Source organism: Amia ocellicauda, chromosome 10, assembly GCF_036373705.1.
Source record: "Amia ocellicauda isolate fAmiCal2 chromosome 10, fAmiCal2.hap1, whole genome shotgun sequence".
Taxonomy (NCBI): Eukaryota; Metazoa; Chordata; class Actinopteri; order Amiiformes; family Amiidae; genus Amia; species Amia ocellicauda.
The window spans coordinates 34933042-34993989 of record NC_089859.1 but is presented as its reverse complement, the minus strand read 5'-3'; the positions used below and the strand labels follow the sequence as shown (position 1 = coordinate 34993989).

General features: G+C 37.5%; 4 protein-coding genes across 7 annotated transcripts; 3 read left to right on the top strand and 1 right to left on the bottom strand.

Annotated features, from left to right (window-relative positions):
* Positions 1 to 10087: 10087 nt before the first annotated feature.
* clptm1l (CLPTM1 like) lies at positions 10088 to 22686 on the bottom strand. The gene is made up of 17 exons (XM_066715983.1): positions 22213 to 22686; positions 21672 to 21766; positions 20855 to 21044; positions 20413 to 20558; positions 19860 to 19938; positions 18956 to 19073; positions 18168 to 18262; positions 15974 to 16058; positions 15202 to 15305; positions 14820 to 14885; positions 14218 to 14268; positions 13829 to 13911; positions 13698 to 13732; positions 13550 to 13605; positions 12145 to 12189; positions 11921 to 12036; positions 10088 to 11495 (listed from the first exon to the last, which is right to left on the bottom strand). Exons 1-17 carry the CDS (start codon positions 22408 to 22410, stop codon positions 11411 to 11413), a joined length of 1647 nt encoding a protein of 548 aa, XP_066572080.1. The 5' UTR covers positions 22411 to 22686; the 3' UTR covers positions 10088 to 11410.
* A 7-nt stretch (positions 22687 to 22693) lies between these two features.
* On the top strand, positions 22694 to 32882 carry mrs2 (magnesium transporter MRS2). The gene is made up of 12 exons (XM_066715984.1): positions 22694 to 22768; positions 23169 to 23413; positions 23807 to 23880; positions 24528 to 24564; positions 24746 to 24858; positions 25295 to 25468; positions 25925 to 26055; positions 26615 to 26731; positions 27423 to 27575; positions 30689 to 30806; positions 30974 to 31087; positions 32033 to 32882. The coding sequence occupies exons 2-12, from the start codon at positions 23194 to 23196 to the stop codon at positions 32147 to 32149; spliced, it is 1368 nt and encodes a 455-aa protein (XP_066572081.1). The 5' UTR covers positions 22694 to 22768; positions 23169 to 23193; the 3' UTR covers positions 32150 to 32882.
* A 3123-nt stretch (positions 32883 to 36005) lies between these two features.
* Positions 36006 to 45149, top strand: LOC136760543 (probable thiopurine S-methyltransferase). Of its 4 annotated transcripts, XM_066715980.1 has the most exons (10): positions 36006 to 36099; positions 37406 to 37582; positions 38229 to 38321; positions 38739 to 38871; positions 39686 to 39738; positions 40373 to 40447; positions 43274 to 43359; positions 43547 to 43591; positions 44098 to 44239; positions 45058 to 45149. In XM_066715980.1, the coding sequence occupies exons 2-9, from the start codon at positions 37461 to 37463 to the stop codon at positions 44214 to 44216; spliced, it is 726 nt and encodes a 241-aa protein (XP_066572077.1). In that variant the 5' UTR covers positions 36006 to 36099; positions 37406 to 37460; the 3' UTR covers positions 44217 to 44239; positions 45058 to 45149. The 4 variants fall into 4 exon arrangements, with proteins under 4 accessions (XP_066572077.1, XP_066572076.1, XP_066572078.1 ...); XM_066715979.1 differs by lacking the exon at positions 45058 to 45149 and having other exon boundaries at positions 44098 to 44951; XM_066715981.1 differs by lacking the exon at positions 45058 to 45149 and having other exon boundaries at positions 36012 to 36099; positions 37410 to 37582; positions 44098 to 44951.
* Positions 45150 to 45339: 190 nt separating this feature from the next.
* ppp1r36 (protein phosphatase 1 regulatory subunit 36) lies at positions 45340 to 56289 on the top strand. Its single transcript, XM_066715978.1, has 11 exons — positions 45340 to 46101; positions 46978 to 47042; positions 47348 to 47434; positions 47587 to 47738; positions 47855 to 47924; positions 48464 to 48562; positions 49152 to 49292; positions 50292 to 50334; positions 54386 to 54582; positions 54725 to 54919; positions 55542 to 56289. Exons 1-11 carry the CDS (start codon positions 46081 to 46083, stop codon positions 55774 to 55776), a joined length of 1305 nt encoding a protein of 434 aa, XP_066572075.1. The 5' UTR covers positions 45340 to 46080; the 3' UTR covers positions 55777 to 56289.
* Positions 56290 to 60948: the final 4659 nt, after the last annotated feature.

Genomic DNA, 60948 nt, shown 5'->3' with positions numbered 1-60948 from the left:
TGATATGAAAGTTACGGAATTGGAGAAAGACCCAGTGACTGTGTGGCAGTGCAGTGAGGTTCACAATAACATCGCACACCTGCTCATAAGCACTTTGATCTATGAGAACTTATTTTTAACGTCATCTCTGAACTGTAGGTCCATTGATTGAGAATAACATGCCTCTCCTTGTTTTGAATCATCTGCAGTTGCTGGAGAAAGAGCCTGAATATAGACTTGGGGCTGGGGACCGAGGCCTCGAAGAAGTAAAGATGTATCCCTTCTTCGAGGTACGTGGCGCGATCAACTGTTTTACGGTCGCTGTTTTCCACGAAGGCTGCACCACCTTATCCTACTTCTCTTCTCTCTCGTTTCAGAGTGTTGATTGGCCTGGGCTGCTATCGAGGAGGGTGACACCTCCTTTTGTCCCCACTGTCCAAGTCCGTGAGGCCCTCCGCACCTCAGCAGTCCTCACTCCGCCTCACGAGGATAGGGTCCGCAGCGCGAGGGAGGAGGACCTTTTCAGCAACTTCGAATATGTATCAGATGGGTGTTAGCGCCCTCCCTCTCCCCCTCTCCACAAGACCCTTTGCATGTGTGTCTATTAAGTAGGAAATCTCCAAATTTTTCATTTTTCCCCATAACCTCATGATTTGGCACATTTATGTATATTTCATCATTTGACCGTTATGATAGTATATTGGGGAGACCCCCACTAAGACTAACCCCACGTCACTAAAACCCTCCACTGCGAGTTCGCCACTCATTGTATTTTTGACGTGAGGAAAAGGACCTCACAATAACTCCCTCACCCCGATGCAGGTTCGAATCCCGGTGAGAATAAGATTTAAAATCAACAGTTTATGAGTTCCGGTTCCGGTGTAATATGCTGTAGACGCGCGAAAACACCGCTCTCCACCTTATTATCTTTTTTTTTTTTTTTTTTGCACATCTGCATTGTTAACAAACTTAGTAATATATTTAAATAATTAAGTATCACTCACCTACTATTATACAATGTCTAAATCGAAGGGTAGGCGTCCGCAACTAACGGATGAGTTGGATCATGATTCGACAGGGGAAGAGAGGGTAGGCCCTGCAGCAGCAAACCCTTCACTGACTGCGCAAATTGCTGAGATCATGCGATCGGAAATGTCATCCTTCAAATCCGAGCATCGTAAATTCAGGGATGACACTCGAGCCGAGTCTCAGAGGTGTCATTCTGAGGTGCAGACATCCTTGCAGGCGCTGCTGCCCCGCATGCAAGACCTCGAGCGCTCGGTGACCGATATTGACGGCAGGGTTGCCTCTCTGGAAGACTTGTGCTCCTCCCTAACGGAAAAAAACAGGGCCTTACAGGAAAAAGTTGATGATTTGGAAAATCGCTCCAGGAGGCAGAACTTGCGCATTATTGGTATCCCCGAAGGAGAGGAATGGAATAATCCAACAGCTTTCATATCTTGGTTCTTTTCAAAAGTCCTTGACGTAGCGGTTTTCCAGAAGGATCCCGAAGTCGACCGAGCTCACAGATCTCTCGCCCCACAGCCCAGGACCGGGGAGAGACCGAGACCGATGATCGTTAGGATGCACCGTTTCCAGGATAAGGAAAAAATATTTCGCAAAGCAAGATAAAAGGGCCCACTGACGTATCACGGAATCAAGTCTCAGTTGCGAAGTGCGGGGATTCAGTATGGCCTTTTGCACACGGCTCGTTTGAAGATCACCGTCAATGGCAAAGCACAGGTCTTCACTTCTCCAGAACATGCATCTCTCTACTTAAGGATCACATTGTACCGAGGCGCTCTCCGCCGGTCTCTTCAGCCACGTCTTAAACTGGTATCGTATTTTTTTTTAATTTCAGTTCACATAACAAGATAAACAGTAATTGATTCAACAGATTGTATTTTTTTTTGTGAACGAATATCTTTATTTTTATTTTGAGTAACAGATAGTGGGACGGCGCTGTAATGATGCAACAGAGCTTCCCTCCGTTTATCAGATTGGATTTAAGTAATACTATGGTTTTTTTTTTGTTTTTTTTTCTGGTCATCCCTTGACAGTAATAATGGGGAAATTAATGCTGTACAGTTCCAAGTGTCAGCTACGAGTGTTTATATGTATGCAGTTTATTCTAAGACAATAAGTAATGATACTGTTACAGGTTGTTACTGCTTTTTTGTTTTTCTTGTCTGCATTGATGGTATATCTGTTTTAATTAGTATCGTTTCTCTGCCTTTTCGCATTTTGATGTATACTGGTACTGAGAATGGTTGTGCTGTTTGTTGCGGATGTTATTATATAGCCTGTGTTTCCCAGCAAACCGACATCAGCAAATTGGGTTTCATACTCTTATTTCATGTGATTTCCTTTTTTCAACTATAACTGTTTTCGCTGTATTATTTGAAGTGGTTGAACATTACTATTTTAAAGATCATTACTCCAACAGGGCTGGGAGCTCCGTGATTTATACAGCACCGCTATAGCATATCGGATTGTGTTGTCATTAATATTATGATTATTGTTATAATCTGTACAGAGTTGTCCTGTGTACAATGCTCTGTCTCCTGATATGCACGTGACCTGTACACCCCGTTAATACATTTGAGTGTGTGCTTAGATTTATTTTATTATCGCACACTTATATGAAAGCATGCAGGCAATCCTATTTTTTGATGTGTGTGCACACGCGTGTATCTGTGTATGTTTGTATACATGTGTGTATGTATGTATACGGTGCCCTCCTAATTTTATTCATAACACTGATTCAATGTAACAACAAGTTGACCAAACATTTATGTGGCTAAAACACATTATTTCCTACGAGGCCTTTATGTGCATATGTATTTGTGTGTCCTCGTATGGATATGTGTGTATATGTATATTCAGCTATGGAAACTGAGTGTATGTATGTGTGCATAGTTGTGTGCATGTGGGGATATATACAGACATTGTGCACATCTATTCTGGTGACAGATATTGTTAATTTGCATATTTAGTTAACATTGTGTTATTGTGTTTGTTGTGGTGGTATAAGTGTCATGTACTATCACTAGCTGTGTAGCATGTTAAAGAACAGGTATTTGACAAAATGGGTAAGCTTCTGCCTCAATTGGGGAGGCAGTTTGGGGGGTGGGTCTTTGGGTAACTTTTTTTTTTTTTTCCTCTCTCTTCTTTTCCTGTCCTTTTTCAGAGTCAGATCTGGTTGCACTGTGGTTGCTCTGGAGGTATGGTGGCCTATCCTTAGTTTGAACTCACAGATCTTATTTTAAAAATAGATGAGGAATATGCAAATTCCCCAACCTCTGACCTTTACAAAGAACGGTTGGCCCTTCAAACAGAGTTTGATTTATTGTCCACAAAATAATCTGAGCAGAAATTACTTAAATCTCGCTATACATTTTATGAACATGGAGATTAAGCTAGTAGGATTCTAGCACACCAACTTCATAAGAGGGAAGTATCTAACTTTATTACAGAAATTAACACTCAATCTGGCTCAACAACTATTAACCAACATGAAATAAATAATGAATTTAAAAAAATTTACTCAACACTTTACTCCTCAGAATCTTTGGATAATTCTACTCAGATAAACTCATTTTTGGACAAACTTAACATTCCCAAGCTCAAGCCACAAATTAAAATTGAACTGGACAAACCTTTAACACTTTAAGAAATAAATGAAGCAATAACATCTATGCAGAGTGGAAAATCCCCAGGTCCTGATGGTTTCCCCATAGAATTCTATAAAAAATTTGCCCCACAACTGTCTCCGTTGATGCTATCTATGTTTTCTGAATCCTTAACCACTCAATTACTCCCTGAAACCCTCCATAAAGCTTCAGTATCTCTGCTCTTAAAAAAGAACAGGGATCCCCTTGACTGTGGGTCATTTAGGCCCATTTCCCTTCTCAATGTTGACGTGAAGGTGCTTGCAAAGGCCCTTGCTTGTCGTCTAGAGAATGCCTTGCCCTCTATTATTTCACTGGATCAGACGGGGTTCATCAAGGGTAGGCAGTCTTTCTTTAACCTCCGCCACCTATTTAATGTGATCTACACGCAGTCTACTTCACAGTCTCCCGAAGTTCTTGTCTCTTTAGATGCTGAAAAGGCATTTGATCGAGTTGAATGGGACTATTTATTTGCCACCCTACACAAATTTGATTTTGGCCCCACATTCATATCATGGATTAAACTGTTATATTCGTGCCCTGAGGCCTCAGTCTACACAAATAGCACTAATTCTGAATATTTTGCACTCCACCGTGGTACTAGGCAAGGCTGCCCCCTTTCTCCACTCCTTTTTGCCATCGCTATTGAGCCGTTGTCTGTCTCTCTGCGTGATAGTGAGAAAGTTCAGGGAGTGATACGAGGTGGGTTGGAGCAGAAGGTCTCTTTATTTGCAGATGATCTTTTACTTTATATTTCTAACCCTGCTTCTTCTCTGCGACATGCCCTGCTTATCATGGACAACTTTCGCAAGATCTCCAGGTATAAAATAAATCAGAACAAAATTGTAATGTTTCCTATTAAGTCAGCTGCTCGCCAGGGTTGTTCTGATAACTGTCCCTTTACAATTACGCATAAGTTTACATATCTTGGAGTTATTATTACTCGTTCCTTTAAAGATCTGTTTAGACACAACTTTTATAATCTACCAAACAAGAGTTTAGTTGTTGGTCGATTTTACGATTATCATTGGTGGGGCGAATTAATTAAGTAAAAATGAACACTCTTCCAAAATTTCTATATCTTTTTCAATGTATTCCTCTGTTCATAGTGAAGTCCTTTTTTCATACTCTTGATCACATAATTTCTTCATTTATTTGGAATAAGAAACAGCCTCGAGTAAAAAAATCAAAGTCCTTCAAAGATCTAAGTCATCAGGTGGACTCGCACTACCTAATTTTCAGTTGTACTATTGGGCAGCAAATATCTGTACTTTGACATTCTGGATCCAATCATACACAACCCTGCAGTCTGCCCCTATGTGGCTGAGAATCGAAGCAGATTCTTGCATTTCCTCCTCTCTGAATTCCCTCTTAAGTTCCCCTTTTCCTTTATCTTATTCTCACTACAGTAGCAATCCGGTTGTTCAGAACTCATTAAGGATTTGGGGTCAGTGCAGACGTAATTTTGACTCGCGGTCCATACTTTCACTTGCCCCATTGCAGACAAATCATCTGTTCCCTCCCTCATTGAAATATTCAGCATTTGGTACTTGGCATCATTGTGGTATTAAAAGCCTTAGGCATCTCTATATTAACAACACCTTTGCTTCCTTTGATCAGTTGTCAAACAAATTTAACTTACCACGTAGACATTTTTTTCACTATTTACAGATTAGAGACTTTGTACGTAGTAGATTAGCAAATTTTCCATATTACCCCCAAAATCTTCAATTGAATCTTTATTACAGTACAATCCTACTAACAGGGGGGTAATCTCTCAAATATACAACATCCTGCTTACACAAGGCAACCCCTCTCTGGACCCTTTGAGGCATCGCTGGGAACAGGACCTTGGTATTCACTTCTCAGATGTTGAGTGGGAGTCTGTTCTTCAAAGGATGCACTCCTTCTCATTCTGTGCCAGACACAGTTTAATTCAATTTAAAATAATACATCGCATTCATCTCTCTAAACTCAAACTATCCAAGATATATCCAGGAGTGGATCCAACTTGCGACAGGTGCAAGCAAGCTCCAGCCTGTCTTACTCATATGTACTGGACCTGTCCCCGGCTTGCTCCCTTCTGGACCTCTGTTTTTAATACTTTGTCACAAATTATGCAAATCTCAATTGACCCTCACCCGTTGACTGCTTTGTTTGGGGTTGTTCCCAGTGAGGTCTTGATGCTCAGTCCTCAGTCTAAAGCCTTGGCTTTTGCCACTTTGCTAGCTCGTCGATTAATCCTACTTAATTGGAAGCAATCTGCCCCACCCTTCCATCTCCATTGGTATAGGGACTTAATGCATTTTTTGAAATTGGAAAAAATTAAGTATACATTACGAGGATCTCTGGAAACATTCTATACAATTTGGCAGCCTTTCTTGAATGCTGTGGTTCAACTTCAAGCCTCGGAACACCAATAGTGCAATCACAAACTATAAGGTTAGCTTAAGACTCTATTTCTTTATCTTCTTTTGTCTTTCAGTTCTCTTTCTTTTAATTTCCCTTTTTTTTTGCATTGCTCATTTATTTTTACTATTGTTATTATTAGTAGTATTTATCTGTTTAAAAATACTTATGTTCAGTAATGTAATTTTGCTTTTTGTATTAAGAAAACAATAAACAGAATAAAAAATAAATAAATAACAGTTTATTTCCCATATAGCGCAAATACAGGCAGAGCACACAGACTTCAAAATAGACTCCACACGGGGGCATATTATACATTTCAAACAGACACACAAAATAAATCTTTCCCACACAATCCCTAAAAAGACATCGATCCTAATTAAACTTACATACACACAAACCACATACAGCTAATTAGAAAAATCCACCTGTCTAAATCCAACCCCAGTCCCATGCATAAGTCCAATGGCAACAATGCCATGCCATGTCCATAGCGCACCCAGTTCTCCTTCTGGAGGGATAGCCTCGAACCAGTATGTCCATCAATTAATGAATTAGCAGCGGTTGTCCCTGTCCATTCCCCCGATCTCCAGTAATTCCAAAGAGAGGACGTTCATATATTGCCGAACCCCAGTTATCCTCTTCACATTCCTTTATACCTGATGCAGTAGGCTATTTAAAAGAGAAAGGTGGCCAGCGGAACACTCTCCCAGCTGTGGCTATACCTGCAGACAGATTGCCCCTGGTGCAATTCATCTAGCTATCTCGTTATTCCACAGGGCAGATCTCTCCAGCCACCCGGACCCCCTCATAGCCAGCTCTTTGCAAAGTCCCCCACCCGCACCTGGTGACTCCTAAATTCCAGATCCTGGGGTGGCACACGATGCCTGGCTCTTTCCCAACCGCTTCTCAGGCCCCTTCGCGGCTGGTCAGGGGTACCGAGTCCAGCAGCCCCCATCTTCCACCAACCTTGCCCTGGGTGACGAGCCGGACCCCTCGCCCCATCAAATCTCCAGCTGGCTCCTCTCCTTCTGGTGCACCATGCAATCCAACACCTGCCCACTCGAGCAAGACAAATACCCCACTCTAGAGTGTCACACAATGACTGCAAGTGCGATAAATACAAATTGAAACAAGGAAAAACATGTGAACATAATTAAGTAAATCCATTGCAATAAAGACTTGTGAAAATAACTTAAATTATATCAATGTAAAACAATTAATAGAAGGAAATACAAAATCTATTGTCACCTCCCGTGACACTATTTATTCATTAATTTAATCTGTGCACATTACAAGAGCAACAATAGCCTTGGGTCATGCACCCAACAAATAGAAAATCCCAAAGAAAATTTTTAACAAAATTGGATATCGCAGGGGTGGAAATTGTGAAATAGGGGGTTGCGCGTCTATTAGGGCATTAGGATGAATACAGTATTTTAAAATGGTCCAAGTCTAATGAGCTTCATGACTCTTTTAGCAGAACAGGAGACACAGGTAAGTTAAGTTCCAGGCTGTATGGATGCATTCAAAGACAATACAAATAAGTTATAAAAAAAACAAGAATGGTTGATTTCTTCTGTGAACATGTGGGTTATTGAAAGGGAGGGGATTTTGCATTTAATTTGCTCTTGTTTAGACAGGAATTACTGCCAATAATTGTGACCACCAATCAAAACCCCTCCTAAGATGGAGAAGCAGGGACTGTGTGACCGTCTGTAGTAGACACAATATTGTTATTCCTTGAACTGCACAACCGGTTATCTGACTCCACCAGTCCCTCCCTGCATGTCATCTTGAGTTTCTTCACCTCCTTGTCCCTCATCCCTCACATTGATTTAAAACTGACTGCCGCATTAGTGGTTAATGTACAGTTCACCATCTCATAACGAGTCACTCTAGGTGACAGTGTCAGCTATAGGATGAGTGTTTTGTTTCTTTAAAGCATTTTTGTCTTAGGGTTGGAAAACTTCATCTGTTTCCTTTATTAAAAAAACAAAACTGTGACAGGGATACGTGAGGAACAAATCCCATTTGCTTATTTTAATGTACTAGCTAATTAGCTAATGTGATCATTGATGCTGCAGAACTAGATAGCAAAACTAGGTAGGTAAAAACACTTTTTTAACAAACCTTCTGCAGATCGTCTTCCTGCTAAAACCGTAGATGCCTATACACAGCCACCATGTTATAATAAAACACTATTTGGTGGCAGGTAAGGTGAACATGGACTGTCCTGTTAAAGTAACAAGAAAAAAAAACATACAGCCAGCCAGCTATCTGGTTTAGTTACATATTTAATGAGGAATAAGCCTTGTAAAGAAAAATGCAACATTGATGAATGAGTGCATCTAGGAGGAAATAGCAGAAACAGTAAGAGATGCAAGAGGAAATGAAAGGGTCAGAATAGGGAAAAGACAGGAAGATCTAGACATCATCTGCATAGAAATGGTAGGAGAAACCATGGGATGTGATAAGGAGGCCCAGAGGCTATGTAGAGATGAAGGAGGATTAAGACTGAGGAGAGGGAGGCTGCCCAATCACAGTTAAGGGAGTCATTGACTGCTAGGAGAGCAGTTCTGGTGGAGTGGGCAGTGCGGAAGTCGGATTACAGAGGATCGAGGAGTGAGTGATGGGCAAGAAATGCAGAGTGCTGATGATGAACAGCTTGGTCGAGAGTCTTCGAGAGGGAGCAGGGAGACACGGTGGTAGGTCTGAGGAGATGTTGGATCAAGAATGAGTTTTTTGAGGAGTGGAAACAAGCTTGCTTGAAAGGAGAGGAAATGGCTAGAAAGGGGTGAGGAGTTGAGGGAGAAGATGCTGGTGGAGGGCAGAGAGAATCAAGGGAGGAGAACAAAGTGCAAGTAGCACAGGCAACAGACAGATGGGAAAAAAGTAAATGGGAGGTGAGAGAGTGAGGCAAGGATGGAGGCGGAGAGGGAGCAGGGATTATGTCAGAAGGTGACAGTGGGGTGGGTAGGGAAGCTGGTCCAGCTGGTGACCTGCCCTGTGAGTGGGGGGTGATGGAGAGAGGGAAAACTTGAAAGAGTGGAGGAGGGGATGAAGTCTCCCAGGAGGATGGTAGGGGAGGAGAGTTACAAATGCTGTTGGCCCATAATAGACCCCAATCCCTAACACTTTGTGTGAGATGCACAAGCACATGAGAATTATAAGAACAGTGCTCAATTCCATAGAGCTCTGGAATTTGTGACACAAAATGAATGAGACACATTCTGTGCAGTTCAGCTGATCTTGAGTGGTCACACAAGAGAGGAGAATATGAAGAGCACACACAAGAAGCATCCAATGGTTATAAAACCTTCTGTAAAATATTTTTCAAAATCACTAGAGAATACAGGAGAAGAAATGCTATCAATTCGGTCGCTTTCTAAATGTCTTTCGGAAAGTGGTTTTGGTCTTATTGTTACTCATCTGTTTATTTATTGTTTGATTTATTTATTGTGGGAATGGCCTTTGGTATATTTCTCTCTCTCTCCCCCACCCCTCCCCACCAACACCACTACCCCACCGCGACACCCGCACCCAACCCAACACCCACCGATACCCAAGCCCCCACACACACAATGTATCTTCTCACTGACTGAGTAAGTCACTACTGGCCAACTGTGATGTCATGGGTAGCCAACCAATCAGGTGAGAGAGACGATGCGACAGAGCATGGGTGTGCTCTGTGATGCCAAAGCTGACTCGTCTACAATGGGTGAATGAGAAGGTGAAGAGAATGGAGGATTCAAATTTTCATTCAATTAAAAACAAAATGCATGGGAAAACAATTTGCAAAAACAATATATTCATATATTTCTTGACAGATTAAAAGGGGAAAAAATGTTTGATCAGGGGTTTGAATACTTTTGCAAGGCACTATATATAAAGAATGAAAATGTTAAAATGGCAATGGGCTGGACGTATTGCCAGAAGAACAGATCAAATATGGATAAAGTTATTGGATGAAAAAGATTTTTTTTCAAGGAACAGCAACCAGTAAACATTGTATTACTCAATGAAAGTAGATGAACAGTCTTGGTTTAATGAAATTTGCTGTATTTAAGAGGTGACATTTAATCTTATAACCTTTAAAAATACAGCCGAGCATGGCAGACATTATTCGATGACATCAACAGATGCTGTCCGGAATACAAGAATCATTCTAACATTTGATGCACATTGTTAAGAAGACAGCGAAATGAAACTTTGCATCTAAATATTTACATTTTGTTCAATATTAGTTTTTGACAAAGAAAAGTAAGTGGTACTTTCTTAGGAGAGTAGTACAATTAATTTGTATTTCCACATCTCAAGCAGGCTTTGGATATGCAATATTATTAGAAGTAGTACAATTCTTTGTCTTACGAGTTTACTGTATTGCACTAAACTGAGAGTTCTGCTGCAAGTAAACCTTAATGGTTACACATAGAATGAAAGGAAACAAAAACATGCAAGTTCTTAAACTTATTAAAACGCTGCTTGGAATGTAGAGCAGTTACAATACATGATTTCAGAAGACAATGATCCCAATTTTAATTCATTTTAACAAGCACTTGTTATTGATGATCAAGAAAAAAAAACATGAAAGAAAATACATTTTGCCGGCATTCATTTACCAACATAAAATTGACATGAATTATAAACCGAAACACACCTTGGAATTCCTGAATACAGGCCCATTATACAGTCTATTCCCGGACATTGACTCAGATTATATTTATGCCATTTTCTCATCCTCAAGCATAACCCATATTATGATAAAGGAATGGTTACTGTATCTCAGTAGTTCAGGATTGGCATTGATGAGTACTGAAACAATATGTATTAATGTGTCCAAAAAAATATTAATAGAATACATATACATCTTGAACCTTATGTACTTTTTCTTGTCAATCATTTTGGCACTACCCTTTCAAATTTTAAATACTATAGTGAGAAGAAAAAAATGAGTAGAATATGTTTCTATTTGTGCTGCACCTACTGCTATAATTACTTTTGTGTTTTTTAGCAAAGCTATTCAATATTCAATTCAATATCCCTGAATGGTCTTTAAAAAGCTTGTCTAAATCGCCTCATGCTAGGGGAGAAGAGCAGGCAGGATTGGCTTCATGCTTCTCTACAGGCGATGGCTATTGTTGGCCCCTCCTGAGTCAATATTGGCCAGCAGTTAGTGAAACCCATGCACTAATGGTGGCAGCCCTATCTTTCCCATTAGGCACATTGTTGGACAGGTCAGCAACACTGCAGTAGTTGCGGTGCACTTTTGTTTTAGAAACATTTTCTACCATTGCGTACACCTCTGTAGTGTGGAAGCCAAGAGGCCTCAACCCCACTGTCAGGTGTGTTTAGTCTTTATGTGACTTTCCTTTAGGCTCCTCATCATACGATACTCCATACTCATTGACTCTTCGTTTATCCACAGGGTAAAGCCTGCAAAACAGGAAGATTGAGAAAACCCACCAAAATGAATATACTGTTCACACACAAATGCATACCAATAAATTTCAAACCAAACAGACAGTTTGAGAGATGCTGATCTTCAGAAGTAGTATTTTTTTTATATTAAATGTTCTTTCTTGGACTGTGTTAGACTCAGTGTTAGGATAAGTAAACTCTTTTCACTTTATGGCAGTTTTAATTGAATGCCCTATTGTAGAACAAGAATATTGTATGGATAGTGACAAGAACAATAAACATCAGTTTTCCTTCAGGTCTGCCTATGTTATATTTCTAGTTCTACTGTAAGAATGTACATCTTCAACTTATTTCAAGTGGGTAGGCTATCGTTTATAAATGACATTATGATTTCACAATTACATTGTAGGGTCTGAAAGGCTCCTGCATAATTAACTTACCATCTTTGATAAAGGTAGATAAGGAACACTACATCATCTCTGAAGCAGGCAAGCCGATGGGATGTTGGCATAGTAATAATAAACGCAAATACATCATCAATGAATGTGTTGAACGCCTAGAAAAATAGAAATTAAAGTAAATCCTAATTGGTATAAAAAGATTTGATAAACCATCACTAAACCATTTTCTCTAGAACTTTCAATGATGTACTAAATAAACTTACTTTGTACATAAATGCCTTCCATGGCAAATGAGCCACTGATTTTAGCTGGAAAAACAAAACAAAACAACACAACATTAAATGTTGCCCATATACTTGTCCTTGTGCCTGTATGCATTTAAGTTGGTGAAAGGCATATCTTTCATAAGTTTAATGATAGCATTTCGTGAAATATGAAATAATTTAAGGATTGTAAAAGAAAAACATTGGAAAAACAGATTAATTAATACATACACACACATATATATGAATAAGTGGTACGTTTCTATAATAAGTAAGGATACATACACATTAGACAAGGCTGTTGGGCCCATATTGTTTGTTTATTGCTCTGAACTAAGCCTATTAGTTGAACACACTCAATAACAGGATTACCAACAGCAATAAAGATACAAGTGTTTCCCATGTATTTGAAACAGTCCCAATTCATTATTATCTTGGTTCTCATGGAAATATGTTCACCATTGACGACATACACCGATCAGCCATAACATTATGACCACTGACTTGTGAAGTGAATAACACTGATAATCTCGTTATCATGGCATCTGTCGGTGGGTGGGATATATTAGGCAGCAAGTGAACATTTTGTCCTCAAAGTTGATGCATTAGAAGCAGGAAAAATGGGAAGCGTAAGGATCTGGGCGACTTTGACAAGGGCCAAATTGTGATGGCTAGACGACTGGGTCAGAGCATCTCCAAAACTGCAGCTCTTGTGGGGTGTTCCCGGTCTGCAGTGGTCAATACCTATCAAAAGTGGTCCAAGGAAGGAAAAGCGGTGAACCGGTGACAGGGTCATGGGCAGCCAAGGCTCATTGATGCACGCGGGGAGCGAAGGCTGGCCCGTGTGGTCCAATCCAACAGACGAGCAACTGTAGCTCAAATTGCTGAAAAAGTTAATGCTGGTTCTGATAGAAAGGTGTCAGAACACACAGTGCATCGCAGTTTGTTGCGTATGGGGCTGCGTAGCCACAGACCAGTCAGGGTGCCCATGCTGACCCGTCCACTGCCGAAAGCGCCTACAATGGGCACGTGAGCATCAGAATTGGACAACGGAGCAATGGAAGAAGATGGCCTGGTCTGATGATCACGAGTTCAAGGTGTTGACTTGGCCTCCAAATTCCCCAGATCTCAATCCAATCGAGCATCTGTGGGATGTGCTGGACAAACAAGTCCGATCCATGGAGTCCCCACCTCGCAACTTACAGGACTTAAAGGATGTGCTGCTAACATCTTGGTGCCAGATACCACAGCACACCTTCAGAGGTCCACGACTGGTCAGGACTGTTTTGGCAGCAAAAGGGGGACGTACACAATATTAGGCAGGTGGTCATAATGTTATGGCTGATCGGTGTATATTGAGGTTTCAGTTTTTGTTTTAAGTTTCTAGTTTTTTTTAAGTACTAACCTTATAATTCACAAAAAGTTGAGGTAGCATGAACAGGAATCCAAATGCATAAACTCCTGCAAAAACAAAAAGAACACCCTCTCAGTCTTGATGTCAAATCAATGACTACACATTAATCTCATCAATGGTAACAAGTTACAAAGCTTACCATTGACAAGACTGTTGATCAGCCAGGAATACCAACTGTAAAGAAAGCAAACATGATTTTTAGGACAATAAGCTTTCTGGTTATATAATAACACCACCACATAATAGTAAATCTACAATATACCCTCTTACCTTTTGTATTTAACATAAAGCAAAGAGTAAACAGCCCCTCCAATACACAAAGGATAGAGTAAATAGGACAGATATTTCATTGCCTGAAAAGAGAATGAGAAATTATTAGCTTAGTCTCTGTTAAATAAAATTACAAACATTCTCAGGTACTTCCTTTGCCTTACAGGCTCCAGAAAGTCTGGTGAAAGAGTATTGCATGCACAGCAAGTCTTGGTAAATCTATTGCCAATCATACAATTATGATTAATTTTAAATAAATTATCAAGTTACACATCTTTGCTTCTACTATACTTTTAAACTAAACAAGGAAAGGTTGAGATATTTTCTGACAAAATGTTAAGATACAAACACATACACAATACACAAACATAAATGCATTGCTTTTTCACCTGAGTGTCATATTCCTCAGTTCTTCTCTCTGATTCATCAGATTTTCCAAGCTGTAAAGAGGAACATTTTAATAATAATAATAATAATAGAGAATTTGACCTCTCAAAAATACTCTAGTACAAAATACCAACATAGTCCAGCATAGTTTGTAAGATACAGTAACTGATTCACAGAAATGTAAACAGTTTCCAATTATATGCATTTACAGATAAATAAATACATAAATAATACAACATCCAATACACAATATTATATATATATATATATATATATATATATATATATATAAAATCAAGTCAAGCTTATTTCATTACTGGGCATTTAAAATATGTTTATGAGATGCATGTGTGTATTGGACATTAAATCAATCTTCAATATAAAATGCATATATAATGGAATAGGCCTATATCATATTTAAGTCATTGCTTGACAGCTAGTGAACAGTCATTATGTTACACATGCATTTCCAATTTACAAACATAACATTTATCATTCAACTGCTCATTCTTCAAATGTATGTAACAAGCCAAAGGCAATTAGTATGCATTCCTCTAATCTTTATTTGTAAACTAAATTAGATCAAAGAAAACAGCAAACAAACCTGGAATGTGGGTTTTAAGCCTTTCCATATAACTTGTATCTTAAAAGCCTTCTTCACTTTCCAGACCTGTAAGAGAAAGTAAAGACATGTAATACTAGAAGTTTTACTGGTCAACAATCCAGTGGAGTGATAGAAATGATTAGCTTAGCTTGTGCAGGATATGAAAGGGTAAAGAATGTGAATACATATACAGTTACAAAAGTCACAATATCTTCACATCTAGGAGGAAAATGTTACTTCTAAGGATTTGTTTATTTCTCAGATTGAGTATTCGTATCGATTTAATATATTTTGTGCCGAGTATAATGGTAATATCCTGACAAAATTATGCAAACATCAATATTTTGCTTGCAAGATGGGAGTGGAACCTGTGTCACTGTACCTCAATCAAAGAGCCAATCCCAGCTGGTATAAGGACTAACAAACTTGTTTGTTCATCCAGCAAGTATAGGAAAATGACAATGGTGCTAAAACATCTCCATAATACTTAAAAAGAGAAAGATAAATAGGTTAGTTGGTTACTTAAATTGAAAAAGTATATTATAAATTGTAATAATCTGTAAATATTGAATATTTGCATAAGAACACAACTCCAAAAGGAATTCACTTATCAAATTATTTAAAATCCATTTTCTTCCAAAGTTGATGTGATTCAAATCCGATCCGAATTTTTTGACACTCATTAAGCAATAAGACATTTTTTTTTAAATAAAATAAAAGGACAAACTGTGTCAAATAAAGCACTCAAATCCAGTAAAACTGATAGTTAAAATACCACCACTGATCATCAGCATATTAGTATTGCCTATTTTCAATAAAATAAAAAAATCTGTATGGGTAGTTGATAGATAGTTGATTCTTCATACAACTAATAAGTACATCAATGTGAATTGTTTTATTAAATATTATGTAATATTTAGTTTTATCTTTACTAAATTTATTTCTGAAACACAAATTATATTGCCAATATGCTAATTGTGTAACAATGTTAAAAAAAAAAAGAAAAAAAAGAAACTATGACTTTTCAATACAATTTCCAGTCGTTGAACACTTTGAAATTGAAACTGTCAAAATAGCATTATGAACCCCTAACAAAAAGAGAACTGAGAAAGGCACAGAACATGTCAGTGCATTGGGGGTTAGAATTCTCTTACCTGCTTTACTTGACATCCCAACCATGCTCTTCTTCTGCTTCCAAAAGCTGATTTCATTTTTAAAGGCAAGGAAGTCAAACAGGAGCTGTAAGAGGTCAATTTGATCTTGTTAAAATGTAAAATATAATATATATATATATATATATATATATATATATATATATATATATATATATACACTCACCTAAAGGATTATTAGGAACACCATACTAATACTGTGTTTGACCCCCTTTCGCCTTCAGAAATGCCTTAATTCTACGTGGCATTGATTCAACAAGGTGCTGAAAGCATTCTTTAGAAATGTTGGCCCATATTGATAGGATAGCATTTTGCAGTTGATGGAGATTTGTGGGATGCACATCCAGGGCACGAAGCTCCCGTTCCACCACATCCCAAAGATGCTCTATTGGGTTGAGATCTGGTGACTGTGGGGGCCAGTTTAGTACAGTGAACTCATTGTCATGTTCAAGAAACCAATTTGAAATGATTCGACCTTTGTGACATGGTGCATTATCCTGCTGGAAGTAGCCATCAGAGGATGGGTAAATGGTGGTCATAAAGGGATGGACATGGTCAGAAACAATGCTCAGGTAGGCCGTGGCATTTAAATGATGCCCAATTGGCACTAAGGGGCCTAAAGTGTGCCAAGAAAACATCCCCCACACCATTACACCACCACCACCAGCCTGCACAGTGGTAACAAGGCATGATGGATCCATGTTCTCATTCTGTTTACGCCAAATTCTGACTCTACCATCTGAATGTCTCAACAGAAATCGAGACTCATCAGACCAGGCAACATTTTTCCAGTCTTCAACTGTCCAATTTTGGTGAGCTTGTGCAAATTGTAGCCTCTTTTTCCTATTTGTAGTGGAGATGAGTGGTACCCGGTGGGGTCTTCTGCTGTTGTAGCCCATCCGCCTCAAGGTTGTACGTGTTGTGGCTTCACAAATGCTTTGCTGCATACCTCGGTTGTAACGAGTGCTTATTTCAGTCAAAGTTGCTCTTCTATCAGCTTGAATCAGTCGGCCCATTCTCCTCTGACCTCTAGCATCAACAAGGCATTTTCGCCCACAGGACTGCCGCATACTGGATGTTTTTCCCTTTTCACACCATTCTTTGTAAACCCTAGAAATGGTTGTGCATGAAAATCCCAGTAACTGAGCAGATTGTGAAATACTCAGACCGGCCCGTCTGGCACCAACAACCATGCCACGCTCAAAATTCCTTAAATCACCTTTCTTTCCCATTCAGACATTCAGTTTGGAGTTCAGGAGATTGTCTTGACCAGGACCACACCCCTAAATGCATTGAAGCAACTGCCATGTGATTAGTTGATTAGATAATTGCATTAATGAGAAATTGAACAGGTGTTCCTAATAATCCTTTAGGTGAGTGTATATATATATATATATATATATATATATATATATATATATATATATATATATATATATATATATATATATATATATATATATATATATATATATATAAATATATAATGTTTCTTGTTGATACAAAGTATGTCATAGATACCACAAATTAAAGTTTACTAAGTACTAATTTGTATATCTTTACCTCACACCAAAATATTGTAAATATTTAGTCCAGGGAATTATGTGAAACAGTATTTGCTTAATCTGCATTTTACAGATTGACAATTCTCACCAGAACAACAGCAGTTAACATTAGTAGTTTCTTGTGAAACCATACTGATTACTGAAAAAACAGTAAATGTTGAACACAAACAGTAAAATGCTATTTAAAAAAACAAAAAACAATGATGACTAAGTAATTTTAAAACTGCATAAGACTTATTTGCTGCTTGCATAGCTCAGCTCTTCATTAGCCTGAAAGTTGAATTACCTTTAGTGATACATTGTTTAGTGTTTAAAAAAAGAAGCAATTACAAATGACTAAAAATAGAGACCAGCATGATATAGAAATTGTAATAAATGTAATCAAACCAGACATTAAGCAATACATCAATAGGTAAAATTAAAAGCTTTATGTGAAACAACAGAATGCATAGCTACTCATGAAATTGAAACTGTATTCTTGGTTCCCTATAATGTTACAGTTGGTATATTTTTTAAGTGTCTACAAAACTTCCAGTAAATCTAGGTGAAAACATATGGAAGTCAATCCTAATCATTTCAACTATTTAATCTGAAGCACAATTAATACTTACATGGAAGGCTGCCACAAAAAAGGTCAAGGCTAAGAAATACAAGTTGGTGTCCACAAATATTCCTTTAATCTCATCTGCATCCTTTTCTGTGAAACCTAAAAGGAACCACACTAAGAATTCAGCAAATTTTCCAAAGGACAGTAGATTCCCTTCAAAGTTGCATCTTTCCTGAATACAAATATTTTTATGCAGAGAGATTAAAATATTGTTTGACACTCAATGGTAAATATTTACAAGATAGTGTGGGCATATTTTTCCAACGCAAGATTTGGCCACTGGGACTAAAAGATTTTAAGTACATGAAAATCCTGCTGACTCAGATAAAAGCTGACAATCTGAGATCAAGTGCATCTTCCAATAATATTCATTACCTGAGAACATCACAGCATCTTTCATTCAAAAACCAGGACATCCAAACCAGGACATAAGATACATTCTCTTAAACTGAAAGAAACATCAAACTAGATGTGATATATCTATTCCTGTGGCATTTTACATAGTCAAATATAAACATTCACACTCCCAAAATGATCTGATATGGACAATATTAAAATTAAAATGACAATCATTTTGTCAATTGTTTCTGCAATGTTTTTGTGTTATTATTAAAATGTATCGCCATTACAAATACAAACCCTTATGATGCAATCTCCTTCTTTTAATATCAACATAAATGTAGTTTATAACTGTGCTAATTATTGAAATAAAGGAAAAGCCTTTATAATGTCTGTTTAAATCTACATTGGCTTTCAACCTTCAAGGGTAAATTATGAGGGACATTCACTTACCAAACTGCTGTAAGGAGTAAACAGCATCCTGCATATGAATCCAGAATCTGAGTTTCCCCAGTGAAATTTTATCATATGAAATTGTGAGAGGAAGTTCAGCTGTCGAACTGTTTATGACCTGAAATATCAACATTTGAACATTATTATACATTATGATTATGCATTCTGAATTAACTGTCATGTGACTTAGATAGCATTGTCAAGCACAGATTCAAAATCAAATACTGTATAATACGTTGTGGAAAAATATATGTTCAATCTATCACCTTTAAAATAATACTAATATTTGCTAAAATAGCACTGAGATTGGGTAACTATTTCATTTGCTTAATTTCTGTCTAGATGATTTAAAGATTTTAAGTAGATTAAGACAAATGGCATATTTTAAGGATGTTGAAGGTAATAAATAGAAAGATTTTTTTTATTATTATTATTAATTACAACAGATTCCTTCAAGACATGAGACACTGTGATAATTTTAAATAATATTTTGTAGGCCATCTTTAACCCTCTTCAGTGTACAGTGTCTAAGACTAAATTGTCTGCCTTTATCTCTTCTTTCTCCTCTCTTTAAACTTCTCTCCAACCATGTCTAGATCTATAAAAATCTGTCAAGGAACTGTCCCAGATACAATCACTTTAAAGAGCCTCTTTTGGCACTGATCAAATTGAAAATGACCAGATAACCTTTGGCTGACCACTTTAACCAGTTTTGACAGATAATGTGGAGAGGACCTGGCTTTTCTCCATTTCAGTGAACTCTCCCTGAGAGAAACAGAGGACCAAGGTGCAAAACCCTGGTAATGTACCTGTTACTTGACTATTCAATATAACTGTATATTCAATAGGGATTAAAATAAATAAAATAAAAAACAGTCAAAGATAGATTTCTCCCTGGACATACCATTAAATCCTTTACTCGATTACTCAGTTCATCAATGAATAATATGGGAAGATACAGCATTTTCTTCCCATACTGAATCCTGAAATATACACAACAAATAATACAATGCCTATTAGTGTGTGATGTGGATGACATGAACTTGGTTGATCAGCAAAAATGCATTAAACCATTGAAACTTTGGTAATAAATCTGCAATGTACAACTGAGCCGAGCTAAAACATTAGCTTGTCCTGACCAAAACAAAAAGCTGAAATTAGCTAATTAGCTAAATTTTGTCATGCCTATATACTGACAATTCAGATCTGTCTATATATATATATATAATCTTAAAGGACAGGAATTTAAATTTTGTATGATTCTAAATTTTAAAAATCAGCTTACTTTTAACAAGTCCTGGGTTCAAAGTCATTTACATTTAATTAGACTTTTCAAGATCGGTCATTAGAATGATCTGATTCGCAACCAAGTCCGAAAAATAAATATTAAATCAGGACGTATGAAGCTTAACATATTGACACTATATGGTGTTCTCTGTAGTCCGTCGGTAACCTACACTCTCATGTATCGATGTACATCACTAGGAAGAGCTTCTTTGTCAAAGTCAAATCCATCTGACATGATGTTAAGAGTGAGCCGAGACCTCCAATGAGTGATTGGCCTATCTGGCATATTGCTTGTTTTCTTCTGTGGCTCTGAGTGCTGTGTACACAGAAACCAATTAAATAAGAGGTTAAAACATCTATATGTATATACACATACAAACATATAGAAGATCACCAGCCACAAGTTTGATGATAACATGCGTATAGAATAACTGATACTACTGACAAAATGTTTAATCAGTTATCTGGTAGAAATTAGTTTGCACATCATTTTGTATGTCCTAACTTTAGACTAGTACAATATGTATATATCACACAATTACAGGTCACAGCTAATTTCTCTTGGATGGAAAAAATAGTTTTTATTTGAGATTTAATAATGCATTGGTCTACCTGTGAGGTGTCCTCCCCTGTTATGAGGTTAACCTCCTGGGGTTTAGGCACCATGTAAGTGGTCAGTTGGGCAATGTGGTGGACCTGCTTGCTGTCATGCCAAGGAGACACCCCAGCCTGGTGGATGAACACAAATGTGTACAGGGTTCCATTGTTTCTGGTCTTCTTTGGAATGGAAACATTTACTTTCCTTTACAAAAGAAAAACAAAAGTATGAAACAAAACCCCAACCAGTTAAAAATATGTAGCTTTTGCATATACATCCTAATGTTGTGATTCATAATTGTTATAACACTGAGTTTTGAGCATTTTTCAAGCAAGCATGTATATATCATGGTGTCTGTGGAGGTGTAGCAAATCAGTGCTTTTCACATGACTTGTCAATACATCTATCATTGCAATCATATTGCAGGAGACAACTGTAATGTTGACTTCTCATTGGCCATAAACATGATAATGCAGTGCAAGTGCAGAAGTATTAGTTTAAACACTACAGTAATTCAATACCCTGCTTCAGTCATTCAATTGAAAGCAGCTGTGGTTCACAGGACATACCAAATATCTGGAAATGTGGTGATGAAGTTCATCTAAACACTGGTGGTACAACACTGTGTTGACTCCTGCAGTACATCAATGTAGCACACATTTCAGAGCCATTCAATAAGATAATTTTAAGACAATAAATGGGTGTTCAAACCCACTTCACGTGAAACAAATCTAGGTATCTCTCTATGTTACATGGTCAGCACGAATCAAATGAAAAAATAACTAATTTAATTATGTAAAGATTCTGTACACATTATAAAGAACAATTTACCTCTCAAACTTAGAATGTATGTCAAAGTCTTCAATGCTCAGGATGAGGTTTTGACTGCCATCGCCAGTATGCTTCAAAGATGTGTAAATGCTGAGCTGTTTCGAAATCATAACAATTGTTGATTAAGTATGCTTTATCGGTTTTCATGGAATAAAAATGTTTCCCATACTCAATATAGAACCTATGGCTGAGTACATTAATGTATTCATGATGCATCTAACCTGTTTTGGATTACTGAACTGCATTGTCTGATTTACAGACTTATATTATGGAAGTTCCTCTGCCGTTTCTCACAGACAAATGCTTTCAAATTAAATCTACTTATGTTGTGATCAGACAACTAGAATAAATGGAAGGAATGGATTTTGGTTTTATATTCAAACAATAAATACAAGAACATTTAGGTTGCGTTACAAGTGGCGTTAATAAAACCAAATAGGAATGAATGAATCAGAAATTACAACCATTGTCATCTGATAACGCAGAAAATATTAACAATACACTCACAACAAACAAATAATAAAAACACATTTGCACTCACCTGTAGTCGGGGTTTCTCATTTAGGTAAGACGTAATACAGGTTTCGCCTTTGATTTTTTCACAAGGTTTGGTGTAAACGATTCCATACATCACCCAGCAAGTGTGCAATACATAAACTATGAACACCCCGATGATCAGGGTAGTAAAAGACGTCTTTTGAAACATGCTTTTGTTTTTGGAATAACATGCAGGGAACATATATAAAACGTGAATGTCAAAACCAGTGTAGCTCGTTGCAAAGACAGCTACAGCTAAAACAAGGTCCGGTGATTTTTGTTTGTAGAATTAAGGACCCATATTTCGTTTATTTACGTAATTATTGTACGCAGCCGATCAATCGGTTAGGAATTGAATTGTAACAAATCATTAATTTATTTAATTGTATAAGTCAGTCTTTACCTTCTGTTGCCAGTCGCTAGAGCTAAGCATGGGACTCGAAAATACTGCTGTTCCGGATCTGCACTTCCTGGTGTAGATGTCGCCGGTAGATACGGCGGAAGTCGTCACGAACCCCACGGCATGCTGGTCTTATTTAATAAGAAGCTGGGGTACATGCGTAAGCGTATCGAAAGATTAATTTGATCATTCATTAATAATATCGCATTCGAATTTAGCTGACGGGAAACTAAAACGGATGATGTAACACTTTGGTTTGGTCCAAATCAACAGACAAGTTTTGAGTTCAAATTGGTTATGATAATACTTTCCAAACAACTGCGAATTTGACACATCTGGTATTTCTACGGTTGTTTGGTGTGAGGACTCCACATTGTTGTTCTTGATTTATTTGATTTGAATGCACATGTGGGGAGTTGATATGTGTTTCACAGCAGCTGGACATGCGTTATCATCTGTGGATAAACCTCCAGTGGAAAATACATTTTGAATTTTAAAGAGAAGTATACGCATGTGACTCTTGAATCCTAATACCTGTGTCACACCTCCTTACATGACAGGTGCCCATGATAGTCAGTGATCGCAATGGAGATGTGTCTCAGAATGCTGCTGAGGAGAAGCCTGTGGAGACAATTTGATCTCAAACCTGTTGTATTACGTGCCTTTCTGACGTCTCACTGTTCAACATGTAAAAGTGTATCTGGGTCTAATCACTTTATCAAAAGACCACTGTCGCTGCAGCATCCGCATTCAGGGAGGATGGATGGTCAAGTACGCACGTTTTTGCAAAGGTCAAGCACAAACTGTAGGTGTTATGTTTTTATAAGTTGCTACTTAAATCCACCTTGTTTTTATTGTTAACTGGATATATATTGTAGTATCTGCCTATTATATTGTGCTTTATGCAACACAAAACCAGTTTTATGTATTTATTTATTTGAATTCTGGCTTCTTTTTAATCATTAACGTTTGCCAGTATGCATGTATTTAAGCAGTTGCTACTCTACACCCCTCTCTCTGCAGGACCATAACATACCCAGGACAGCAATAACAGAAAGTTATACATTTACAACTTGAACATTTTTTATTTTAGAATGCAGCTTTTATGTCAGTTTATTCTTTAGTAGTGCTTTAAAATGTTCAAAATGTAAATGGGACATCTGTTAAGAAATTAATAACTTGCCCTTTTTTCTGGCAGCATTTTTCTACTGTGAAAGAGTAACAGATGCATCTCAGACTGCTCTATCCAGTGTGATCCCAGTGTTTGCAGTGGTAAGTTTTCATTATTGTATGAACAGCCTTTCCATCCACTTCCATCTACGCTGTTTAACAATACCTACCAGATCCAGCATTTTTTTTTAATAATCTTAAAAAGGCAAAATTATAGTCCCATACTTTTCATACGAACATAGCATTAAATTAAACCGTAGTCACATCAGAGAGCATGCAATGTTGCTACCCATTTTCTGAAAGTATAGAACATTAAAGGTGCATAGCTATCAACAGGCAATGAATGACAGGAAGGGATATATTTATGTAACTTCTGTATTTTGTAGTAGTTTGGAGTATCTTGGAACTCAAAATAGTGCACATTTATGCACTTGGATTGATCTAATGTTGTGACCTTAGGTGTGTATCATCCCCTCCCTGTCAAAACACCCTCTTCCATTGTCCCCTCCTGAAGCTCAATGTTCAGGGCTCTGTTGTATTTTCTGACAAATATAAACAATCAAAAAAACTAACAAACTTGAAGATAAGCTTTGAGAGGTTTTTATGACTAGTGAAAAATCTTTTCCCCATGTAGGAATAATATCCAATGTTGTTCCTCTTTGTCCATGTAGAAAAAATATCCAATTACAATGCCATGAATATTAATGTTAGGGAATTTTTTTTTTCTTTTTGTCTATTTTATCAAACAGATGAAATTTGACAAAGACGGAAATGTGACGTCATTTGGTAAGTTTTTAGATTTTTAAGGCATACACTGTTCCAACTGAAGTAATCGGTTCAACCCTCCCAGACTTCAAGATTGCTTATCTATGATGTATGTTTAGGTAGGCTACTTTATATATATACATATAATATATGTATCGTCATAGTTTATCCTTAAATGAAGCTTTCCTCCTTTATCTCAAAGAGAGAAAAAAGACAGAATTGTACCAGGAACTTTGTCTCCAAGCTCGGGATTTGCGATTCCAGCATCTCACAAGTATAACAACTCGAAACAACAGGATCATCATTCGAATGGAGGTATGACAAAGATTATGGCACTGATTAGAGAACCTGGAAGCAATATCACACTATTGACCATATCAACAAATATGGTTGAACATTGTTTTGGATTCTGAGCCAAACATGCTCTATAATTTCTTTTAAGTGTGATCGAAACATACATACTTTACATTTCCCTGTTTGGTACCTATTTTCCCTTTCCAGATTCATATCTTTCACAGTGTTTACGATTACCATGAGATGTTGTGTATACAATAGGCTGTGTTAGCATTTGAAAATGACCTCTAAGTAACCTTGAATAAAGGCATTTGTTAAATGATTTAATAATAATACTCTGGTATGAAAAGGCTTTGAGAGTACCATACTCTTCCTGGTTATTTCATGTCATTTTAGAATGTAAATGTGTGGTTGAAGGAGAATATAGTTTTCTAACCTGAAGGCCTTACCTTGACAGTTTCTGAAGGCCGTGATCATGACAGATTGTCTTTTCATCCTGGATTTCCGAAATGTCAATCTGGACCAATGGCTTTTCAAGGAACTGGCTCCTCAGCTCGCTGGGGACGGGCAACTGGTCACCTATTCTCTGCCATTTGAGTTCAGAGCTATAGAGGCCATCCTCCAACACAGAGTAAACTATTTTTTTTATTATTGTAATCTTGAAGTATAATATGAATGTTTTGACTCCCTCTCATAGTTAGTTGTAATACCTGCTATAAATACAATTTGGATAATGCTTTTATCAACTTCGTTACCTCATGCCTAGGAGTGTTTGTTTATTTTTTTGGGGGAAAATAGACTTGCAAACTCATTTGAACCTGTTCTTATCTCTTTACTACCAGTGGCATCTGCTGAATGAATACAGAGCCCTGCCATAATAAAATTCTATAGTGCAACTGTCACGTCTTTCTGCAGCTCATTTGGTGTAGTATAGTCTACTCACTACAGTACAAGAGGCTCCAGGCAAAACTGCCAAATTCTGCTGGGCTTGTGTCTGCTTAGTTTTCTGCCTACCTCAATGTCAAGGCTGCTATATGTAATGTGCCAGGGCTCCGTAACTGTAATTCAGTGTCTTTTCTGGTTTTAGATCAGTACTCTTCAAGCCAGGCTGAACGAAGTACACCCTCAAATACTTGAAACTCTGGAGTCACTAGTGGATCCCAAACTGCTGTCGGTGGATAGGAGTAAACTCCACGTGTTACTGCAGAACAGTAAGAAGTGAGTGTGGTAAACCTTTCCTTTAGTTTGATGTTTTCTCATACGCTGCAATCACAGAGTTTCGAATACTCACAGTTTTAAAATCGTGAATATCTTAGGGGTAATGTTTTATTAATTTGTTTATGACCAGTTATACATATTATGGTGACAGTATACACAAGTTTCTAACAGCCACCCTATTATATTGATAATGACCGCAATAATACTGATCTCTAGAATTTGGCTTTCTCTGATTTTTCCATTCAAACAATGTAGTCTGTATCATTTATTTAGTGTTTTGTTTCATTAATTTTTTTCATTGAAACTTAAGTTAAAGTTCAAATCAACCATTTGGAATTTTACCCCAGGGTCATACTTTTCTTTACTTTTTGTAAGCATATGTTCAAAATGTGATATATTGAAATGCTTAAAACATTAACATATGGTACATTAAGCCACTCCATCACTGGAATAAGGTGTTTAATGCAGTCCCAGAGTTTTAATACAAGGTTGTATTTTAAAAGTGAAACTGTTTTAATCATTGTGCAAATTGTGATTTAATAGAGTGTGTTTTATGTAGCCTATCAGAGCTGGAGACCGACATTAAAGTGTTCAAAGAGAGTCTGCTGAAGATTTTGGATGAGGAGGAGTTAATAGATGAGCTGTGTCTCACCAAATGGACTGACCCTCAGGTGTTGTATGTAAAATTAAAACCAATTAAAATTGTGTACTGTTACTAAAGAAAGCTTTTTAAAGACTGATTAATAATTGTAAAGCAAGACCACCAGACAGTAATCAAAGCAAAAATCAAAAGCATTTGTTGAATAGATTATGCATACTGTTAATTTAAAATACATTTGTTGCCACTAAATTAATAAAGATTCCACAGTCATTTTATCAATTTTAAAACACTGTGGAATTAATGATTATTGCAATAATAATAATAATAGTTAATTATATTTGAGCAATGTTTCTGACCAATCACTAATGTTCACAGTATTTGCTTTGTAGGTATAATCTTGTTATATAGTCTTAATTTCACAGAGAAACTAGAGTGCATCAAAGTAAGACAATGTAGGCATATTATTATGTATTGAGAAAATGTTAAAACAGAAGTCTCTAGAATTGTATGTGTATGAACCAGGGACCGTGGACATTTGAGCTGTGGAATATTTTATGGAGTTCTTCACTTAGTGTTTAGTCTATTGTGTTATTAAAAGGTAAATTTAAAGAATTAGAATATAGTGCCCTACTGATCATATACTTTAATTTAATTTAATTTAACTTTTTTAATCTTTGCCACTACCTTATAGAAATCTGTAGCTTAACATTCGTATTTGTCGTCACCAAAATAACTATCCTCACTTTGTCTGTTTGTTTGGAGGCAGTGAGGAGAGTAGCTTGGGAATAGACCATGCAGAGGAAATGGAATTGCTTCTGGAGAATTACTACAGACAAGCTGAGGATTTGGCAAATTTGGCACGAGAACTTAAAGTGCTCATTGATGACTCTGAAAGCGTTATCTTCATTAATTTGGATAGGTGGGTAAGATGGCAGTTTGGAAGGGCTGGTTGAGCAACGCCAGTTTTTACACTTCAATTTTATGTTGAGTTATTGTTTGTATTTATGTTGAGAAATCAAACCATTGTAAAGTTTCTGACAAGAAGACTTATATCTGTTTTTTGCAAAACAAATACAAATAGAATATGTATTAAGAAAAAAGTGACACTAAAGGCTTTTGTTTTTTAGTACCAGGGCCATGTATCTCCGACGGTTCAAACGTTCGATGGTTCGTTCGGTCTCCAGACCTTCGAAGGTTTTTATATACCTTTGAAGGTTCGTCACGTGACAATTACATTGTCAATTTATATCAAAAAGAGAAAAAAAAAACTGTGTGAATACTGTAGCGCCACCGCACCCAATACAGGGTTAATTGGGTAAAGGCAGTGAGGTGGGGAGGAGCATAGGGAGTGGGGATAAAAGGTGAAGGGAGGTGGAAAAACGAGTCAATGTGGTGTTGCACCCACAATAATGAGTTAAGTCTACTCATTGGAAACCCCCGCAAGCGTTACAATACTAAACCACACTTGAGATGTCCCGCTATCTAAAACATTTGATTTGTATACTGCCTGTTACTTAAATAAAAGTTGCTGGATATAACTAAGTTCGAGACTGTAATAAAAAGCCCCTCAATTGGACTAGATTAAATGTAGACTGTGTATTTAAAAAATATACATTACATTATATATTACACTCATATAAAATGTTTCTTCTGAAAGAGTATTATCCCCCATTTGCCAGTATCCCAGCTAGCACAACTAAATTACGTTGCTACAACATTGTGTGTTTGCAGGGATACCTGTGGACCTCGGTGTTATTATGCGTTAATGTTTCTTCATCCATGATCGTTACAGTAAAGTGTGGACATTTGCTAAATGCAGAGAAAACCCCCCAAAATCTTAATGTAAATTTGCAAATTTTATATCACGGAAGAATAGTTATTTTAATGAACATAAAATTATGTGTTATTTATTAGTCTTAAGAGGTCAATTGCATAGAACTGAAAGCAGCGAACTGGAGATGATCCATACAACTCTGCAAGTTTGTTGCAATTGACCTATTATTATTAATAATAATAATAATAATAATAATATTATATCAGGATAATAATAATATATAATTATAACACAAACTCTGAACTGGAGAAGGTAGTCTTTTTATTATCTTTATCCTAAAGTTAAGGTTAAGGTTATTTTGTTTCAGTATCTAGTATTTACTACTTTCCATACAGTATTGAACACCAGGATATATTAACACGAGAGGAGGCCATTCGACCCATCATGCTCGTTTGGTGTCCATTAATAACTAAGTGTTCCAAGGATCCTATCCAGTCTATTTTTAAATGTTCCCAAATTTTCAGCTTCAACCACATCACTGGGGAGTTTGTTCCAGATTGTGACTACTCTCTGTGTGAAGAAGTGTCTCCTGTTTTCCGTCTTGAATGCCTTGAAGCCCAATTTCCATTTGTGTCCCTGGGTGCATGTGTCCCTGCAGATCTGGAAAAGCTCCTCTGGTTTGATGTGGTCGATGCCTTTCATGATTTTGAAGACTTGAATCAAGTCCCCACTTAGTCTCCTCTGTTCCAGGGTGAAAAGGTTCAGTTCCTCAGTCTCTCAGTAGGACATTCCCTTCAGACCTGGAATAAGTCTGGTTGCTCTCCTCTGAACTGCCTCTAGAACAGTGATATCTTTCTTGAAGTGTGGTGCCCAGAACTGTACACAGTATTCCAGATGAGCTCTAACTAGCGCATGGTACAGTCTTAACATTACTTGTTTTAAATTCTACACTTTTGACAATATACCCTAGCATTCTGTTTGCCTTTTTTATTGCTTCCCCACATTGTTTGGATAGAGAAAGTGAGGAGTCCACATAGACTCCTAGGTCTTTCTCATGTGTTACTTCATCTAGTTCTATTCCTGCTATAGTGTAATTATAGTGGACATTTTTGTTACCTGGGTGTATTACCTTGCACTTGTCTACATTGAATTTCAGGTGTCAGCCCACAACTGAATTATCCAAGTCCCTTTGAACAGCCTGTGCTGCCGAGATTGTATCTGCTGAGCCACCTATTTTAGTATCATCAAATTTGACAAGTTTGCTAACTATCCCAGAGTCCAGATCATTAATATAGATTAGAAAAAGCACAGGCCCTAATACTGATCCCTGTAGAACTCCACTAACAACCTCACTCCAGTTAGAACTCCTTTTTAATTCTGCTAGTCCCTTTAGTACCTCCTCCTCATTTATCCTGATCTCTCTTAGGGTTTGACTGGACTGATTGTTAACCTGTGGCATGTTATCTGTCTTTTCTTTTGTGAAAACCTCTGTGAAATACTAATTTAGAACATTTGCTACATCTTGGTCGTTTTCTAAGATACTTCAATTTTTGCCCTTTATCTGTTTCACTTCCTCCTTTATTGACCTCTTGCTGTTGTAATTGAAAGAAACAAGATCTCTTTCCAGTTTCCCTTTTGTATGCGCTATACAACATTTTCTTTCTCTTGATATTTTTTTGCATACTTCTATTAAACCATTGTGGACAATGTCTTTTGATCCTTAATTTGCTAAGTTTTGGTACAAATTTCCCCTGAGCCTCAAGTAGTATATACTTAAAATATAACCATCCATTTTCAACTGAATCTGTATCCAGTGTGCTCCAGTCTAACTCTTCTAAGTACCGCCTCATACCTTCAAGGTTTGCTTTTCTAAAATTGTAGACCATTGTTTTAGACTTGGTCCTTGTTTCTTGAAAGAATGCCTCAAAGCTAACCATATTGTGATCACAGTTTGCCATTGGTTCTCTAACTAGTGTCCCTCTGACTCTTGAGGTTGAGGAAATCATGATAGTCGAATACAGTGAAGACCTCTCATTATTGAAAGTTAATTTAAAATTTTCTGAGAAATTAGAACTTATGCAGTGTGTTTCGGTATTTAATATGTGGATATTGATTATTAAGACAACACAAAGCTGAACCTTCATTTGTTTAGATTTTGGTTAATTCTTAGTAATAAGAATTGCTATTACTGCAGCATAATATTATAATTATTATTGTAAGTATAATTGACGTCAGACCTGCTCTCATTGTATTTAAAGCCACCGAAACGTCATGATGCGTCTCAACCTACAGCTGACCATGGGCACCTTCTCTTTGTCTCTATTTGGACTGATCGGAGTTGCATTTGGTATGAATCTGGAGTCTTCACTTGAGGAGGTAAAAATTAACCCACTAGTTAATAATATAATATATTGGCAATCTGTTTTCCTGTTTCCATGTTTAAGGTGAATCGGAGTTAAGAAACGCACTTTAAAACAGCCAAATTCTAATGTAATCCTAATCGTCTGGTGACCTGAAAGAAGTGTTTTTATTTTTGCCAACAGGATCCAAGGATTTTCTGGCTGTTCACAGGAATCATGTTTTTAGGAAGTGGTCTTATCTGGAGGCGTCTACTGTCATTCCTGGGCCGACATCTTGAGCCTCCATCTCCACCCCTGGTTTGGCACTGTTTTATGCTGATGCTCTACTATAAAAGCTAATGGGCTTTATTTGCTTCTGTATGGCTCACAGCCCACTCTATAGTAATTTAATTAGATTTATTTATGTTCTGTCGACTTGCCTATGAAGCTTTTACTTAAAACTGCTAAATGCACTGAAGATCTTGACACTACCCAGAAGAGATATTTGCAAACACCTATTATTGAACTTGTCAGATATACCATCTGCAGAATAGTAAAGGAACAGTTGTTGGGCTAAATTAAATGCTTGGATTTCAAAGGATTTTACCTGGGTTGTACATGTTATTAAAAATGATGCATTTTTCTATTGATAAATTTGTCAGCACAATAGTTATTTAAATCCAAGTTATTTGATGAGGAAACAATATTGAATGGTGGAAGCCCTAATTATATTCTATCAGAAAGTAGATTGTTTACTTAGTATCATTTTTTTACTCTGGAGAAGTATTGAAATAAGTAGGTGATAAATGGTCTTTTAACTTTGTTGGTAGAAGCATAAATTACGATATACCACTTAACCGATGAACATTTTGAAAACCAAAGTATAAAATGATTGCTACACTAGACTTAGGTCTTGATGATTATTTGCCAAAAACGTCAATGTCCTTAATTATGTTTTATTTTGCTGAAACACTGACGCAACCTGTTTTGCTTGTCATTTTTCTGTATTCTGGAGTGCTGCTTGCAAAGTACAGAAAGAACTTGAGTATTGTGTCATCATCTCTGCATAGAAGAGATTATGAAGGACATTCTAAGACTCATTCCATCAGCATATTTCTATTTTATTCCAAATTGCACCTCAGAATGCAGAAAAATGAAATGTAAATAACCGTTTCCTTGATTTATGCATTTTGTTTTGAATTGCTTAACATTTCCTAGAGGATACACAGAAAATACACTAAATTAATTTCCTTTTAATTGTAGATTCCACCCATTTGGAAGAGGAGTCATCTTAACAGCTTGAGAGGGACAGACCTGAAAAGTGGACTGAGACAAGATACTTTAGCTTCTGTTAGAAACCCCCTAATGAATCAAAAGTAGCAGCTTATCAAAGCAGCAGGATGCAGACATATTATGAAAAATGACAGTCCCTAAACGTTGTTATATAGGTGTGACTGATTACAGTTAAAGGTAACTTTAACATTATTATCAATTACATTAATTTAAGGAGTTTGCTTGCCATTTGTTTCTTACTTTTCAACAAATCTGCATTACTGTCAAATACACATTTTGTGATTTTTGAAATTGTTTTATATTGGCGTGAGAATAAGCTTCTTATTAATATACTCAAGTATCTTTTAATTACTTTTTGTTTTCACCTATTTAACTAAACCAAAGAAAATGGGTTATGTTTTGGGCCCTGGTCTTGTTGGGTTTGTGATGAAGCCAATTGAACAGGTCAGAAGTTGTTTTAATACATGTAATACAATGCTATTCACGTACATTTTTTTTGTGACCAAGTAGGTCCTATTTTATGTCCTATTGCAAAACACTGCCAAATAAGTTAAATTTATTATTTTCCTAACCTAAATACACCTTACATTTAGTATTGTAAGAATTTTGTGATACACTTCAAAATGCAGGTATAGTTGTTGCTATTATATGTAATGTCTTCCAATACTTTCCTTATGTTGTACTTCTTTAAAAATACTTATTAATTAATGGAAGGATTTATTTATCATTGTTATGAATGCCCTATTTTTCTGGGTACTGTAATTCATATTGTCAATGTTTGCAATAAATCACAGACTGTATGATAAAATGTGTGCCTATACGTATTGGAAAATCTGACATGTTTAGCTTCTGAGTTGAGATGGATAAGGGTTTCAGACAGTTTAAATATTGGTTTAAATGTGCATTGATGAGGGCTCACCATCAGTCAGTCTACAGCCAGGCACTATATACAGCTCTGGAAAAAATTAAGAGACCACTGCAAAATTATCAGTTTCTCTGATTTTAATATGTATAGGTATGTGTTTGGGTAAAATTAACATTTTTGTTTTATTCTATAAACTACTGACAACATTTCTCCCGAATTCCAGATAAAAATATGAATGGAATGGCTACCATACATGTAGAGATGCTGATTTAAGAAAAAATTGCAGTTGTCTCTTAATTATTTCCAGAGCTGTATATATATATATACACCGATCGGCCATAAAATTATGACCACCTGCCTAATATTGTGTAGGTCCCCCCTTTTGCCACCAAAACAGCCCTGACCCGTCGAGGCATGGACTCCACTAGACCTCTGAAGGTGTGCTGTGGTATCTGGCACCAAGACTTTAGCAGCAGATCCTTTAAGTCCTATAAATTGCGAGGTGGGGCCTCCATGGATTGGACTTGTTTGTCCAGCACATCCCACAGATGCTTGATTGGATTGAGATCTGGGGAATTTGGAGGCCAAGTCAACACCTTGAACTCGTGAGGCCACCTTCTTCCATTGCTCCGTGGTCCAGTTCTGATGCTCACGTGCCCATTGTAGGTACTTTCGGCAGTGGACGGGTCAGCATGGGCACCCTGACTGGTCTGCGGCTACGCAGCCCCATACGCAACAAAGTGCGATGCACTGTGTGTTCTGACACCTTTCTATCAGAACCAGCATTAACTTTTTCAGCAATTTGAGCTACAGTAGCTCGTCTGTTGGATCAGACCACATGAGCCAGCCTTCGCTCCCCACGTGCATCAATGAGCCTTGGTCGCCCATGACCCTGTCTGCCGGTTCACCGCTTTTCATTCCTTGGACCACTTTTGATAGGTACTGACCACTGCAGACCGGGAATACCCCACAAGAGCTGCAGTTTTGGAGATGCTCTGACCGAGTCATCTAGCCATCACAATTTAGCCCTTGTCAAAGTTGCTCAGATCCTTACGCTTGCCCATTTTTCCTGCTTCTAACACCTCAACTTTGAGGACAAAACGTTCACTTATATATAATCCTTAATATATCCCACCCACTGACAGGCGCCATGATAATGAGATTATCAGTGTTATTCACTTCACCTGTCAGTGGTCATAATGATATGGCTGATCGGTGTGTGTATATATATATAGTGGTCTCTTAATTGTTTCCAGAGCTGTATATATTATATATGCAAACACAAAATCTATTTCCATTCTGCTCCTATGTGTTGACTCATTATACATGAATGCACTATTCATTTTCAGAACAACAACAAAAACTAATTTAGTGTAGAGAATACTTGGAGAAGTCATATAAATTGCACTGATACAAAGTGATTTTTCCATCAGAACTCTGCAAAGACAAAAAGACAGTTTACTAGTTTAGGAGTTCAGACAAACCCAATAAACGCATGTAGCAGAAAGTAAGTAAAAGGCAGAAGAGTTTATTTTGGCCTAGACTAGGTTGAAAAAGGTAACGATGACCAGGCCGTGAGGGTGAGGCCATCTGAACCCCCCCACTAGATGGAACGAGCCAATGAGCTGCTTTTTTCCAGTGTATATAGTGAGAAAGAGACATGGTTGTTTTTTTTGTGCTGGCTATGAGGTCGACTGAGTTTCTATTGAAAAAATTGTCTGCAAGTTAACATGCAAAACCTGCAGGTTTGCAGATCTCTAGGACCAGAGTTGCTGACCGTTGTATTAATACCATTAGCTCAGATTCTAATAATAGTTATTTTGAAATGCATTCAATTTTAATACGATAAAACCTGTCCTGTGATGTGCCAACATCAGCCAAAACACTTCAGCTGTGACTGACAAACATTTAATTGTGACACATCTGCAGTTGCTATGCACAATAGGAAAGCAAAGCTATGATTTGATCAGCAGAATGAGGATCCATTGAACAAGGCTGAGGGGAAACAAATGAATAGAGTGCCTTCACACAAAAAAAAATGAGATCATGTAGAATGGACACTTTGCTGTGTTTGAAAAAGTTATTTTATTTAAGGGATAAAGGAATAAGGTATTTGCATATTTAAGGGATTATGATGTAAAAACAACTTAATTGGGTGGTATTTCCTGTATTATCAGTAATAATAATAATGGATTAATATGTGTTAGTTGGACTACTTTCAGGAATTATGATGATGCCTGTCCGTTTCATGTATTTTAAATCCCCTGATTGTGCAGAGCTGAATATTACATACTGCTGTAATATCATTACTTCTGGTGTACATGTGTACTTATACTTACATAGTATCACTAAGATAACTACTTTTATACTATAACTAACATACTTACTGTCACATACTATCACTTTTGCATAATACTCCTGTCCTCAACTTAATTGTACTAGTTATCTACAAAGCATGAGTTTTACTGAGCTGCATAGCTATCATATATAATATATATTGAAAAATATATGCAAAGTATCATTAGATAATTGCATTTCTTGTTCAAAATAATTTTGCTACATATGTATTTAGGTATGATATACAGTATATTAATGTATGTGTATGGTTTTTTTTTTTGGTTTTTGTATGCAATAATAATAATAAAAATAATAATAATGTGCGATGAGTAATGTATGTATCCACTAAGAAAATATCCAAAATAATTAAAATTTAAATAGGTATGTATGTTTGCTTTAGACAATATGTAATATATATGTAATATATATGTTAATAATATACACACGTTTGCAGTGTCTGTAACCACCTTGGAATTCATTAACTTAATATAATGTTCAACACTATCAAAACATTGCCTTGCCTGTGCTGTTTGAATTACATTTTAGCCATTCCAATGACAGCGCATGTCATGTGAACAGTACAAGCTTCGCGCTCTTGTAGCGCAGATTTCCGCAGTTTTGCACAGATCTGCAGAATCTCACCCATCCATTGGTGGAGCAGCGCAGATCCTCTCCGAACTGTGCCATCTGCGCTAAACGAACACGACTGAGGCAGCAGTGACGCTTCCGACAGACTCCTCCTGAAAAAGTCGTGTGCGCATGTTTTTAGGAAGAGATCTGTACGTCCATTCGCTACTGTGCGTCCTAAAAACTGCTGTCCTGGAAGAGATTACTGGTAGGAGTCATTACTTTATGTGTAAACATCAATATCAATGCATCGTTGTTAACTAATATTATAAGACTTACAACAATATTTCTGCTCAGTGTTATATATAGACCTGCATTATTTGAATTACATTCCTTATGTGCTTCTACAGAACTAATGCAATTCAAATAATGCTGTGACAGTGACAGGTCAAACACAGGCACACGTTATATAATTATAACGTGTCTGTCAGTGTTTTTACTTTCACAGCCCTTTCGACAGCATTAGGCGATTTAGATAATTTCTAACATTATCAACATTAGGTTGCTTTTGTTTCTGTTGTTGTTCTAAAATCAAATAGCTTTAAATAAATATCAGTAATTGTATTAAAATCAGTAACGTAATAGTAATATAAAGCACTACGGTGTGACGTGGCTAGGTCCCATGCAATCGTGCATTTTGAAACATTTTATTATTATCCTTTACACCATTTCATTAGTTTGTGCGGCACATTTACAGTACAGTGCTGCATGCTGTGTTTCTCTATAAAATCTTATCATGTGATATAGCTTAGAGACGGTAGGGCTACTGTAAACTTTTCAGAGGTTGAATCGTCTTACAATCTGTAAATATGCTAAGCCATTTCCATTCAATAAGTATAGCATTGTAAATGAAGACAATACTATTTCCATGTGGAATGGAACTGGATTCTTAAATTCGATCGTGGAGACGCCAGTTTTATAGTGTTGTTATTTGCAGTGGTTAGGTTGAAGGTTATAGTCGAACCGTATAAATAGTATATCCGTGCAATACACGAACAAACAAGATAAGGCACTACTCAGAAAGCTGACAGTGGACTGAGATTATCCATCCAATCCGAAATCACTTAATCCAGTACAGGGTCGCTGTGAGCCAGAGCCTAGCAAGATGATGATGATCTACTTGGTTGACAGCTTTGTCCAAAACCATTCACATGAAGAAGCTTTTCCTAAGCTTACATTTTGTGGTGGTATGACCACACAGAAATTATACCAAAAGACAGTCCGCAATATGGCAAATGAGGCTCCACAATGGAAAAGTTAAATGGTGCTGAGAACTTGGCCCTCTTAGAGTCTTGACCCTAAATGCCATCAAGTTTGGAAGAGGTTATTGAAACCAGCTTCTTGGGCTACAGTAAAAACTGCTGTGGGTACAAAAAGGCACAATATTTATTTAGTCATCTAGTCACTACAGTGTGAATTGCTAGCATTTACTAATTTATATTTTATTGCACATTTCTCTATTTTGCTCCCTTCTTCTGTCTTAAATGGTCTGCTGTTGCTTCTGTTGTCTTAAGACAGGTCGCTGGCAGATCCTCTCTCTGTTCACTTACTTCTTGTCAAGGTTCAGGCATGGCTGGTACAGGACAGAGCCCTGATCTCAAATTCCAGCAAGATAGAGTGATGGCAGTGGATGAATGGCATGATCGCTGGAAAGAGGGAAGGATTGGTTTTCATCAGCAAGATGTGCACAAGTAAATCATTGCTAGGACCCACAAGGCTTTCAGCAATGAAAGACACTGACAAAAATACCAACATGGAAATAACAATCAAGGAGTATTTGGCATTTGCAAAAAATCAAATCAAGTAATTCAAGCTGTGCTGAATTGTTGCCCTTTTAACAAACCACACCTATGTCATAGCTTTGCAGTCTGTTATTTTGTGATGTCTTTAGTATAAAATAGCTTTGTATAGAGTCCCAATCCATTAGTGTTGAGCCACTAAATTCCTCCCCATTGTGTTGTAATAAAAGGCTATTTAAAAATGACTGTTTTAGATATAGATTTAAGAAAATGCAATTTTGCTGATTAGTAGGACTGTGGTATTCTAATTATACACAGGATACAGAATGTATTACAGTTTTGATGTGTAAGATAAGGTGTAAAGACTCAGATGTAACATTCTTCTGAGAAACTGCAGTACTGATAATGGTTTGGATGGGAAAAAAAAGGTCTGAATACAGTAAAACTGTCACCATTTAATAATGATGTTATGTGGGATTGTGTCTTCATTTTTGATAGTTACCTACTGAACAAACAGGGTGAGGGGTATCTGGATATTTTGTTCAAGCTTCATTCAAGGATGTTTTATGGTTTCATGTGCGTTTCTGTCTTGTTTCAGGTTGTTGGAAAAACACCTTGACACAGTTGTAAATGGCAGGAAAGGAGTTCGTTTTCTCTTCCCCCTTTGTGGAAAAGCTATAGACATGAAATGGTTGGTGTTTTTGTTTATACAACATTCAGTTTTTTTCAGTGTTTCAGAGACAATTATCATAGAGGTCATCAGTCAGTGATGTCCGAGGCTTCCCTTTTGGGTGGGTGGGGAATGTTGAAAAAGTATTTCTTTCCTCTTTTAAACAGCTGTCAGTCTGAGAATATTTTGGTAGTTTTGATGATTGTATCTTCTTTAATGACTTGGCGTGCCATTGGGGCTAAAATGTTGAGTATTCGCTTTTGGATTTAGCTTTTTATTTTTCTTCCATTTAGGTATGTCTTGAGTTTTACATTGACTTTTCAGACCTCCTGCTGTTGCTGTATTTTTGGGGTTAGAGTCGTTGTGGAAGATGCAGTAGAATATATTTTGTGAAAATGAGAATGATGCACTAATTCTGACCAACACCTTGCTTTTCAGGTTAGCAGATATGGGCCACACTGTTGTAGGAGTGGAGATAAGTGAGATTGCAATACAGCACTTCTTTTCTGAACAGAACCTAACCTACACTGAGGAGTTAGTTCCAGCTATACCAGGAGCCAAGCTGTTTAAGGTGCTAATACTACTGAACTACTAAAAATAGGAAATAGTTACTATGGACCTTTATGTGGCATGTTAAACACCTTACATCATAGGTGTCCAATTCTGGTCATTTGGAGACCATGTTGAGAGAGAGAGAGAAAAAGCCCACAGAGAGCATGATTCCCTTAATTTAGCAAATAATTTGTTTAATTAATCAATACCTATTTTTTATAAACTGGTAATTTAAGGTGACCTATTGAACTAACTGGATTGTGTCTGTGCAGGACCAGGATTGGCCTGGACTCCTTTAAATTAGGACTATTGGTCATTAATTTTAATTCTGATACATTTAGTATAAGTGTTCTCAGATCCCATGTAAAGACATGGAGATGAGTTCTGGAAAATGTTTTGATAGAAAATTGCTAATTCAGGTAATACAGAAATTAAAATCTGGTTTTAGAAAGCTGCTTGTTCACCCTCATTTTATAGCAGATGGTAATGAAATGCAGTTTATAAACTGAGGTTTGAGAGCAAGACAACCCCATTCTCATGCCTGACTTCCACCCTCCCAAGCATAGGTATCCTGCAACACATGCACTTTCCCAGCATTCATTGTTTTGTGTCCCTCCTCTACCCCACACACTGCCTTTGCAGCAGCTCATTGGCTCATTCCATCTAGTGGGGGGGTTCTGATGGCCTCAACCTCAAGGCCTAGTCATCATTATCTTTTTCAACCGAGTCTAGGCCAAAATAAACCCTTCTGCCTTTTACTTACTTTCTGCTACATGTGTTTATTGGGTTTGTCTGAACTCCTAGACTAGTAACCTGTCTTTTTGTCTTTGCAGAGTTCTGATGGAAAAATCACTTTGTATCAGTGCAATTTATATGACTTCTCCAGGTATTCTCTACACTACATTAGTTTTTGTTGTTGTTTTGAAAATGAATAGTGCATTCATGTATAATGAGTCAACACATAGGAGCAGAATGGAAATAGATTTTGTGTTTGTATGCATATATAATATATACAGCTCTGGAAACAATTAAGAGACCACTGCAATTTTTTCTTAAATCAGCATCTCTACATGTATGGCAGCCATTCTATTCCATTCATATTTTTATTTGGAATTTGGGAGAAATGTTGTCAGTAGTTTATAGAATTAAAAAAAGTTAATTTTACCCAAACACATACCTATACATAGTAAAACCAGAGAAACTGATAATTTTGCAGTGGTCTCTTAATTTTTTCAAAGCTTTATATATATATATATATATATATATATATATATATATATATATATTCATCTGTAGATGTAATAATGGCAGCATTTCCATTCATTAAGTTTTAATATACATCGACTTGGATCATATTCTATGACTATATAGCTCCGGATTTTTTATTTCATACAATCCAGGATTTTCTGTGAAGTTCAATTCCATGGTCTGGCTCTACTCATGCCCATTCACTATTGAGCTTAAAGAATCTGATCTGGTATAACTTCAAAATATCTTGTCTGCATTTCTTTCGGCATCAGCTCCACAGCAGGGAAATTTGGAGGGATCTGGGACCGAGGATCCCTAGTGGCTATCAATCCCTGTGACAGGCAACGGTAAGGTGTTTCTCATTAGCGTGACTTGCCCAGTGGTTTGAATAAAACTGTCATGGAAAGATCACAGAAATAATGTGTAGATGGAAGCAAATTGTATAGCTTTTTACAGAGAGATGCATTGTACACCAATCAGCCATAACATTAGGACCACCTGCCTAATATTGTGTTGGTCCCCATTTTGGCACCAAAACAGCCCTGACCCGTCGAGGCATGGACTCCACTAGACCTCTGAAGGTGTGCTTTGTTATCTGGCACTAAGCAGATCCTTTAAGTCCTGTAAGTTGCGAGGTGGGGCCTCCATGGATTGGACTTGTTTGTCCAGCACATCCCACAGACGCTCGATTGCATTGAGATCTGGGGAATTTGGAGGCCAAGTCAACACCTTGAACTCGTGATTCATCAGACCAGGCCACATTCTTCCATTGCTCCGTTGTCCAGTTCAGATACTCACGTGCCCGTTGTAGGCGCTTTTGGCAGTGGACGGGTCAGCATGGGCACCCTGACTGGTCTGCAGCTACGCAGCCCATACGCAACAAACTGCGATGCACTGTGTGTTCTGACACCTTTCTATCAGAACCAGAATTAACTTGTTCAGCAATTTGAGCTACAGTAGCACATCTGTTGGATCGGACCACACGGGCCAGCCTTCAGTCCTCACGTGCATCAGTGAGCCTTGGCCGCCCATGACCCTGTCACCGGTTCACCGCTTTTCCTTCCTTGGACCACTTTTGATAAGTACTGACCACTGCAGACCAGGAACACCCCACAAGAGCTGCAGTTTTGGAGATGCTCTGACCCAGTCGTCTAGCCATCACAATTTGGCCCTTGTCAGAATTGCTCAGATCTTTACACTTGCCCATTTTTCCTGCTTCTAACACATCAACTTTGAGGACATAATGTTCACTTATATATAATCCCTAATATATCCCACCCACTGACAGGTGCCATGATAACGAGATTATCAGTGTTATTCACTTCACCTGTCAGTGGTCATAATGTTATGGCTGATCGGTGTATATGGTGGGGTAAGGTTTTATTTAAATATATTTGCTGTACATGGCATATGCAGATAACATGTCAACACTTCTAGTCTTGACACCAAGCAAGCAGATCTTTTTAAAACTTTGGAAATCTGGCCCTGAGAAGCAAAAGGAATAATTGAAAAAGGTATCCAAATAGGTACACACTACACAGTCCGTGCCAATTGATTGTATGATGAACACACTAGACTGAAAACTCTTACTGAGAAAACTCTCACCTAAAGGATTATTAGGAACACCTGTTCAATTTCTCATTAATGCAATTATCTAACCAACCAATCACATGGCAGTTGCTTCAATGCATTTAGGGGTGTGGTCCTGGTCAAGACAATCTCCTGAACTCCAAACTGAATGTATGAATGGGAAAGAAAGGTGATTTAAGCAATTTTGAGCGCGGCATGGTTGTTGGTGCCAGATGGGCCGGTCTGAGTATTTCACAATCTGCTCAGTTACTGGGATTTTCACGCACAACCATTTCTAGGGTTTACAAAGAATGGTGTGAAAAGGGAAAAACATCCAGTATGCGGCAGTCCTGTGGGCGAAAATGCCTTGTTGATGCTAGAGGTCAGAGGAGAATGGGCCGACTGATTCAAGCTGATAGAAAAGCAACTTTGACTGAAATAACCACTCGTTACAACCGAGGTTAGCAGCAAAGCATTTGTGAAGCCACAACACGTACAACCTTGAGGCGGATGGGCTACAACAGCAGAAGACCCCACCGGGTACCACTCATCTCCACTACAAATAGGAAAAAGAGGCTACAATTTGCACAAGCTCACCAAAATTGGACAGTTGAAGACTAGAAAAATGTTGCCTGGTCTGATGAGTCTCGATTTCTGTTGAGACATTCAGATGGTAGAGTCAGAATTTGGCGTAAACAGAATGAGAACATGGATCCATCATGCCTTGTTACCACTGTGCAGGCTGGTGGTGGTGGTGGTGTAATGGTGTGGGGGATGTTTTCTTTGCACACTTTAGGCCCCTTAGTGCCAATTGGGCATCGTTTAAATGCCACGGCCTACCTGAGCATTGTTTCTGACCATGTCCATCCCTTTATGACCACCATGTACCCATCCTCTGATGGCTACTTCCAGCAGGATAATGCACCATGTCACAAAGGTCCAATCATTTCAAATTGGTTTCTTGAACATGACAATGAGTTCACTGTACTAAACTGGCCCCCACAGTCACCAGATCTCAGCCCAATAGAGCATCTTTGGGATGTGGTGGAACGGGAGCTTCGTGCCCTGGATGTGCATCCCACAAATCTCCATCAACTGCAAGATGTTATCCTATCAATATGGTTTAACATTTCTAAAGAATGCTTTCAGCACCTTGTTGAATCAATGCCACGTAGAATTAAGGCAGTTCTGAAGGTGAAAGGGGGTCAAACACAGTATTAGTATGGTGTTCCTAATAATCCTTTAGGTGAGTGTAGGTTTACAATGCCCTCTTTTAGCTAGATAGAGTTTTTTGTTTGGACAAAGCATATGCCCAATACAAAACCTGCAAGCTGTTGTGATCCAGCTAGGTCTCATGGATGCTTTGTATGAGTGTGTTTCCATGTATGTATCCATTGTGTTCTGTATGCTTATTCTGGGAGCATATTTCACAAGGAGCAAGTGATAAATGATTACAGTCCAGAGAACATGAAGGTTTCTTGACAAGATAATTGTAAGTTAATGCTTATTTTACTAAAGGAACTACAACTTAAAAAAAAATAATAATACACTGTCCAAATACTGGAACAGCAACATAATTAAATGTGCATTCTGTTATTTCAAAGCTATGCCACGTTAATCATTTCTTTAATGGACAAAGACTGCAGATACCTCCTGGATACATTTCTGTACAACCCCAGTTTGTATAAAGGTAAGCCATATCTACATTTGTTCATATATTGGAAGTATTATGGCACTTTCAGGACAGACAGTGTATATAAAGTACGTACAGATTCCGGCACCTTAATATTATTATATCTACTCAGTTAGTCTTGAAGGGTTTTATTGATGTGTATGGTCACTTCATGCATTCTGACATATATGTTGTTTCTTTGAAGGTCCACCATTTTTGGTGCCAGATGAGAATGTGAATGATTTATTTGGTAAGCTTATATTACAAGTTTTAAAATGTTTTGTAGTCCTAGGTGAACTAAGGATAAGGCTTGACAGACTAGAAAAAGACACCAGTGTGAATTAATACGATTATTTATTCCAGTGACATTCATAGTAGTCTCAGAGTTTTTTTTCTCCTATAAAAATAAAAGCTGTAAAACTATTTTGGCTCTGAACGTTTTATGTTTCCATCCTAGATTGTGTTTACTAACTTAAAAGTGGAGAAATTCAAATTCAACCAGTAGAGACCACTATGTCTTATACCTATTGTATTTTTGATTATGTAATGAATAACATATATATATATATATTTTTTTTTAAACCTCAAAATCATAGTAATAATATTATTATTAGATCGTACATCTACATTTAATTTTAAACTTGAGTCCAGAGGAATGGATTCTGATGGAGTGAGTTTAGGTGTAGAGGATTTGTATGTTAATATTTATTCATTCATTTTAATAGTCATCTTACAATGTATTTGCTTCAATTTCAGGCAAAGCATGCAACATTCAGCCACTTGAGTCTACTGATGCTTTCACAGAGAAACAGAGGAGCTGGGGCATAGATTATCTAACAGAGAAAGTGCATCTTCTCACTTTGAAGCAGAAATGAACTTTGAAGAAACTCAGTTAAAGGTCTGTGGTTTTGTGTGGGTTGTCATCTATTCCCCATGACTCTTTAAACTATGGGCCCCTTTATGAACCTGTCAGAAGACCTTAAATCATTTCTGAGCATCCTCCCTCCAAATGTAGGCATGGTTACTTTAATCTCAGTTCCCACTTAAATGTTCATGCTTTTTTTGCTTTTACAAAATATTGTGTTCTGGGTCATAATATTTAAATATATGCAAATGTATTAAGATAAACATATTGAGTAACTTGTAGGGGGATACCTGTAGTGTCACTCACTCTGTGTAGGCCAGTAAGTCGTAAATTCAGTTGGGAAAGCTGTTCCATATATAGTTTTGTAAGACACCTTTTAATATTTGTATGTTCCACCCTGGAACACAATATTTATAAAAAGCAACAAGATATGAAAACATAAATAAATGGAGAGGTATTGATGTTCAAATACACTTGTTTATAAATTACTTACTTCTCACATAAATGTCAAAGTTTAAGTTATTTGTAATAGTGTGTATTGCAGATTGTTTTGTTTCTGAACTAGGAATGCTTTTGGATTTTAATAAATCATATAATCTCAGAAATTATTTTAGAACCTTTTTCTTCTCATTAAACCACTGAAAAGGAATTACTAAAATCAGGACAGCACAAAAGGAATCTTTCCATAAACGTGTTTCTAATATTTGTAATGGCTCAAGTTACAATAAAATTGTCTTTATAGAAATCTGTGTTTGTGTTTTAATCCCCCAGTAAGAATTATGGATTATTAAACATTTGAGTTTTCATATTTGTGGAAGTCACCTTTGATTCATTTTTTGTTTAAATTTCAGAGCTGTGGTATTGGAAAAAGGCTGATTTGGCAATCTGGAGTGTATTAACTTGGTTTATAACAACAAAAGTAATTTTTGAATAGGTATATTACACCTAACTGGGCAAAACTAGTACATAAAGTGGTATGCCAATATATTAAATAATTAAAGTAAGTAAGGATATTTTGAAAAGCCCTATTTATATTTTAACTTTAGGTGTATTTTGGAATTCATACCAGGATTGCACATTTGTAATATTGATCAGATCAGGTGTTATAATTCTGCTAAGGATTTGTTGATTCCAGTGTTTATGTAGACAAAGTGGTGAAGTGATTCAGGCAGTGCAACATACAGTGATCATTTTAGAATGTAATGGTATAATTATAAACCAATTAAAAGTGCTCATTTAGAATATTGTATGCAGTAAACCATGACAAAAGACGTTTCTTATTCTTTGGTCAAAATAAACATACATTGGGTGTGATGTAGGGAACAAGAATGCCTTTTCTTTGGCCCATCTTAATTACCCTTGGGGTGATTTCCATACTGACATACTACTATCATGAACATGAACATACCTGCTATTATACTACAGCTACTGACCTAACTCATTTTGCATACTATCCCTGGTGCATACTACTTCTAACTTACATTATACATTATTGCAAATGATTACTGATATTAAACGTCATACTATAATACAATAATAACACAATAAAGTCCATAAAGAATAATAACGCACAACACCACAGGAAGAGCTGCAAAAGAACGCAAATGCAGCAACATATAACGGGAATCGACTTCTCCGCGATCTACTCTGCGTCCTTACTGAGCCCATTGCAGTTTCCACACCTAAATTGTTTCATTGATGTTGTTTGTTCTTCGATCTATATATGTATTTTTTGTTATAATTCTAGTAACCGAAGCTTCTCAGTGGCCACCCCCGGCTGTGTGCACACTGCGCGGCCGGCGGGGCTGGGCGCTGTTGCGCGGATACAGCTCCACTGTAAACACACCGTCCGCAGCGCTGCGCTCTGAAGAGCGATGGCCGAGACCAATGAACCGGTAACGCTTGCCGTCTAAACGTACAATTATGTTATTTCTAATATAAATAAATGTTTCAAAACGATGTATTGGTGAATCTGTATATATTGTGTTATTATTATTGATTAACAAAGTGTGAATATATGATAGGATTCTCTGTCTAGAGGTTAGTCCAATACACCGTCACTTTGACTATACTGGAGGCGTCATGCTCATGTTAACCGAATCGCCTCTGCGTGCGTGTTTTCTTGCGATGATAAATGATTAAGCTACTACCGAGCATTGTACCCGTTTATAGTGCAGCCTGTACTTACCACTTAGCACAACATAAGTGGTATTTTCTTTTTCTTATGCAAGCCATTAAAATATTCCACATTAACGTAAAGGCGATCAACAATAGTCAATAGCATTTCTAGAGTTTTCATGTATGTGCTGTGATGGTTTTGCAAGAATCATCAAAACAAACAAAAAAACAAATTACACATCTAGGTGTATATGCATTATATACATCTGGGTTCAAACTTGTGATGCCCATTTCTCTTTGTCATGGAGTGCATTATGGATCTTGGAAGTTGAAGATCTATTGAGGTTGTTCTTTCCATACGTGACAATTCTCAAACAGGGATATCAGCCTTATACCAATGGCATTGTGATATTTATTACCATGTGCCGTCCAGTCACTTGATTAAATACAGCATGGTCCATCCTATAGATTCTGTGCTAGGAATAAGCTGCAATCATGCAGACAACTAATTACTCAAGCAAAGTTCAGCACCATTAACCTTTTCCAAACTTATATCTAATCACCATACCTTCAGTAGGTTGAATGGGACAAAACAGATCTTTGTTTTCTTTTAACAGAGTTGGGCATATGTTTTTGTCTCGTTTTGTTTGCAGATTAGTTTGCCTGTAAATGGGCGATGGCACTGGAATGATAAAAATCAAACGCTTGAATTTGTCAGGTAAGATACAAAGTGAATTAATCCATCTTTATTTTTCCTACAGCCATATGGTATTATGTAATAATGAGAGAAGAACTTATGTTTTTTTGTTAAATGTTATAGTTTAAATAGGTGCTGATTATTTTGTTAACAAATTAATGTTTTTTCCTTCAACTTTTTGAAGTTTCACTAGAGTACTTTTTGGTGGAAATTTGTCAGTTGCCTGAGTTAGGGTGGTGTTCAGAGCAAGCAACATTCTGCTGTGATAAACATCTTTTCCCTCCTAATAAACTGTCAATAACATGTTTTCATGATTTGCTTTTCAGTTTCAATTCAACAATAGAAACAAAAGACAAAAGGAAGAAAATAAAATCTATACATTTTCAGGAGCATGTTAATAAGTGTGCAGAAAGGTATGCTTTTCCAAATTAGTTATGAACATAAAATTGAAGGACAGGTGATGTTACTGTGGCACATCGATCAAAGCAGTGATTTTACTTTTGTCGTCTAGTCCTCAGGGATGATTGCCTTTATTTACCTTCTCTAATGTTTTTCGCTTTGACAGGTTTCTGGTGTCTTCACCAGTTTCCTTAAGAGGACCTGGCGCTGTTTGCACCCCTGTGGATAAAAAATATAATGGGCGAGTCCAGCTAAGAATCTCTAAACCTTCATTGAAACATGGGCAACATGAGCATGTAACTATTGAAGATATAAAGAGTAGGTTCACAGGTCTCCCATCCATTTTAAGCAGTATACATTTGGAGATTCCTTGATTAGCAAGGATACGCATGTCCACAGTTTTATTATATATACTGTATATGTTATTTTTGCAGATGTGGCATTGAACTTGCTCCAGGAAAATGAAGCTCAGTCGATACCTCTGTGTTTTATGGCTGTAATGAGGTTTGTGGAGTCTGTAGATGTCTGCAATGACTTCAGTTTTTTTTTTTCATTGTATGTGTTTCAGTGGAGGTTTGTAGTAATTTCCATCATTAAATTGCTAAAACACTATAGGATGAAGGTAGTTAGGGAACAATCATGAGCTGAATTCCAACTTCAGTTTTATTACATGGCATCAAATATAAGGAACTAAGATAATAGGAATTGATGTTCCTGTTGACAATACTTAACAAATACCTCAAAACTTATTTGTTTGCTGGTTTATAATTGCAGCATTTGTAACAAAAACTGTTCCCTCACAAGACCAACTAAACTCCACTTGTCAGATCCACTAGAATAACATATACTATAAAATATGGGAAAGCCATTTGTCTAGTACATGACTTCAATCAGAACTACATTCAGTTTTTCATTCAGTTTTATTTGTAAAATTTGATACATTAATTATAAAGCAACACAAAGGAAAACCTGTCAGAACATTGTATCCATGCAGAAGAAATGCTGCTGGTGTACCATATTTTAAGAATTGTCTTTATCTATAGGAGTCAGCAACTAAATGACTTTCTCTCAGCCCTACTGCTATACCTATCCTGTTACTTTGAAAAACAAGCTTTGGAAAAAAAGCCCAAGCCCTTAATGGCGTAAGTATATGATACAATTTTAAACTTCATATATTTGTCATGAATGATTTGCTTTTGCAATAGAGACTCAAAGCAATAAATGTACCTACACATAGTCTGTGTAGTATTACTTTGTACATCAAATAACCCTCTGCCCACCCTGGTCCACAATTCATCAGCATTCCCCCCACAGTTGAGACCCTGTCCTGCCCCCTGAGACCCACGGTCTTAGTTCAAAAGCTCTAAAGCAAGAATCAAGTGGATATAATCAAGCCTATGAGCCTATGTCATTCTTTACTAATATCAGCAAAATAAATAATAAATACAGAAGGAAAAAAATCGAATGCATTCAACAGACTGATATTCCAACGGTGTGTATAACAAAATACAACATTGCTTTGTAACAGCATTAATATTTAACGTAAGCATTACATTTTTAACTGAATTTCAAAATGCTGAAATAGTCTACTGATTTGTCAAATAGTTCAAATCCATAAATGAGTGAATTAAATGTATTGGAAGCAAGTATTAAAAAGTATTTATTGTTGCTCAGTTTGGCCTTCTTCTAGATGAAACCTTAAAAATAATAGAAAAACTTAAATTTCATTAGGGAGCCAAGCATTACAGAAAGAAGAAACATGGCAGAGGCATGTGCAAAGGTTGAACTAGCAAGAAAGAAGCTTGCTTTCATGTACTCAGTCCTGGTCCTTGGGCTTGGACTGTCTCAGCAGCACCATATGGACTGTGGAAGGTGAGTAAACATTGAGTGTTACTGCTGAAAAATGTAAGACTGCTTTATAAAAGAAAAATCTAGGTTTCTTTGCCATGCAAAATGTTACGTGTGTAAAGAGAAATGCATGATGGGAAAAAGTGTTAAGTTGGAACCTAATAGAAGATACCTCAGATAGAAGCCTAATACTGGGTAAGGGCAATGTTTTCTTCTACTTTTAGTCTTTTATGAACAAATGTTCAAATAAACAATTAATGCTTGAATTATATACCATACTGAATTTAATTAAAAGGGTTTGGACTGGTTTCCCTCCTCACTGACCTTAAGAGACTGAAATGAAATTTCTGGAGACATTAAGCTGAAAGAAACCACTTGTCATGTCTCTGATTTACTGTAACTTCCTCCTTCACGGGGGGTAATAACATCCTAGCATGAACAAACTAAGCTCACATTCACAATATTTGTCAGCATTTCTTGATTGTGGAGGTCACAAATGACGGAGCTTTGGCTACAGTACATGCTTCTGTGCCCCAAGACAGATTGGTTGTCAGAGCTTTCTTGTCCCCTCAACCAGTAAGTTGATGACAGATGACATCTCAGGAAAGGGTACTTTCTCTTAAGCAATTCCCATCTACAAATCAATATACCTGGGTGACTGTTGGCAAAATAAACTGCTGTCAGGACAATTACAAGGCATAACTACCCGCAACAGGCTTATCTTGCTAACTGCAGGCTTCTCAGAGGAAAGATAAAGATGGTATAGGCTGCAACCCAGTTCATTCCAAACATAAGATCTTAAACAATGTATAAAGTTTCGTGTGCTTGTGTGATCTTACTGTTCCCAGTTCAGACTTTCCTGCAAACATGCACAAAAATAATACTAGGGGCTATCTGGAGTCACAAAAAAATATAAATCTGTTACCAGTGTGTTTCACTGGCTGTTCAGCAAGTCACCAAACATTATTTGTTAGTGCCCTGATTACCAGTCTATTTATATATATGTATTGTTTACTTTGGCAGGAGCAGAGTTTCAGCAACTTACAAAGACAGACAATTATTTGAGGTATGTTTCATGTTTTCCAAAGTATTTAAATTTAACATTGCCAAATCAGATGTGAGTTGAAGTGCAATGCATTTGTATGTAAAAGTGATCAAGACACACTTATTGCATTGATTATATTTGCAAAGGATACATACAAATGCTTTTAAATAGTCTGACAACATTAAAGACATCACTTCACTTATCCATCAGTTATGGATGTTACACTTAGGAGTACAATTGATATCTCAAGTGATACTGTTCAATATATAATTTTCAATATTTCTATAATTATTAATCATTCATAAATATGTTTGGATCACATTATTTTGAATAACAGAAACTGAGGTGCAAGTTATAAGAACATAAGAACATAAGAAGAAAATAAAGGGGCCATTCGACCCATTGTGCTCATTTGGTGTCCATTAATAATTAAGTGATCCCCAGCTTCAACCACATCGCTGGGGAGTTTGTTCAGATTGTGACGACTCTCTGTGTGAAGAAGTGTCTCCTGTTTTCCGTCTTGAATGCCTTGAAGCCCAATTTCCATTTGTGTCCCTGGGTGCGTGTGTCCCTGCTGGTCTGGAAAAGCTCCTCTGGTTTGATATGGTCGATACCCTTCATGATTTTGAAGACTTGGATCAAGTCCCCACATAGTCTCCTCTGTTCCAGGGTGAAAAGGTTCAGTTCCCTCAGTCTCTCAGTAGAACATTCCCTTCAGACGTGGAATAAGTCTGGTTGCTCTCCTCTGAACTGCCTCTAGAGCAACGATATCTTTCTTGAAGTGTGGAGCACAGAACTGTCCACAGTATTCCAGATGAGGTCTAACTAGTGCATTGTACAGTCTGAACATTACTGCCCTTGTTTTAAATTCTACACTTCTGACAATATACCCTAACATTCTGTTTACCTTTTTTATTGCTTCCCCAAATTGTTGGATGGGGAAAGTGAGGAGTCCACATAGACTCCTAGACTCCTTTCTCATGCGTTTCTTCATCTAGTTCTATTCCTCACATAGTGTAATTATAGTGGACATTTTTATTACCTGCATGTAATACCTTGCACTTGTCCACATTGAATTTCACCTGCCAGGTGTCGGCCCACAGTTGAATATTATCTAAGTCCCTTTGAATAGCCTGTGCTGCCAAGATTGTATCTGCTGAGCCACCTATTTTAGTATCATCTGCAAATTTGACAAGTTTGCTAACTATCCCAGAGTCCAGATCATTAATTTAAATTAGAAAAAGCAAAGGCCCTAGTACTGGTCCCTGTGGAACTCCACTAACAACCTCACTTCAGTTAGAAGCAACTCCTCTAATCGACACCCTCTATTTCCTATACATCAACCAGTTCATAATCCATCTACTTGCATTACCCTGAATGCCTACAGCTTCCAATCTGAGGATCAGTCTTTGGTGTGGAACCTTATCAAAAGCTTTTTGAAAATCTAAGAATATCAAATCATATGCTTCACAAGATCTACAGCTGCAGTTGCATGTTCAATGAACTCTAATAAATTAGTAAGACATGATCTGGTTTTCATGTCTAATCATTTTTTCCAACATTTTGCAAGTAATGCAGGTGAGACTGATTGGCCTGTAATTTCCTGGCTCAATTTTGTCCCCTTTCTTGTGGATTGGTCTGACATTTGCTGTCTTCCAGTCAGTTGGCACATCCCCTGTTCTAAGTGTCATTTGGAATATTTGAGTTAGCGGCCTATAAATCATTTCCCTCATTTCTTTAAGTACTGTTGGAAATATACCATCTGGCCCAGGTGATTTGTTTGTTTTTAATTCTGCTAGTCCCTTTAGTACCTCCTCATAATTTATCCTGACTGAACTGGTTGTTAACCTGTGGCATGCTATCTGTTGTTGGGCATTTCTAGCTCTTGGGATGCCTCAAAGGGTCGTGTGTGCCCTTTTCTGCGGTTATGACCTACTGTAACCCAGCCGTTCTGTACACTTTCCTGCTTTAAGGTCTCAACTCTCCTAGGTTTTGGCGTGCACACCATCTCTCTAATGGGCTGATTGACCAATTCTTCTACAGTGAGGGAAAAAAGTATTTGATCCCCTGCTGATTTTGTACGTTTGCCCACTGGCAAAGAAATGATCAGTCTATAATTTTAATGGTAGGTGTATTTTAACAGTGAGAGACAGAATAACAGAAATAAGTATTTGATCCCCTATCAATCAGCAAGATTTCTGGCTCCCAGGTGTCTTTTATACAGGTAACGAGCTGAGATTAGGAGCACTCTCTTAAAGGGAGTGCTCCTAATCTCAGCTCGTTACCTGTATAAAAGACACCTGTCCTCAGAAGCAACCAATCAATCAGATTCCAAACTCTCCACCATGGCCAAGACCAAAGAGCTGTCCAAGGATGTCAGGGACAAGATTGTAGACTTACACAAGGCTGGAATGGGCTACAAGACCATCACCAAGCAGCTTGGTGAGAAGGTGACAACAGTTGGTGCGATTATTCGCAAATGGAAGAAACACAAAATAACTGTCAGTCTCCCTCGGTCTGGGGCTCCATGCAAGATCTCACCTCGTGGAGTTTCAATGATCATGAGAACGGTGAGGAATCAGCCCAGAACTACACGGGAGGATCTTGTTAATGATCTCAAGGCAGCTGGGACCATAGTCACCAAGAAAACAATTGGTAACACACTATGCCGTGAAGGACTGAAATCCTGCAGTGTCCGCAAGGTCCCCCTGCTCAAGAAAGCACATGTACAGGCCCGTCTGAAGTTTTCCAATGAACATCTTAATGATTCAGAGGAGAGCTGGGTGAAAGTGTTGTGGTCAGATGAGACCAAAATCGAGCTCTTTGGCATCAACTCAACTCGCCGTGTTTGGAGGAGGAGGAATGACCCCAAGAACACCATCCCCACCGTCAAACATGGAGGTGGAAACATTATGCTTTGGGGGTGTTTGGGGGACAGGACAACTGCACCGCATCAAAGGGACGATGGATGGGGCCATGTACCGTCAAATCTTGGGTGAGAACCTCCTTCCCTCAGCCAGGGCATTGAAAATGGGTCGTGGATGGGTATTCCAGCATGCCAATGACCCAAAACACACAGCCAAGGCAACAAAGGAGTGGCTCAAGAAGAAGCACATTAAGGTCCTGGAGTGGCCTAGCCAGTCTCCAGACCTTAATCCCATAGAAAATCTGTGGAGGGAGCTGAAGGTTCGAGTTGCCAAACATCAACCTCGAAACCTTAGTGACTTGGAGAGGATCTGCAAAGAGGAGTGGGACAAAATCCCTCCTGAGATGTGTGCAAACCTGGTGGCCAGCTACAAGAAACGTCTGACCTCTGTGATTGCCAACAAGGGTTTTGCCACCAAGTACTAAGTCGAAGGGGTCAAATACTTATTTCCCTCATTAACATGCAAATCAATTTATAACTTTTTTGAAATGCGTTTTTCTGGATTTTTTTGCTGTTATTCTGTCTCTCACTGTTATAATACACCTACCATTAAAATTATAGACTGATCATTTCTTTGTCAGTGGGGAAACATACAAAATCAGCAGGGGATCAAATACTTTTTTCCCCCACTGTATATCCATAATACAGCCTCAAGATCACGGGCCTTGATCTCTAGGATTTCAACATGCTCACAACGTTCACAAATGAAATCTTCTTGGATTAGTTCATCCAGGAAGGCAATCATTCTGCAAACCTGACACTGTAGTGGCCACATGCTTCTAAATTTTGCAAGTTTTTATTTTATTTTTTGGGCTCTTGGTTTCTGTCCCCTGGTCAACTGCTTGACTTTTATTTTTGTCACAGAGAAGCAGTGCAGTGGTTTCTCAACAGCAGCTTTAAGTACCCTTTTGTCTACCCGCCACCAGTTCACACCTAACTGACTCCAACTGGATCCGCCTGGCACAACTCACGTAACTGAATTCCTGCTAGTCCTAGACTAAATCACCTTTCCCTTAACCTATTTACTTTCACCAACTCAGCAGCTGTACTGAATTTACTTAAATGAAATCAAACTACAGACAAGATTAACATGATTCACCTCTTGAAATTGCATTATTGTTAATATTATTGGCCATATTTTAATAGTGTCTTTACAGCTTCTCTGCATATGCAGCCTGGGTGACATTCAAACGCAGTGATCTTCAAGGGATCCAAGAGGAGGTGGGCAGGCTCCTTCGTTCTGACACCTTCAATCCTGCAAGCAGGGTAAAGGAGCATGACGAAGAGCAGGCAGGAAAGGATACCTATTTAATAGAAGGAACAGCTTCTGCCCTTGTTAAAAGGTGATCTAGATCACAGTGCTTTATAATACTGTTATGTATTGTTTTGGAGTGAATGTAGCTCTCAACAATAACATTGCACTATGTATTTTGTACAAATGTTTTTAAATGTAATATAATGATCACAAAGCTATTTTTCTCATAGGAAGCTGAAGTCAAGAAGACCTGCCATAAAGAGCATAATTAATCAGCGCTCCCCAGTGATTATATCATTGCTGCCATCTCCTAAGGAGAAAGCCCAACACCTCTTCAAAAGCAGCCGGCAAGAGCAAGACATTGACACTGACCTCTGTGACACCGAGGCTCTGATGGAGCAGCTCATGGAAACTTTTTCATCTAAGTTAGTACGAAAACATAATAATACATCCTGGTCCTGTATCAACTGTTCCTCAAATCCAGACGTCAATCCACAACTCAGCATGTTTTCATACATCTCTTGAAATCATCACCTGCATTTTACCTAGAAAATGTATTACATTGGCTCTAACACTGTGCATAATGTAATACTTAATTTAACTAACTAGCTAACTAAAGCTCAGGTGGAATTAATACCAGAAGCACTTTAGCCCTTGAGGACTGTATCTGATGTTCAATCCTACATGCATATTTGTGCACACTACCTTATTCCTGCACCTTGTGTACTATATTTGCTGCATTTTGTAAAACACTTTACTCCACTGTGTAACTAAATACAATATACTGTATTGAATTATACAGTATATTTGTTGGTTAAATCATTTGATAGCTTGTATATTATGTAACTTTTTACAATTCCTTCTTAAATGTGAGTTGGATATAAGGTGATAATAATAATAATAAATAGGTCATAAATATTAAAAGCTCAGATGGAATCAAAATGTAATGAAGAAAGTCGTACACCCCTGCTTCATTAATTATGAAAATAAATTATGTATGGCTTTCTTTTTTCTTTCTTTCTTTCCTTCTTTTCTCTCTCTCTGTAGTGTCGGGATCATTGGGCAGCCTTTGAGCCAGTTCAGCCGCCACACTCTGGTGCCTCTGGGTTCTGAACAGGAAGATGAAGAAGAGGATGGGTGTGATCAGCACATCAGAAGCAGCGTAGCTTCCTTCAGATCTAGGGGCCCTTTATCATCAGAAGCAGGGAGACATGGTGGATCTAGCCAGGTTAGCGCTGTTATCTCTAGGGCAACAACAGTGGGAATCTACTCAGACACTTAATAACTACTGAATCTATATTGTATTGTTAACGTAGTGTGCACCCTTTTCTGTGAGGGGAAATACAAAATAGCAATGTTAATTTTCCTAAAAAAAGTACTGAACAGGACCAGCCTTGCTTAGCTGCTGATTTCAGAAGTCTGTAAAGGCTGTAAAAGCAGTGCTTTGTATTGAGGCAGTATGTGGGGAACAGTAGGCTAAAGATTAAGGACAGATTTTTCTTATTCGGATAAGTAATGGGCAACATTTGCATATTAATTAAAACTCCCTTCTTTCCCTTAGTGATAATTTATTGAGCAAAACAATAGTTAAATAATCAAATTAAAGGTCCCGGAAGCTTCAACACCTTGACATTAAAACAGACACAGATGTAAAGAAGGTGGATGCATTGCTTAGTCTTTATTCATGAGGCATTAGTAGTCCTGCTCATTGCCCTGCTCATGGCTTCTGTCAGGTACATTTGTTTGAGCTATCACATTTCTGTAATTTAATAAACACATACCAAGTCATAAGCCATTGATTGTTTTGAAGTTTTGTAGGGTTGCCTGCACCTCCTTTATTTACCAGATATATAATTCTATGGTGATCCTGATGGCCGTGACTTGGAGACAGTAATTTGTCATTAGCCGATCATAGATAGTTCTCACGGTGAATTCAACAGAAATAATTGGGCTTCATTTTATTAACATGGATTACATCCTCAAATAAATGCTGAAGTTTGAGCCAAATTCCAACAAAATGTATATCAAGTTTTCTTCATTTTGGCAAATCTCTTGGATAAGTTGTGACATATATGACTAAATGAAAGGCCTGCCAAAAAAAAAGGCAGCCATTTATGCAAAATTACCCACAGTACTTTGATTTACCACATGGGTGTGCTGTGGAATATAGTAAGTGCTTGGAAACAGCAAAATGTTTTCAGTGTACCTCATCTTAGTATTACAGTCTTTCCCAACTACACAATAATGTCATGTCATGAATTTTAACAGGAAAAAGTAGTTTTTAATAAACTTTTTATGTAAATTTTAGCTGTAATGTTAATGTTCTGTGTATTTTGTTTTTTAGATTAACATTAAATCTAGAGCAGTTTAGGGCATAATTTTCAACACTAACCTTTGAAAACAGCTCAAATATCAATGTGATTGGGTTAAATCTAGGTAAAATACATTTCTCTTTATATACAGAATAAAGTGAATTGACATTCTTTTTAAAACAATGGCCTAACTTATTAAAGAGTTCAACATATTACAAATGTCCCCTTGGATCAAAAGTAGATATCTAAATTACATGAAGGGATCAAATATACAGAGCAAGAATATATGTATTTTTTTGTCTTTCTTACAAGAAGACAAAAAGTCATGTTAGATTTTTGTTTTTGTGAAACTGGAAAATGTGCACTAATGTAAAATAAAGGCATAATAGCATAATAGCTCTTGGAAAAAATAACATTCTCTAAAGTTCAAATTGCTGTAAAATTATGGTTTGGTAGTGATCCAGTGCAATAAATGCTAAATGTTGTTATCTCAACACATCATATGGAAACTTTTTGTTCTTATTTAAATCAGCTGAATAAATACTAGGTTTCATTATGGTATTCTAGTGTTATCATGAAGATGGAATTCACTACCACAAATGTAGAGTCAGAAATATATTAACATTTTATCTAAGGCAGTTTAGGAGCTTAAGTTAAAACACTCCTCTCAATAGCAGCAACATTTTGCCCTGTGCTGGATGATGCTGTACGATGACCCAGTGGAGTGAAGTTACAGGTTTATTGGCTTTAAGTTTGCATCTGTGACAGCTGGGCCCCTACTAATCTGTGAGTTCCTTTCCTCTCTTCCAGTTTGGTAGGTTGCCAAGGGACTATCAACCAGTGTAAATAGTTTCTTCTGAAAGCAGAAATGTACATGCTAGATGCTGTATCACTAAAAGTGTTGCTGGTTTCCTCCAGACATGAGTTCAGTCTTTGTTTCATCAGACCAGAGAGTTTTATTTCTCATGGTCTGAGCATCATTCAGGTGCCTTTTGGCAAACTCCAGGCGGGCTGTCATGTGCCTTTTACCAAGGAGTGGCTTCCATCTGGCCACTATAACATACAGGCCTGATTGGTGGAGTGCTGCAGAGATGGTTGTTCTTCTGGAAGGTTCTCCTCTCTCCACAGAGACACGCTGGAGCTCGGTCAGAGTGACCTTCGGGCTCTTGGTTACCTCCCTGACTAAGGCCCTTCTTCCCCCAATCGCTCAGTTTGGCCAGGTGGCCAGCTCTAGGAAGAGTCCTGGTGGTTCCAAACTTCTTCCATTTACGGATGATGGAGGCCACTGTGCTCATTGGGACCTTCAATGCTGCAGACATTTTTCTGTATCCTTCCCCAGATCTGTGCCCCAATACAATCCTGTCTCGGCGGTCTACAGACAATTCCTTGGACTTTATAGCTTGGTTTGTGCTCTGACATGCACTGTTAACTGTGGGACCTTATATAGACAGGTGTGTGCCTTTCCAAATCATGTCCAATCAACTGAATTTACCACAGGTGGACTCCAATCAAGTTGTAGAAACATCTCAAGGATGATCAGTGGAAACAGGATGCACCTGAGCTCAATTTTGCGTGTCATGGCAAAGGGTGTGAATACTTATGTACATGTGTTTTTTTGTTTGTTTGTTTTTTAAATAAATTTTCAAAGATTTCAAACAAACTTCTTTCACGTTGTCATTATGGGGTATTGTTTGTAGAATGTAGAGGAAAATAATGAATTTAATCCATTTTGGAATAAGGCAGTAACATAACAAAATGTGGAAAAAGTGAAGCGCTGTGAATACTTTCCGGATGCACTGTATAATTAAGTATCTTATACAGTAATTCAGGACTTCAGCATCAAATTAGACAGGCTCAGAAGCTTGAGCATAAATGTATGGGAAGCTTAGACAGGCTCAGAAGCTTGAGCATAAATGTATGGGAAGCTCTTTTTACAGCATGTGCATAGATTTGAAGACAGTGAAGTCAATACCAGGTCGAACAAAAACTAATCAGCCATGCGTTGTATACTGCTTGGCGAAAGCCTAGTGTTTAATTGATCTCACAGTAGTGGATTGGAGGTATGAAGTGTTTCAAATAGTCTTAACCTCACAAAGAGGATTTTATTTTCCTAGTTCATTCCAGACACTGACCTGATGGGAGACGGAGAGTTGAAAAAAAAAAGCAGAGATCAGTACTCACCTGAGGCTGTTATTATTAAATTCTTGGCTTACATAAAATAGTAACCTATGTACATTGAGTTATATGTGTACAACCATTACAGTACATCTCCATTCATATCTTTAAAATATATTTCACAATCATTGTGTATTTGTGTGCCAAAGACAACCGATATTCTATTATTCTTGGTGCAATTGATACCAACATGTTTTCTTGCGTGCAAACACAGGTTTTTTGTTGAACTCTGTGTCCGGGCTTCAACAAAAAGCTTGATCATGCGTGAATTTAAAAAGTAAGTTGCCATATATGAACAGAATTTGGCAGATATAAGTCTGCTTGATTAAAGACTGTGTTATCTGACTGTGGAATGACTGATAAGGACACATTAGTCAACCCATTATAAAGATTGGGTGCCATCAAGAGTCAAGTCAAGCCAAGAGATAGACCTCTGAAGTAAAGCTCTGGCATCTCTTCTCAGATTGGGAACAAACCTTGTTTAGAGACTATTATCCATCCACACTTGGTAATGGCTTCCTTTATTAACTGAATTGTAGAATACATTTTAATTTAAAAAGTTCTGGAAAGAAAAAAACAACTATAACAGAAAACCATAACCAATTTAAACAATAATGTTCAAATGTTTAAACGTTAATTTTTAGTACAATATTTATCCTGGGTTGCTGAGCATATTGTAATTATGTTCTTTGCATGTCCTTTGCCTACACACATAATAATGATTTTAGTCATTTATAACAAATTAATTTTACCTGTGTGTAAGGGCTCCTGTACACTATTGCTTCAATTTAGTAATTTAAGATGGGATAAAATCCAGAAGTTTTGTCTCAGGTATTGCGAATGGGATCTTTTATGGGATAGTTTTGCTCTTCTCAAAGGTGACCTTGTTGTATTTGGAGACTCAGCAAGTATAATAAGAAAACTTATACCCCCCCCCCAAGCCAAGAAGCAAATTAAACAAAAAACTAAGCCACATCATATAGTTTTCACATCTCAGAAATTACAATTCTCAGATTCTCACTCTCTGCTTGTCTTCTAACAAGCAAAACATGCATTTGTTATCATTTTTTTCATAGGCAAACAATGAAATTAAGGGTGGTATGCAATAAATGGAAACGGGCTTTCCTGTGGATTTGCACAATGTGTAAAGCTAGACAGGCACAAGTGAGAAACAGAGACAGAGACAGAAGGTAAATGAAGCTGGGGTGGGGCAGGGAAAACAAGCAGAAGAGATTTGTGCTTACCCTAATTGCCTGCTTAATCTGGGAGGCTGAAGGAGGTGCTTAGCACACTGAACAGACTGCAGGAAAGTTATCTTTGCCAACATTTGCGTTTTATCAGATTGGTTAAAGGAATGGCGCTGCAAGAAGAGATTTAAGAAATGGTAGTGTACATCTGTTATATTTTGTGTTCTGACCACAGTATGTTTTGAAATAAAGGAATATAAAGAGGATATCTGGATTTGAATGGGTACTAGGGGAGGGAGAGAAAAAAGAGCATTGGAATGTGCCAAAAATGAGTCAAGTAGCTATACCGCAACCATTATGTGAAGGATGTACATAGATCTTTAGTAAGAAAGGCTAAAACCAAATGAAAGCCAACATTGTCACTTCAGCATCCATATGATGTCAGCGCAGACAAAATTACTGTTTTGTTTGTTTGTTTGTTTGTGTTATACGAGAATATTGCAGAGTTCTTTGGTGTAAACCTTCTCTATGTGTTATATCCATCATTGTGGTTCATTCCCCACAAGTTAATTGTATACAAAACTACCAAAGGCCATGATTACAGGCTGAATTTAGAAGCAAGGGAAAAGTTTGGTGCCAGTTTTCTCAAAGAAATGCATCTTTGCTTGCAACATAATGGTTCCAAGATGTTTGTTGATAACATTTTAAAGAGTTATTCCTTAGATCAGACTGAATACAGACTTTCCCCCTTTTTTCTCACAAACTGTGATCCTTAAGAGC

Coding starts and splice junctions, on each gene's coding strand:
- clptm1l (XM_066715983.1), bottom strand. CDS start 22,410: ATGTTCCCTGCATGTTATTCCAAAAACAAAAGCATGTTTCAAAAGACG. Junction 13,733..13,828: donor CTTTATGTTAAATACAAAAG/GTAAGAGGGTAT, acceptor CTTTCTTTACAG/TTGGTATTCCTGGCTGATCA. Junction 11,496..11,920: donor ATCTACCTTTATCAAAGATG/GTAAGTTAATTA, acceptor CCTGTTTTGCAG/GCTTTACCCTGTGGATAAAC.
- mrs2 (XM_066715984.1), top strand. CDS start 23,194: ATGGAGATGTGTCTCAGAATGCTGCTGAGGAGAAGCCTGTGGAGACAA. Junction 23,881..24,527: donor TGATCCCAGTGTTTGCAGTG/GTAAGTTTTCAT, acceptor TTTATCAAACAG/ATGAAATTTGACAAAGACGG. Junction 26,732..27,422: donor TGGACTGACCCTCAGGTGTT/GTATGTAAAATT, acceptor GTTTGGAGGCAG/TGAGGAGAGTAGCTTGGGAA.
- LOC136760543 (XM_066715980.1), top strand. CDS start 37,461: ATGGCTGGTACAGGACAGAGCCCTGATCTCAAATTCCAGCAAGATAGA. Junction 38,872..39,685: donor CAGGAGCCAAGCTGTTTAAG/GTGCTAATACTA, acceptor TTGTCTTTGCAG/AGTTCTGATGGAAAAATCAC. Junction 39,739..40,372: donor AATTTATATGACTTCTCCAG/GTATTCTCTACA, acceptor TTTCGGCATCAG/CTCCACAGCAGGGAAATTTG.
- ppp1r36 (XM_066715978.1), top strand. CDS start 46,081: ATGGCCGAGACCAATGAACCG. Junction 47,925..48,463: donor TGTTTTATGGCTGTAATGAG/GTTTGTGGAGTC, acceptor CTTTATCTATAG/GAGTCAGCAACTAAATGACT. Junction 48,563..49,151: donor AAGCCCAAGCCCTTAATGGC/GTAAGTATATGA, acceptor AAATTTCATTAG/GGAGCCAAGCATTACAGAAA.